The sequence below is a fragment of the Schistocerca americana genome, unplaced genomic scaffold (genome assembly GCF_021461395.2).
Source record: "Schistocerca americana isolate TAMUIC-IGC-003095 unplaced genomic scaffold, iqSchAmer2.1 HiC_scaffold_23, whole genome shotgun sequence".
NCBI classification, from domain to species: domain Eukaryota; kingdom Metazoa; phylum Arthropoda; class Insecta; order Orthoptera; family Acrididae; genus Schistocerca; species Schistocerca americana.
Window position 1 is genome coordinate 4282571 of NW_025725939.1, and position 72089 is coordinate 4354659.

The following is a 72089-nucleotide window of genomic DNA, read 5'->3' on the forward strand; positions in this document are numbered from 1 at the left end:
GTATACCTTGGACCTTCTTATTGACGATGAAACACAGAAATAGCATCGGAATTAAATTCAAAAGGCACAATGCCGACATAAGTACAAGAGGACTGACACTCTAACTTTCTATGTTTTGAACCTCTCATGTGCAGTCCAGTGTTAGATTCCGATGCTTCACTTCAGGTTTACTGTACCCTTCGACCTTCTTAATGACGATGAAACACAGAAATTGCATCCGAATTTAATACAAAAGGCACAATGCTGACTTAAGTACAAGAGGACTGACTCTCTAACTTTCTATGATTTGAACCTCTCCCGTGAGTTCAGTTTGAGATTTCGATGCTTCACTTCAGGTTTACACTATCCCTTGGACCTTCTTATTGACGATGAAACACAGAAATTGCATTCGAATTTAATACAAATGCACAATGCCGACTTAAGTACTAGAGGACAGGCACTCTAACTTTCTATGATTTGAACATCTCCTGTGAGTCCACTTTTAGATTCCGATGCTTCACTTCAGGTTAACTGTATACCATGGACATTCTTATTGACGATGAAACACAGAAATTGCATCTGAATTTAATGCAAAAGGCACAATGCTGACTTAGGTACAAGTGGACTGACACTCTAACTGTCTATGATTTGAACCCCTCCTATGAGTCCAGTTTTAGATTTCGATGCTTCACTTCAGGTTTACTGTATACCTTGAACTTTCTTATTGACGAAGAAACACAGAAATTGCATCGGAATTAAATACAAAAGGCACAGTGCTGACATAAGTACAAGAGGACTGACACTCTAACTTTCTATGATTTGAACCTTTCCTGTGACTCCAGTTTTAGATTCCGATGCTTCACTTCAGGTTAACTTTATACCTTGGACCTTCTTATTGACGATGAAGCACAGAAATCGCATAGGAATTAAATACAAAAGGCACATTGCCGACTTAAGTACAAGAGGACTGTCACTCTAACTTTCTATCATTTGAACCTCTCCTCTGAGTCCAGTTTTGATTCCGACGCTTCACTTCAGGTTTACTGTATACCTTGGACCTTCGTATTGACGATGAAACACAGAAATTGCATCGGAACTAAATTCAAAAGGCACAATGCCGACATAAGTTCAAAAGGACTGACACTCAAGCTTTCTATGATTAGAACGTCTCCTGTGAGTCCAGTTTTGGATTCCGATGCTTCACTTCAGGTTTACTGTATAGCTTGCACCTTCTTATTGACGATGAGGCACAGAAAGTGCATCAGAATTAAATTCAAAAGGCACAATGCCGACTTAAGTACAAGAGGACTGACACTCTAACTTTCTATGATTTGTACCTATCCTGTGAGTCCAGTTTTAGATTCCGATGCTTCACTTCCGGTTTACTGTATACCTTGGACCTTCTTATTGACTATGAAACACAGAAATTGCATCGGTAAAAAATTCAAAAGACACAATGCCGACTTAAGTACAAGCGGACAGATACTCTAATTTTGTATGATTTGAACCTCTCCTGTAGGTCCAGTTTTAGATTCAGGAGCTTCACATCATGTTTACTATATACCTTGGACCTTCTTATTGACGAAAAAGCACAGAGAATGCATCGGAATTAAATTCAAAAGGCACAATGCCGACTTAAGTACAAGTGGACTGACACTCTACATTTCTATGAATTGAACCTCTCTTGTGAGTCCAGTTTCAGATTTCGATGCTTCACTTCAGGTTTACTGTATACCTTGGACCTTCGTATTGACGATGAAACACAGAAATTGCAAAGGAATTAAATTCAAAAGGCACAATGCTGACTTAACTACAAGTGGACGGACACTCTAACTTTCTATGATTTGAACCTCTCCTGTGAGTCCAGTTTTAGATTCCGATGCTTCACCTAACGCTTACTCTATACCTTGGTTCTTCTTATTGACGATGAAGCACATAAAATGCATCGGAATTAAATTCAAGAGGCACAATGACGACTTAAGTACAAGAGGACTGACACTCTAACTTTCTATGATTTGAACCTCTCCTGTGAGTCCAGTTTTGGATTCCGATGCTCCACTTCAGGTTTACTGTATACCTTGGACCTTCTTATTGACGATGAAACACACAAATTGCATCGGAATTAAATTCAAAAGGCACAATGCCGACCTAAGTACAAAAGGACGGATACTCTAATTATGTATGATTTGAACCTCTCCTGTAAGTCCAGTTTTAGATTCAGGAGCTTCACATCTGGTTTTCTGTATACCTTGGACCTTCTTATTGACGAAGATGCACAGAAAATGCATCGGAATTAAATTCAAAAGGCACAATGCCGACTTAAGTACAAGAGGACTGACACTCTAAATTTCTATGAATTGAACCTCTCTTGTGAGTCCAGTTTTAGATTCCGATGTTTCACTTCAGGTTAGCTGAATACCTTGGACATTCTTATTGACGATGAAACACAGAAATTGCATCCGAATTTAATGCAACAGGCACAACGCCGACTTAGGTACAAGAGGACTGACCCTCTAACTTTCTATGATTTGAACCACTCCTGTGAGTCCGGTTTTAGATTCCGATGCTGTTCTTCAGGTTTACTGTATACCTTGGACCTTCTTATTGATGAAGAAACACAGAAATTGCATCGGACTTAAATACAAAAGGCACAGTGCTGACTTAAGTACAGGACGACTGACACTCTAACTTTCTATCATTTGAACCTCTCCTGTGAGTCCAGTTTTAGATTCCGATGTTTCACTTAAGGTTTAATGTATACCTTGGACCTTCTTATTGACGATGAATCACAGAAATTGCATCGGAATTAAATACAAAACGCACAATGCCGACTTAAGTACAAGAGGACTGACACTCTAAATTTCTATGAAGTGAACCTCTCTTGTGAGTTCAGTTTTAGATTCCGATGCTTCACTTCAGGTTAGCTGTATACCTTGGACATTCTTATTGACGATGAAACACAGAAATTGCATCCGAATTTAATGCAAAAGGCACAATGCCGACTTAGGTACAAGAGGACTGACACTCAAACTTTCTATAATTTGAACCACTCCTGTGAGTCCGGTTTTAGATTCCGATGCTGTTCTTTAGGTTTACTGTATAACTTGGACCGTCTTATTGACGAAGAAACACAGAAAATTGCATCGGAATTAAATTCCAAAGGCACAATGCCGACTTAAGTACAAGAGGACTGACACTCTGAATTTCAATGAATTGAACCTGTCTTGTGAGTCCAGTTTTAAATTCCGATGCTTCACTTCAGGTTAGCTGTATACCTTGGACATTCTTATTGACGGTGAAACACAGAAATTGCATCGGAATAAAAAAACCAGAGGCACAATGCCCACTTAAGTGCAGAGGACGGACACTTTAATTTTCTATGATTTGAACCTCTACTGTGAGTCCAGTTTTAGATTCCGGTGCTTCACTTCAGGTTAACTGTATACCTTGGACCTTCTTATTGACGATAAAGCACAGAAAATGCATCGGATTTAAATTCAAAAGGCACAATGCTGTCTTAAGTACAAGAATACTGACACTCTAACTTTCTATGATTTGAACCTCTCCTGTGAGTCCAGTTTTAGATTCCGATGCTTCATTTCAGGTTTACTGTACACCTTGGACCTTCTTATTGACGATGAAACACAGAAATTGCATCGGAATTAAATTCAAAAGGCGCAATGCCGACTTAAGTACAAGAGGACAGACACTCTAACTTTCTATGATTTGAACCTCTCCTGTGAATCCAGTCTTAGATTCCGATGCTCCACTTCAGGTTTACTGTATACCTTGGTCCTTCTAATTGACGATGAAACACAGAAATTGCATTCGAATTTAATACCAAAGGTACAATGCCGACTAAGGTACAAGAGGACTGACACTCTAATTTTCTATGATTTGAACCTCTCCTGTGAGTCCAGTTTTAGATTCCGATGCTTCACTTCAGGTTTACTGTATACCTTGGAATTTCATATTGACGATGAAGCACAGAAAATGCATCGGAATTAAATTCCAAAGGCACAATGCCGACTTAAGTACAAGAGGACTGACACTCTAAATTTCTATGAATTGAACCTCTCTTGTGAGTCCAGTTTTAGATTCCGATGTTTCACTTCAGGTTAGCTGAATACCTTGGACATTCTTATTGACGATGAAACACAGAAATTGCATCCGAATTTAATGCAACAGGCACAACGCCGACTTAGGTACAAGAGGACTGACCCTCTAACTTTCTATGATTTGAACCACTCCTGTGAGTTCGGTTTTAGATTCCGATGCTGTTCTTCAGGTTTACTGTATACCTTGGACCTTCTTATTGATGAAGAAACACAGAAAATTGCATCGGACTTAAATACAAAAGGCACAGTGCTGACTTAAGTACAGGACGACTGACACTCTAACTTTCTATCATTTGAACCTCTCCTGTGAGTCCAGTTTTAGATTCCGATGTTTCACTTAAGGTTTAATGTATACCTTGGACCTTCTTATTGACGATGAATCACAGAAATTGCATCGGAATTAAATACAAAATGCACAATGCCGACTTAAGTACAACAGGACTGACACTCTAAATTTCTATGAAGTGAACCTCTCTTGTGAGTTCAGTTTTAGATTCCGATGCTTCACTTCAGGTTAGCTGTATACCTTGGACATTCTTATTGACGATGAAACACAGAAATTGCATCCGAATTTAATGCAAAAGGCACAATGCCGACTTAGGTACAAGAGGACTGACACTCAAACTTTCTATGATTTGAACCACTCCTGTGAGTCCGGTTTTAGATTCCGATGCTGTTCTTTAGGTTTACTGTATAACTTGGACCGTCTTATTGACGAAGAAACACAGAAAATTGCATCGGAATTAAATTCCAAAGGCACAATGCCGACTTAAGTACAAGAGGACTGACACTCTGAATTTCAATGAATTGAACCTCTCTTGTGAGTCCAGTTTTAAATTCCGATGCTTCACTTCAGGTTAGCTGTATACCTTGGACATTCTTATTGACGGTGAAACACAGAAATTGCATCGGAATAAAAAAACCAGAGGCACAATGCCCACTTAAGTGCAGAGGACGGACACTTTAATTTTCTATGATTTGAACCTCTACTGTGAGTCCAGTTTTAGATTCCGGTGCTTCACTTCAGGTTAACTGTATACCTTGGACCTTCTTATTGACGATAAAGCACAGAAAATGCATCGGATTTAAATTCAAAAGGCACAATGGTGTCTTAAGTACAAGAGGACTGACACTCTAACTTTCTATGATTTGAACCTCTCCTGTGAGTCCAGTTTTAGATTCCGATGCTTCATTTCAGGTTTACTGTACACCTTGGACCTTCTTATTGACGATCAAACACAGAAATTGCATCGGAATTAAATTCAAAAGGCACAATGCCGACTTAAGTACAAGAGGACAGACACTCTAACTTTCTATGATTTGAACCTCTCCTGTGAATCCAGTCTTAGATTCCGATGCTCCACTTCAGGTTTACTGTATACCTTGGTCCTTCTAATTGACGATGAAACACAGAAATTGCATTCGAATTTAATACCAAAGGTACAATGCCGACTAAGGTACAAGAGGACTGACACTCTAATTTTCTATGATTTGAACCTCTCCTGTGAGTCCAGTTTTAGATTCCGATGCTTCACTTCAGGTTTACTGTATACCTTGGACCTTCATATTGACGATAAAGCACAGAAAATGCATCGGAATTAAATTCAAAAGGCACAATGCCGACTTAAGTACAAGAGGACTGACACTCTAACTTCCTATGTTTTGAACCTCTCCTGTGAGTCCAACTTTAGATTCCGAAGCTTCACTTCAGGTTTACTGTGTACCTTGGACCTTCTTATTGACGATGAAAGACAGAAATTGCATCGGAATTAAATTCAAAAGGCACAATGCCGAGTTAAGTGCATGAGGACTGACACTCTAACTTTCTATGATTTGAACCTCCACTGTGTGTCCAGCTTTAGATTCCGATGCTTCACTTCAGGTTTACTTTATACCTTGGACCTTCTTATTGACGATGAAACACAGAAATTGCATCGGAATTAAATTCAAAAGGCACAATGCCGAGTTAAGTACATGAGGACTGACACTCTAACTTTCTATGATTTGAACCTCCACTGTGTGTCCAGCTTTAAATTCCGATGCTTCACTTCAGGTTTACTGTATACCTTGGACCTTCTTATTGACGATGAAACACAGAAATTGCATCGGAATTAAATTCAAAGGCACAATGCCGAGTTAAGTACATGAGGACTGACACTCTAACTTTCTATGATTTGAACCTCTACTGTGAGTCCAGTTATAGATTCCAATGCTTCACTTCAGGTTTACTGTATACCTTGGACATTCTTATTGACGATGAAACACAGAAATTGCATTTGAATTTAATACCAAAGGCACAATGCCGACTAAAGTACAAGAGGACTGACACACTAATTTTCTATGATTTGAACCTCTCCTGTGAGTCCAGTTTTAGCTTCTGATGCTTCACATTAGGTTTAGTGTATACCTTGGACCATCTTATTGACGATGAAGCACAGAAATTGCATCGGAATTAAATACAAAAGGCACAATGCCGACATAAGTACAAGTGGACTGTCACTCTAACTTTCTATGATTTGAACCTCTCCTGTGAGTCCAGTTTTAGATTCCGATACTTCACTTCTGGTTTTCTGTATCCCTTGGACCTTGTTATGGACGACGAAACACAGAAATTGCATCCGAATTTAATACAAAAGGCACAGTGCCGACTTAAGAACAAGAGGACTGACACTCTAACTTTCTATGATTAGAACCTCTCCTGTGAGTCCAGTTTTAGATTCCGATGCTTCACTTCAGGTTTAGTGTATCCCTTGGACCTTCTTATTGTCGAGGAAACACAGAAATTGCATCGGAATTTAATTCAAAAGGCACAATGCCGACTTAAGTACAAGAGTACTGACACTCTAACATTCTATGATTTGGACCTCTCCTGTGAGTCCAGTTTTAGATTCTGATGCTTCAAATCAGGTTTACCGTTTCCCTGGGACATTCTTATTGACGATGAAGCACAGAAATTTCTTCGGAATTAAATTCAAAATGCACAATGCCGACTTAAGTACATGAGGACTGACACTCAAACTTTCTATGATTTGAAACTCTTCTCTGAGTCCAGTTTTAGATTCCGATGCTTCACTTCAGGTTTACTGTATACCTTGGACCTTCTTATTGACGATCAAACACAGAAATTGCATTCGAATTTAATACAAGAGGCACATTGCCGACTTAAGTACTAGAGGACAGACACGCTAACTTTCTATGATTTGAACCTCTCCTGTGACTCCAGTTTTAGATTCTGATGCTTCACTTCAGGTTTGCTGTATCCCTTGGACCTTCTTATTGACAATGAAACACAGAAATTGCATCCGAATTTAATACAAAACGCACAATTCCGACCTCAGTACAAGAGGACTGACACTCTAACTTTCTAAGATTTGAACCTCTCCTGTGAGTCCAGTTTTAGATTCCGATGCTTCACTTAAGATTTACTGTATACCTTGGACCTTCTTATTGACGATCAAACACAGAAATTGCATCCGAATTTAACACAAAAGGCACAGTGCCGACTTAAGTACAAGAGGACTGACACTCTCACTTTCTATGATTTGAACCTCTCCTGAGAGTCCTGTTTTAGATTCCGATGCTTCACTTCAGGTTTACTGTATACCTTGGACCTTCTTGTTGACGATGAAACACAGAAATTGCATCCGAATTTAATACAAAAGGCACAATGCCGACATAAGTACAAGAGGACTGACACACTCACTTTCAATGATTTGAACCTCTCCTGTGAGTCCAGTTTTAGATTCCGATGCTTCACTTCTGTTTTACTGTATACCTTGCACCTTCCTATTGACGATGAAACACAGAAATTGCATCCGAATTTAAAACAAAAGGCACAATGCCGACTTAAGTACAAGAGGACTGACACTCTAACTTTCTATGATTTGAACCTCTCCTGTGACTCCAGTTTTAGATTCCGATGCTTCACTTCAGGTTTACTGTATGCCTTGGACCTTCTTAGTGACGATGAAACACAGAAATTGCATCCGAATTTGATACAAAAGTCACAATGCCGAATTAAGTAAGAGAGGACTGACACTCTAACTTTCTATGATTTGAACCTCTCCTGTGAGTCCAGATTTAGATTCCGATGCTTCACTTCAGGTTTACTGTATGCCTTGTACCCTCTTATTGGCGATGAAACACAGAAAATGCATCCGAGTTTAATACAAAACACGCAATGCCAACTTAAGTACAAGAGGACTGACACTCTAACTTTCTATGACTTGAACCTCTCCTGTGACTCCAGTTTTAGACTCAGATGCTTCACTTCAGGTTTACTGTATGCCTTGTACCTTCTTATTGACGATGAAACACAGAAATTGCATCCGAATTTGATACAAAAGTCACAATGCCGAATTAAGTACATGTGGACTGACGCTCTAACTTTCTATGTTTTGAACCTCTCCTGTGAGTCCAGTTTTAGATTCCGATGCTTCACTTCAGGTTTACTGTATCCCTTGGACCCTCTTATTGGCGATGAAACACAGAAAATGCATCCGAGTTTAATACAAAACACGCAATGCCAACTTAAGTACAAGAGGACTGACACTCTAACTTTCTATGATTTGAACCTCTCCTGTGAGTCCAGTTACGGATTCCGATGCTTCACTTCATGTTTACTGTACACCTTGGAACTTCTTATTGACGATGAGACACAGAAATTGCATTGGAATTAAATTCAAAAGGCACGATGCCGACTTATGTACAAGAGGACGGACACTCTAACTTTCTATGATTTGAACCTCTCATGTGAGTCCAGTTTTAGATTCCTATGCTTCACCTCAGGTTTACTGTATACCTTGGACTTTCGTATTGACGATGAAGCACATAAAATGCATGGGAATTAAATTCAAAAGGCACAATGATGACTTAAGTACAAGAGGACTGACACTCTTACTTTCTATGACTTGAACCTCTCCTGTACTCCAGTTTTAGACTCCGATGCTTTACTTCGGGTTTACTGTATGCCTTGGACCTTCTTATTGACGATGAAATACAGAAATTGCATCCGAATTTAATACAAAAGGCACAATGCCGACTTAAGTACAAGAGGACTGACACACTCACTTTCTATGATTTGAACCTCTCCTGTGAGTCCAGTTTTAGATTCCGATGCTCCACTTCTGTTTTACTGTATACCTTGCACCTTCTTATTGACGATGAAACACAGAAATTGCATCCAAATTTAAAACAAAAGGCACAATGCCGACTTAAGTACAAGAGGACTGACACTCTAACTTTCTATGATTTGAACCTCTCCTGTGACTCCAGTTTTAGATTCCGATACCTCACTTCAGGTTTACTGTATGCCTTGGACCTTCTTAGTGACGATGAAACACAGAAATTGCATCCGAATTTAATACAAAACACGCAATGCCAACTTAAGTACAAGAGGACTGACACTCTAACTTTCTATGATTTGAACCTCTCCTGTGACTCCAGTTTTAGATTCCGATGCTTCACTTCAGGTTTACTGTATGCCTTGTACCTTCTTATTGACGATGAAACACAGAAATTGCATCCGAATTTGATACAAAAGTCACAATGCCGAATTAAGTACATGAGGACTGACGCTCTAACTTTCTATGATTTGAACCTCTCCTGTGAGTCCAGTTTTGGATTCCGATGCTTCACTTCAGGTTTACTGTATAGCTTGCACCTTCTCATTGACGATGAGGCACAGAAAATGCATCAGAATTAAATTCAAAAGTCACAATGCCGAATTAAGTACATGAGGACTGACGCTCAAACTTTCTCTGATTTGAACCTCTCCTGTGAGTCCAGATTTAGATTCCGATGCTTCACTTCACATTTACTGTATACCTTGGACCTTCTTATTGACAATGAAGCACAGAAAATGCATCGGAATTAAATTCAAAAGGCACAATGCCGACTTCAGTACAAGAGGACTGACACTCTAAATTTCTATGATTTGAACCTCTCCTGTGAGTCCAGTTTTGGCTTCCGATGCTTCACTTCCGGTTTACTGTATACCTTGGACCTTCTTATTGACGATAAAGCACAGAAAATGCATCGGATTTCAATACAAAAGGCACAATGCCGACTTAATTACAAGAGGACTGACACTCTAACTTTCAATGATTTGAACCTCTCCTGTGAGTCCAGTTTTAGATTCCGGTGCTTCACTTCAGGTTTACTGTACACCTTGGACCTTCTTATTGACGATAAAGCACAGAAAATGCATCGGAATTAAATTCAAAAGGCACAATGCCGACTTAATTACAAGAGGACTGACACTCTAACTTTCTATGATTTGAACCTCTCCTGTGAATCCAGTTTTAGATTCCGATGCTTCACTTCAGGTTTACTGTATCCCTGGGACCTTCTTATTGTCGATGAAACACAGCAATTGCAACGGAATTAAATTTAAAAGGCACAATGCCGCCTTAAGCACAAGAGGACAGACACTCTAGTTTTCTTTGATTTGAACCTCTCCTGTGAGTCCAGTTTTAGATTCCGATACTTCACTTCAGGTTTACTGTATCCCTTGGACCTTGTTATTGACGAAGAAACACTGAAATTGCATCGGAATTTAATACAAAAGGCACAGTACCGACTTAAGTACAAGAGGACTGACACTCTAACTTTCTATGATTTGAACCTCTCCTGTGAATCCAGTTTTAGATTCCGATGCTTCACTTCAGGTTTACTGTATCCCTGGGACCTTCTTATTGACGATGAAGCACTGAAGTTTCATCGGAATTAAATTCAAAATGCACAATGCCGTTTTAAGTACAAGAGGACTGACACTCTAGCTTTCTATGATCTGAGACTCTCCTGTGAGTCCAGTTATAGATTCCGATGCTTCACTTCAGGTTTACTGTATCCCTTGGACCATCTTATTGACGATAAAGCACAGAAAATGCATCGGAATTAAATTCAAAAGGCACAATGCCGACTAAAGTACAAGAGGACTGACACTCTAATTTTCTATGATTTGAACCTCTCCTGTAAGTCCAGGTTTAGATTCCGATGCTTCACATCAGGTTTAGTGTATACCTTGGACCTTCTTATTGACGATGAAGCACAGAAAATGCATCGGAATTAAATTCAAAAGGCACAATGCCGAGTTAAGTACAAGAGGACTGACACTCTAACTTTCTATGATTTGAACCACTCTTGTGAGTCGAGTTTCTGATTCCGATGCTTCACTTCAGGTTTACTGTATACCGTGGACCTTCTTATTGACGATGAAGCACAGAAATAGCGTCGGAATTAAATATAAAAGGCACAATGCCGACTTAAGAACAAGAGGACCGACACTCTTACATTCTATGATTTAAGCTTCTCCTGTGAGTTTAGTTTTAGATTCCGATGCTTCACTTCAGATTTACTGTATACCTTGGACTTTCTTATTGACGATGAAACACAGAAATTGCATCGGAATTAAATTCAAATGGCACAATGCCGACTTAAGTACAAGACGATTGACACTCTAACATTCTATGATTTGAACCTCTTCTGTGAGTCCAGTTTTAGATTCCGATACTTCACTTCAGGTTTACTGTATACCTTGGACATTCTTATTGACGATGAAACACAGAAATTGCATTCGAATTAATACCAAAGGCACAATGTCGACTAAAGTACAAGAGGACTGACACTCTAAGTTTCTATGATTTGAACCTCTCCTGTGAGTCCAGTTTTGGATTCCGATGCTTCACTTCAGGTTTACTGTATACCTTCGACCTTCGTATTGACGATGAAACACAGAAATTCTATACAAATTAAATTCAAAAGGCACAATGCTGACTTAAGTACAAGAGGACGGACACTCTAACATTCTATGATTTGAACCTCTCCTGTGAGTCCAGTTTTAGATTCCGATGCTTCACCTAACGTTTACTGTATACCTTGGACCTTCTTATTGACGATGAAGCACATAAAATGCATCCGAATTTAATACAAAAGGCACAATGCTGACTTAAGTACAAGAGGACCGACTATCTAACTTTCTATGATTTGAACCTCTCCCGTGAGTTCAGTTTGAGATTTCGATGCTTCACTTCAGGTTTACAGTATCCCTTGGACCTTCTTATTGACGATGAAACACAGAAATAGCATTCGAATATAATACAGAAGGCACAATGCCGACTTAAGTACTAGAGGACAGACACTCTAACTTTCCATGATTTGAACCTCTCCTGTGAGTCCACTTTTAGATTCCGATGCTTCACTTCAGGTTAACTGTATACCATGGACATTATTATTGACGCTGAAACACAGAAATTGCATCCGAATTTAATGCAAAAGGCACAATGCTGACTTAGGTACAAGAGGACTGACACTTTAACTTTCTATGATTTGAACCTCTCCTGTGAGTCCAGTTTTAGATTTCGATGCTTCACTTTAGGTTTACTGTATACCTTGGACCTTCATATTGACGAGGAAACACAGAAATTGCTTCGGAATTAAATACAAAAGGCACAGTGCTAACTTAAGTACAAGAGGACTGACACTCTAACTTTCTATGATTTGAACCACTCCTGTGAGTCCAGTTTTAGATTCCGATGCTTCACTTCAGGATTACTGTATACCTTGGACCTTCTTATTGACGATGAAGCACAGAAATTGCATCGGAATTAAATACAAAATGCACAATGCCGACTTAAGTACAAGAGGACTGTCACTCTAACTTTCTATGATTTGAACCTCTCCTGTGAGTCCAGTTTTGGATTCCGATGCTTTACTTCGGGTTTACTGTATACCTTGGACCTTCGTATTGACGATGACACACAGAAATTGTATCCAAATTAAATTCAAAAGGCACAATGCTGACTTAAGTACAAGAGGACGGACACTCTAACTTTCTATGATTTGAACCTGTCCTGTGAGTCCAGTTTTAGATTCCGATGCTACACCTAACGTTTACTGTATACCTTGGACCTTCTTATTGACGATGAAGCACATAAAATGCATCGGAATTAAATTCAAAAGGCACAATGCCGACTTAAGTACAAGAGGACTGACACTCTAACCTTCTATGATTTGAACCTCTCCTGTGAGTCCAGTTTTGGATTCCGATGCTTTACTTTAGGTTCACTGCATACCTTGGACCTTCTTATTGACGATGAAACACAGAAATGGCATCGGAATTAAATTCAAAAGGCACAATGCCGACTTAAGTACAAGAGGACTGATACTCTAACTTTCTATGATTTGAACCTCTCATGTGTAGTCCAGTGTTAGATTCCGATGCTTCACTTCAGGTTTACTGTATCTCTTCGACCTTCTTAATGACCATGAAACACAGAAATTGCATCTGAATTTAATACAAAAGGCACAATGCTGACTTAAGTACAAGAGGACTGACTATCTAACTTTCTATGATTTGAACCTCTCCCGTGCGTTCAGTTTCAAATTTCGATGCTTCACTTCTGGTTTACTGTATCCCTTGGACCATCTTATTGACGATGAAACACAGAAATTGCATTCGAATTTAATACAAAAGGCACAATGCCGACTTAAGTACTAGAGGACAGACACGCTAACTTTCTATGATTTGAACCTCTCCTGTGAGTCCACTTTTAGATTCCGATGCTTCACTTCAGGTTAACTGTATACCATGGACATTATTATTGACGCTGAAACACAGAAATTGCATCCGAATTTAATGCAAAAGGCACAATGCTGACTTAGGTGCAAGAGGACTGACACTCTAACTTTCTATGATTTGAACCTCTCCTGTGTGTCCAGTTTTAGATTTCGATGCTTCACTTCAGGTTTACTGTATACCTTGGACCTTCTTATTGACGAGGAAACACAGAAATTGCATCGGAATTAAATACAAAAGGCACAGTGCTAACTTAAGTACAAGAGGACTGACACTCTAACTTTCTATGATTTGAACCACTCCTGTGAGTCCAGTTTTAGATTCCGATGCTTCACTTCAGGTTTACTGTATACCTTGGACCTTCTTATTGACGATAAAGCACAGAAATTGCGTCGGAATTAAATACAAAAGGCACAATGCCGACTTAAGTACAAGAGGACTGTCACTCTAACTTTCTATGATTTGAACCTCTCCTGTGAGTCCAGTTTTGGATTCCGATGCTTCACTTCAGGTTTACAGTATACCTTGGACCTTCGTATTGACGATGACACACAGAAATTGTATCCAAATTAAATTCAAAAGGCACAATGCTGACTTAAGTACAAGAGGACGGACACTCTAACTTTCTATGATTTGAACCTCTCCTGTGAGTCCAGTTTTAGATTCCGATGCTTCACCTAACGTTTACTGTATACCTTGGACCTTCTTATTGACGATGAAGCACATAAAATGCATCGGAATTAAATTCAAAAGGCACAATGCCGACTTAAGTACAAGAGGACTGACACTCTAACCTTCTATGATTTGAACCTCTCCTGTGAGTCCAGTTTTGGATTCCGATGCTTTACTTTAGGTTCACTGCATACCTTGGACCTTCTTATTGACGATGAAACACAGAAATGGCATCGGAATTAAATTCAAAAGGCACAATGCCGACTTAAGTACAAGAGGACTGATACTCTAACTTTCTATGATTTGAACCTCTCATGTGTAGTCCAGTGTTAGATTCCGATGCTTCACTTCAGGTTTACTGTATCTCTTCGACCTTCTTAATGACCATGAAACACAGAAATTGCATCTGAATTTAATACAAAAGGCACAATGCTGACTTAAGTACAAGAGGACTGACTATCTAACTTTCTATGATTTGAACCTCTCCCGTGCGTTCAGTTTCAAATTTCGATGCTTCACTTCAGGTTTACTGTATCCCTTGGACCTTCTTATTGACGATGAAACACAGAAATTGCATTCGAATTTAATACAAAAGGCACAATGCCGACTTAAGTACTAGAGGACAGACACTCTAACTTTCTATGATTTGAACCTCTCCTGTGAGTCCACTTTTAGATTCCGATGCTTCACTTCAGGTTAACTGTATACCATGGACATTATTATTGACGCTGAAACACAGAAATTGCATCCGAATTTAATGCAAAAGGCACAATGCTGACTTAGGTGCAAGAGGACTGACACTCTAACTTTCTATGATTTGAACCTCTCCTGTGTGTCCAGTTTTAGATTTCGATGCTTCACTTCAGGTTTACTGTATACCTTGGACCTTCTTATTGACGAGGAAACACAGAAATTGCATCGGAATTAAATACAAAAGGCACAGTGCTAACTTAAGTACCAGAGGACTGACACTCTAACTTTCTATGATTTGAACCACTCCTGTGAGTCCAGTTTTAGATTCCGATGCTTCACTTCAGGTTTACTGTATACCTTGGACCTTCTTATTGACGATAAAGCACAGAAATTGCGTCGGAATTAAATACAAAAGGCACAATGCCGACTTAAGTACAAGAGGACTGTCACTCTAACTTTCTATGATTTGAACCTCTCCTTTGAGTCCAGTTTTGGATTCCGATGCTTCACTTCAGGTTTACAGTATACCTTGGACCTTCGTATTGACGATGAAACACAGAAATTGTATCCAAATTAAATTCAAAAGGCACAATGCTGACTTAAGTACAAGAGGACGGACACTCTAACTTTCTATGATTTGAACCTCTCCTGTGAGTCCAGTTTTAGATTCCGATGCTTCACCTAACGTATACTGTATACCTTGGACCTTCGTATTGACGATGAAGCACATAAAATGCATCGGAATTAAATTCAAAAGGCACAATGCCGACGTAAGTACAAGAGGACTGACACTCTAACCTTCTATGATTTGAACCTCTCCTGTGAGTCCAGTTTTGGATTCCGATGCTTCACTTCAGGTTTACTGTATACCTTGGACATTCTTATTGACGATGAAACACACAAATTGCATCGGAATTAAATTCAAAAGGCACAATGCCGACTTAAGTACAAGAGGACGGACACTCTAACTTTCTATGATTTGAACCTCTACTGTGAGCCCAGTTCTTGATTCCGATGCTTCTCTTCAGCTTTACTGTATACCATGGACCCTCTTATTGTCGATGAAACACAGAAATTGCATCGGAATCAAATTCAAAAGGCACAATGCCAACTTAAGTACAAGAGGACGGACACTCTAACTTTCTATTATTTGAACCCCTCCTGTAAGTCCACTTTTAGATTTAGATGCTTCACTTCAGGTTTACTGTATCCCTTGGACCTTCTAATTGACGATGAAACACAGAAATTTCTTTCGAATTTAATACAAAAGGCACAATGCCGACTTAAGTACTAGTGGACAGACACTCTAACTTTCTATGATTTGAACCTCTCCTGTGAGTCCACTTTTAGATTCCGATGCTTCACTTCAGGTTTACCGTTTAACGCGGACCTTCTTATACGATGAAGCACAGAAATTGCATCGGAATTAAATACAAAAGCACAATGCCGACTTAAGTACAAGAGGACGATACTCTGACTTTCTATGATTTGAACCTCTCCTGTGAGTCCAGTTTTGGATTCCGATGCTTTACTTCAGGTTTACTGTATCCCTTCGACCTTCTTAATGACGATGAAACACAGAATTTGCATCCGAATTTAATACAAAAGGCACAATGCTGACTTAAGTACAAGAGGACTGACTCTCTAACTTTCTATGATTTGAACCTCTCCCGTGAGTTCAGTTTGAGATTTAGATGCTTCACTTCAGGTTTACTGTATCCCTTGGACCTTCTTATTGTCGATGAAACACAGAAATTGCATTCGAATTTAATACAAAAGGCACAATGCCGACTTAAGTACTAGAGGACAGACACTCTAACTTTCTATGATTTGAACCTCTCCTGTGAGTCCACTTTTATATTCCGATGCTTCACTTCAGGTTAACTGCATACCATGGACATTCTTATTGACGATGAAACACAGAAATTGCATCCGAATTTAATGCAAAAGGCACAATGCTGACTTAGGTACAAGTGGACTGACACTCTAACTGTCTATGATTTGAACCCCTCCTATGAGTCCAGTTTTAGATTCCGATGCTTCACTTCAGGTTAACTTTATACCTTGGACCTTCTTATTGACGATGAAGCACAGAAATTGCATCGGAATTAAATACAAAAGGCACAATGCCGACTTAAGTACAAGAGGACTGTCACTCTAACTTTCTATCATTTGAACCTCTCCTCTGAGTCCAGTTTTGATTCCGACGATTCACTTCAGGTGTACTGTATACCTTGGACCTTCGTATTGACGATGAAACACAGAAATTGCATCGGAATTAAATTCAAAAGGCACAATGCCGACTTAAGTTCAAAAGGACTGACACTCTAACTTTCTATGATTAGAACGTCCCCTGTGAGTCCAGTTTTGGATTCCGATGCTTCACTTCAGGTTTACTGTATAGCTTGCACCTTCTTATTGACGATGAGGCACAGAAAGTGCATCAGAATTAAATTCAAAAGGCACAATGCCGACTTAAGTACAAGAGGACTGACACTCTAACTTTCTATGATTTGTACCTCTCCTGTGAGTCCAGTTTTAGATTCCGATGCTTCACTTCAGGTTTACTGTATACTTTGGACCTTCTTATTGACGATGAAACACAGAAATTGCATCGGTATTAAATTTAAAAGACACAATGCCGACTTAAGTACAAGCGGACGGATACTCTAATTTTGTATGATTTGAACCTCTCCTGTAAGTCCAGTTTCAGATTCAGCAGCTTCACATCAGGTTTACTATATACCTTGGACCTTCTTATTGACGAAAAAGCACAGAAAATGCATCGGAATTAAATTCAAAAGGCACAATGCCGACTTAAGTACAAGAGGACTGACACTGTAAATTTCTGTGAATTGAACCACTCTTGTGAGTCCAGTTTCAGATTTCGATGCTTCACTTCAGGTTTACTGTATACCTTGGACCTTCTTATTGACGAAAAAACACAGAAATTGCATCGGAACTAAATACAAAAGGCACAGTGCTGTCTTAAGTACAAGAGGACTGACACTCTAACTTTCTATGATTTGAACTTCTCCTGTGAGTCCAGTTTTAGATTCCGATCCTTCACTTCAGGTTTACTGAATACCTTGGACATTCTTATTGACGATGAAACACAGAAATTGCATCGGAATTGAATACAAAAGGCACAATGCCGACTTAAGTACAAGAGGACTGTCACTGTAACTTTCTTCGATTTGAACCTCTTCTGTGAGTCCAGTTTTGGATTCCGATTCTTCACTTCAGGTTTACTGTATACCCTGGACCTTCGTATTGACGATGAAACACAGAAATTGCAAAGGAATTAAATTCAAAAGGCACAATGCCGACTTCAGTACAAGAGGACTGACACTCTAATTTTCTATGATTTGAATCTCTCCTGTGAGTCCAGTTTTGGATTCCGATGCTTCACTTCAGGTTTACTGTATACCTTGGACCTTCTTATTGACGAGACAGCACAGAAAATTCATCGGATTTAAATTGAAAAGGCACAATGCCGAGTTAAGCACAAGAGGACAGACACTCTAATTTTCTGTGATTTGAACCTCTCCTGTGAGTCCAGTTTTAGATTCCGATACTTCACTTCAGGTTTACTGTATCCCTTGGACCTTGTTATTGACGAAGAAACACTGAAATTGGATTGGAATTTAATACAAAAGGCACAGTACCGACTCAAGTACAAGAGGACTGACACTCTATCTTTCTATGATTTGAACCACTCCTGTGAGTCAGTTTTAGATTCCGATGTTTCACTTCAGGTTTAGTGTATCCCTTGGACATTCTTATTGTCGTGGCAACACAGATATTGCATCGGAAATAAATTCAAAAGGCACAATGCCGACTTAAGTACAAGATTACTGACACTCTAACTTTCTATGATTTGAACTTCTCCTGTGAGACCAGTTTTAGATTCCGAAGCTTTATTTCAGATTTACTGTTTCCCTTTTACCTTCATATTGTCGTTGAAGCACTGAAATTTCATCGGAATTATATTCAAAAGGCACAATGCCGACTTAAGTACAAGAGGACTGACACTCTAACTTTCTATGATTTGAACCTCTCCTGTGAATTTAGTTTTAGATTCCGATGCTTCACTTCAGGTTTACTGTATCCCTGGGACCTTCTTATTGACGATGAAGCACTGAAGTTTCATCGGGATTAAATTCAAAATGCACAATGCCGTTTTAAGTACAAGAGGACTGACACTCTAGCTTTCTATAATCTGAGACTCTCCTGTGAGTCCAATTATAGATTCCGATGGTTCACTTCAGGTTTACTGTATCCCTTGGACCATCTTATTGACGATAAAGCACAGAAAATGCATCGGAATTAAATTCAAAAGGCACAATGTCGACTAAAGTACAAGAGGACTGACACTCTAATTTTCTATGATTTGAACCTCTCCTGTAAGTCCAGGTTTAGATTCCGATGCTTCACATCAGGTTTAGAGTATACCTTGGACCTTCTTATTGACGATGAAGCACAGAAAATGCATCGGAATTAAATTCAAAAGGCACAATGCCGAGCTAAGTACAAGAGGACTGACACTCTAACTTTCTATGATTTGAACCTCTCTTGTGAGTCCAGTTTCTGATTCCGATGCTTCACTTCAGGTTTACTGTATACCTTGGACCTTCTTATTGACGATGAAGCACAGAAATAGCGTCGGAATTAAATATAAAAGGCACAATGAGGACTTAAGAACAAGAGGACCGACACTCTTACATTCTATGATTTAAACCTCTCCTGTGAGTGTAGTTTTAGATTCCGATGCTTCACTTCAGATTTACTGTATACCTTGGACCTTCTTATTGACGATGAAACACAGAAATTGCATCGGAATTAAATTCAAAAGGCACAATGCCGACTTAAGTACAAGACGACTGACACGCTAACATTCTATGATTTGAACTTCTTCTGTGAGTTCAGTCTTAGATTCCGATACTTCACTTCAGGTTTACTGTATACCTTGGACATTCTTATTGACGATGAAACACATAAAATGCATCCGAATTTAATACAAAAGGCACAATGCTGACTTAAGTACAAGAGGACTGACTATCTAACTATCTATGATTTGAACCTCTCCCGTGAGTTCAGTTTGATATTTCGATGCTTCACTTCAGGTTTACAGTATCCCTTGGACCTTATTGACGATGAAACACAGAAATAGCATTCGAATATAATACAAAAGGCACAATGCCGACTTAAGTACTAGAGGACAGACACTCTAACTTTCTATGATTTGAACCTCGCCTGTGAGTCCACTTTTAGATTCCGATGCTTCACTTCAGGTTAACTGTATACCATGGACATTATTATTGACGCTGAAACACAGAAATTGCATCCGAATTTAATGCAAAAGGCACAATGCTGACTTAGGTACAAGAGGACTGACACTCTAACTTTCTATGATTTGAACCTCTCCTGTGAGTACAGTTTTAGATTTCGATGCTTCACTTCAGGTTTACTGTATACCTTGGACCTTCTTATTGACGAGGAGACACAGAAATTGCATCGGAATTAAATACAAAAGGCACAGTGCTAACTTAAGTACAAGAGGACTGACACTCTAACTTTCTATGATTTGAACCACTCCTGTGAGTCCAGTTTTAGATTCCGATGTTTCACTTCAGGTTTACTGTATACCTTGGACCTTCTTATTGACGATGAAGCACAGAAATTGCATCGGAATTTAATACAAAAGGCACAATGCCGACTTAAGTACAAGAGGACTGTCACTCTAACTTTCTATGATTTGAACCTCTCCTGTGAGTCCAGTTTTGGATTCCGATGTTTCACTTCAGGTTTACTGTATACCTTGGACCTTCGTATTGACGATGAAACACAGAAATTGTATCCAAATTAAATTCAAAAGGCACAATGCTGACTTAAGTACAAGAGGACGGACACTCTAACTTTCTATGATTTGAACCTCTCCTGTGAGTCCAGTTTTAGATTCCGATGCTTCACCTAACGTTTACTGTATACCTTGGACCTTCTTATTGACGATGAAGCACATGAAATGCAACGGAATTAAATTCAAAAGGCACAATGCCGACTTAAGTACAAGAGGACTGACACTCTAACCTTCAATGATTTGAACCTCTCCTGTGAGTCCAGTTTTTGATTCCGATGCTTTACTTCAGGTTTACTGCATACCTTGGACCTTCTTATTGACGATGAAACACAGAAATAGCGTCGGAATTAAATTCAAAAGGCTTAATGCCGACTGAAGTACAAGAGGACTGATACTCTAACTTTCTATGATTTGAACCTCTCATGTGTAGTCCAGTGTTAGATTCCGATGCTTCACTTCAGGTTTACTGTATCTCTTCGACCTTCGTAATGACCATGAATCACAGAAATTGCATCTGAATTTAATACAAAAGGCACAATGCTGACTTAAGTACAAGAAGACTGACTATCTAACTTTCTATGATTTGAACCTCTCCCGTGAGTTCAGTTTGAAATTTGGATGATTCACTTCAGGTTCACTGTATCCCTTGGACCTTCTTATTGACGATGAAACACAGAAATTGCATTCGAATTTAATACAAAAGGCACAATGCCGACTTAAGTACTAGAGGACAGACACTCTAACTTTCTATGATTTGAACCTCTCCTGTGAGTCCACTTTTAGATTCCGATGCTTCACTTCAGGTTAACTGTATACCATGGACATTATTATTGACGCTGAAACACAGAAATTGCATCCGAATTTAATGCAAAAGGCACAATGCTGGCTTAGGTGCAAGAGGACTGACACTCTAACTTTCTATGATTTGAACCTCTCCTGTGAGTCCAGTTTTAGATTTCGATGCTCCACTTCAGGTTTACTGTATACCTTGGACCTTCTTATTGACGAGGAAACACGGAAATTGCATCGGAATTAAATACAAAAGGCACAGTGCTAACTTAAGTAGAAGAGGACTGACACTCTAACTTTCTATGATTTGAACCACTCCTGTGAGTCCAGTTTTAGATTCCGATGCTTCACTTCAGGTTTACTGTATACCTTGGACCTTCTTATTGACGATGAAGCACAGACATTGCATCGGAATTAAATACAAAAGGCACAATGCCGACTTAAGTACAAGAGGACTGTCACTCTAACTTTCTATGATTTGAACCTCCCCTATGAGTCCAGTTTTGGATTCCGATGCTTCACTTCAGGTTTACTGTATACCTTGGACCTTCGTATTGACGATGAAACACAGAAATTGAATCCAAATTAAATTCAAAAGGCACAATGCTGTCTTAAGTACAAGAGGACGGACACTCTAACTTTCTATGATTTGAACCTCTCCTGTGAGTCCAGTTTTAGATTCCGATGCTTCACCTAACGTTTACTGTATACCTTGGACCTTCGTATTGACGATGAAGCACATAAAATGCATCGGAATTAAATTCAAAAAGCACAATGCCGACTTAAGTACAAGAGGACTGACACTCTAACCTTCTATGATTTGAACCTCTCCTGTGAGTCCACTTTTGGATTCCGATGCTTCACTTCAGGTTTACTGTATACCTTGGACATTCTTATTGACGATGAAACACACAAATTGCATCGGAATTAAATTCAAAAGGCACAATGCCGACTTAAGTACAAGAGGACGGACACTCTAACTTTCTATGATTTGAACCTCTACTGTGAGAAGAGTTCTAGATTCCGATGCTTCTCTTCAGCTTCACTGTATACCTTGGACCTTCTTATTGTCGATGAAACACAGAAATTGCATCGGAATCAAATTCAAAAGGCACAATGCCAACTTAAGTACAAGAGGACGGACACTCTAACTTTCTATTATTTGAACCCCTCCTGTAAGTCCACTTTTAGATTTAGATGCTTCACTTCAGGTTTACTGTATCCCTTGGACCTTCTAAGTGACGATGAAACACAGAAATTGCTTTCGAATTTAATCCAAAAGGCACAATGCCGACTTAAGTAGTAGTGGACAGACACTCTAACTTTCTATGATTTGAACCTCTTCTGTGAGTCCACTTTTAGAATACGATGCTTCACTTCAGGTTTACTGTATACCTTGGACATTCTTATTGACGATGAAACACAGAAATTACATCCGAATTCAATGCAAAAGGCACAATGCTGATTTAGGTACAAGAGGACTGACACTCTAACTTTCTATGATTTGAACCTCTCCTGTGAGTCCAGTTTTAGATTTCGATGCTTCACTTCAGGTTTACTGTATACCTTGGACCTTCTTATTGACGAAGAAACACAGAAATTGCATCGGAATTAAATACAAAATTCACAGTGCTGACTTAAGTACAAGAGGACTGACACTCTATTTTTCTATGATTTGAACCTCTCCTGTGAGTCCAGTTTTAGATTCAGATGCTTCACTTCAGGTTTACTGTATACGTTGGACCTTCTTATTGGCGATGAAGGACAGAAAATTCATCGGAATTAAATTCAAAAGGCACAATGCCGACTTAAGTACAAGAGGACTGACACTCTAACTATCTATGATTTGAACCTCTCCTGTGAGTCCAGTTTTAGATTCCCATGCTTCACTTCAGGTTTACTGTATACCTTGGACCTTCTTATTGACGATGAAACACAGACATTGCATCGGAATTAAATACAAAAGGCACAGCGCTGACGTAAGTACAACAGGACTGACCCTCTAACTTTCTATGATTTGAACCTCCCCTGTGAGTCCAGTATTAGATTCCGATGCTTCACTTCAGGTTTACCGTTTAACGCGGACCTTCTTACACGATGAAGCACAGAAATTGCATCGGAATTAAATACAAAAGCACAATGCCGACTTAAGTACAAGAGGACGACACTCTGACTTTCTATGATTTGAACATCTCCTGTGAGTCCAGTTTTGGATTCCGATGCTTTACTTCAGGTTTACTGTATACCTTGGACCTTCTTATTGACGATGAAACACAGAAATAGCATCGGAATTAAATTCAAAAGGCACAATGCCGAAATAAGTACAAGACTACTGATACTCTAACTTTCTATGATTTGAACCTCTCATGTGTAGTCCAGTGTTAGATTCCGATGCTTCACTTCAGGCTTACTGTATCCCTTCGACCTTCTTAATGACGATGAAACACAGAAATTGCATCCGAATGTAATACAAAAGGCACAATGCTGATTTAAGTACAAGGGGACTGACTCTCTAACTTTCTATGATTTGAACCTCTCCCGCGAGTTCAGTTTGAGATTTAGATGCTTTACTTCAGGTTTACTGTATCCCTTGGACCTTCTTATTGACGATGAAACACAGAAATTGCATTCGAATTTAATACAAAAGGCACAATGCCGACTTAAGTACTAGAGGACAGACACTCTAACTTTCTATGATTTGAACCTCTCCTGTGAGTCCACTTTTAGATTCCGATGCTTCACTTCAGGTTAACTGTATACCACAGACATTCTTATTGACGATGAAACACAGAAATTGCATCCGAATTTAATGGAAAAGGCACAATGCTGACTTAGGTGCAAGTGGACTGACACTCTAACTGTCTATGATTTGAACCCCTCCTATGAGTCCAGTTTTAGATTTCGATGCTTCACTTCAGGTTCACTGTATACCTTGGACCTTCTTATTGACGAAGAAACACAGAAATTGCATCGGAATTAAATACAAAAGGCACAGTGCTGACTTAAGTACAAGAGGACTGACACTCTAACTTTCCATGATTTGAACCTCTCCTGTGAGTCCAGTTTTAGATTCCGATGCTTCACTTCAGGTTAACTTTATACCTTGGACCTTCTTATTGACGATGAAGCACAGAAATTGCATCGGAATTAAATACAAAAGGCACAATGCCGACTTAAGTACAAGAGGACTGACACTCTAACTTTCTATGATTTGTACCTCTCCTGTGAGTCCAGTTTTAGATTCCGATGCTTCACGTCAGGTTTACTGTATACCTTGGACCTTCTTATCGACGATGAAACACAGAAATTGCATCCGTATTAAATTCAAAAGACACAATGCCGACTTAAGTACAAGCGGACGGATACTCTAATTTTGTATGTTTTGAACCTCTCCTGTAAGTCCAGTTCCAGATTCAGGAGCTTCACATCAGGTTTACTATATACCTTGGACCTTCTTATTGACGAAAAAGCACAGAAAATGCATCGGAATTAAATTCAAAAAGCACAATGCCGACTTAAGTACAAGAGGACTGACACTCTAAATTTCTATGAATTGAACCTCTCTTGTGAGTCCAGTTTCAGATTTCGATACTTCACTTCAGGTTTACTGTATACCTTGGACCTTCTTATTGACGAAGAAACACAGAAATTGCATCGGAACTAAATACAAAAGGCACAGTGCTGCCTTAAGTACAAGAGGACTGACACTCTAACTTTCTATGATTTGAACTTCTCCTGTGAGTCCAGTTTTAGATTCCGATCCTTCACTTCAGGTTTACTGTATACCTTGGACATTCTTATTGACGATGAAACACAGAAATTGCATCGGAATTAAATACAAAAGGCACAATGCCGACTTAAGTACAAGAGGACTGTCACTCTAACTTTCTATGATTTGAACCTCTTCTGTGAGTCCAGTTTTGGATTCCGATGCTTCACTTCAGGTTTACTGTATACCTTGGTTCTTCTTATTGACGATGAAGCACATAAAATGCATCGGAATTAAATTCAAGAGGCACAATGACGACTTAAGTACAAGAGGACTGACACTCTAACTTGCTATGATTTGAACCTCTCCTGTGAGTCCAGTTTTGGATTCCAACGCTTCACTTCAGGTTTACTGTATACCTTGGACCTTCTTATTGACGATGAAACACACAAATTGCATCGGAATTAAATTCAAAAGGCACAATGCCGACTTAAGTACAAAAGGACGGATACTCTAATTATGTATGATTTGAACCTCTCCTGTAAGTCCAGTTTTAGATTCAGGAGCTTCACATCAGGTTTACTGTATACCTTGGACCCTCTTATTGACGAAGAAGCACAGAAAATGCATCGGAATTAAATTCCAAAAGCACAATGCCGACTTAAGTACAAGAGGACTGACACTCTACATTTCTATGAATTGAACCTCTCTTGTGAGTCCAGTTTTAGATTCCGATGCTTCACTTCAGGTTAGCTGTATACCTTGGACATTCTTATTGACGATGAAACACAGAAATTGCATCCGAATTTAATGCAACAGGCAAAACGCCGACTTAGGTACAAGAGGACTGACACTCTAATTTTCTATGATTTGAACCACTCCTGTTAGTCCGGTTTTAGATTCCGATGCTGTTCTTCAGGTTTACTGTATACCTTGGACCTTCTTATTGATGAAGAAACACAGAAAATTTCATCGGACTTAAATACAAAAGGCACAGTGCTGACTTAAGTACAGGACGACTGACACTCTAACTTTCTATCATTTGAACCTCTCCTGTGAAGCCAGTTTTAGATTCCGATGTTTCACTTAAGTTTTACTGTATACCTTGGACCTTCTTATTGACGATGAATCACAGAAATTGCATCGGAATTAAATACAAAATGCACAATGCCGACTTAAGTACAAGAGGACTGACACTCTAAATTTCTATGAATTGAACCTCTCTTGTGAGTCCAGTTTTAGATTCCGATGCTTCACTTCAGGTTAGCTGTATACCTTGGACATTCTTATTGACGATGAAATACAGAAATTGCATCCGAATTTAGTGCAAAAGGCACAATGCCGACTTAGGTACAAGAGGACTAACACTCTAACTTTCTATGATTTGAACCACTCCTGTGAGTCCGGTTTTAGATTCCGGTGCTGTTCTTCAGGTTTACTGTATACCTTGGACCTTCTTATTGACGAAGAAACACAGAAAATTGCATCGGAATTAAATTCCTAAGGCACAATGCCGACTTAAGTACAAGAGGACTGACACTCTGAATTTCAATGAATTGATCCTCTCTTGTGAGTCCAGTTTTAGATTCCGATGCTTCACTTCAGGTTAGCTGTATACCTTGGACATTCTTATTGACGGTGAAACACAGAAATTGCATCGGGATAAAAAAACCAGAGGCACAATGCCCACTTAAGTGCAGAGGACGGACACTTTAATTTTCTATGATTTGAGCCTCTACTGTGAGTCCAGTTCTAGATTCCGGTGCTTCACTTCAGGTTTACTGTATACCTTGGACCTTCTTATTGACGATAAAGAACAGAAAATGCATCGGATTTAAATTCAAAAGGCACAATGCTGACTTAAGTACAAGAGGACTGACACTCTACCTTTCTACGATTTGAACCTTTCCTGTGAGTCCAGTTTTAGATTCCGATGCTTCATTTCAGGTTTACTGTACTCCTTGGACCTTCTTATTGACGATGAAACACAGAAATTGCATCGGAATTAAATTCAAAAGGCACAATGCCGACTTAAGTACAAGAGGACTGACACTCTAAATTTCTATGAATTGAACCTCTCTTGTGAGTCCAGTTTCAGATTTCGATGCTTCACTTCAGGTTTACTGTATACCTTGGACCTTCTTATTGACGAAGAAACACAGAAATTGCATCGGAACTAAATACAAAAGGCACAGTGCTGCCTTAAGTACAAGAGGACTGACACTCTAACTTTCTATGATTTGAACTTCTCCTGTGAGTCCAGTTTTAGATTCCGATCCTTCACTTCAGGTTTACTGTATACCTTGGACATTCTTATTGACGATGAAACACAGAAATTGCATCGGAATTAAATACAAAAGGCACAATGCCGACTTAAGTACAAGAGGACTGTCACTCTAACTTTCTATGATTTGAACCTCTTCTGTGAGTCCAGTTTTGGATTCCGATGCTTCACTTCAGGTTTACTGTATACCTTGGTTCTTCTTATTGACGATGAAGCACATAAAATGCATCGGAATTAAATTCAAGAGGCACAATGACGACTTAAGTACAAGAGGACTGACACTCTAACTTGCTATGATTTGAACCTCTCCTGTGAGTCCAGTTTTGGATTCCAACGCTTCACTTCAGGTTTACTGTATACCTTGGACCTTCTTATTGACGATGAAACACACAAATTGCATCGGAATTAAATTCAAAAGGCACAATGCCGACTTAAGTACAAAAGGACGGATACTCTAATTATGTATGATTTGAACCTCTCCTGTAAGTCCAGTTTTAGATTCAGGAGCTTCACATCAGGTTTACTGTATACCTTGGACCTTCTTATTGACGAAGAAGCACAGAAAATGCATCGGAATTAAATTCAAAAGGCACAATGCCGACTTAAGTACAAGAGGACTGACACTCTAAATTTCTATGAATTGAACCTCTCTTGTGAGTCCAGTTTTAGATTCCGATGCTTCACTTCAGGTTAGCTGTATACCTTGGACATTCTTATTGACGATGAAACACAGAAATTGCATCCGAATTTAATGCAACAGGCAAAACGCCGACTTAGGTACAAGAGGACTGACACACTAACTTTCTATGATTTGAACCACTCCTGTTAGTCCGGTTTTAGATTCCGATGCTGTTCTTCAGGTTTACTGTATACCTTGGACCTTCTTATTGATGAAGAAACACAGAAAATTGCATCGGACTTAAATACAAAAGGCACAGTGCTGACTTAAGTACAGGACGACTGACACTCTAACTTTCTATCATTTGAACCTCTCCTGTGAAGCCAGTTTTAGATTCCGATGTTTCACTTAAGTTTTACTGTATACCTTGGACCTTCTTATTGACGATGAATCACAGAAATTGCATCGGAATTAAATACAAAATGCACAATGCCGACTTAAGTACAAGAGGACTGACACTCTAAATTTCTATGAATTGAACCTCTCTTGTGAGTCCAGTTTTAGATTCCGATGCTTCACTTCAGGTTAGCTGTATACCTTGGACATTCTTATTGACGATGAAATACAGAAATTGCATCCGAATTTAGTGCAAAAGGCACAATGCCGACTTAGGTACAAGAGGACTAACACTCTAACTTTCTATGATTTGAACCACTCCTGTGAGTCCGGTTTTAGATTCCGATGCTGTTCTTCAGGTTTACTGTATACCTTGGACCTTCTTATTGACGAAGAAACACAGAAAATTGCATCGGAATTAAATTCCTAAGGCACAATGCCGACTTAAGTACAAGAGGACTGACACTCTGAATTTCAATGAATTGATCCTCTCTTGTGAGTCCAGTTTTAGATTCCGATGCTTCACTTCAGGTTAGCTGTATACCTTGGACATTCTTATTGACGGTGAAACACAGAAATTGCATCGGGATAAAAAAACCAGAGGCACAATGCCCACTTAAGTGCAGAGGACGGACACTTTAAGTTTCTATGATTTGAGCCTCTACTGTGAGTCCAGTTCTAGATTCCGGGGCTTCACTTCAGGTTTACTGTATACCTTGGACCTTCTTATTGACGATAAAGAACAGAAAATGCATCGGATTTAAATTCAAAAGGCACAATGCTGACTTAAGTACAAGAGGACTGACACTCTACCTTTCTACGATTTGAACCTCTCCTGTGAGTCCAGTTTTAGATTCCGATGCTTCATTTCAGTTTTACTGTACTCCTTGGACCTTCTTATTGACGATGAAACACAGAAATTGCATCGGAATTAAATTCAAAAGGCACAATGCCGACTTAAGTACAAGAGGACAGACACTCTAACTTTCTATGATTTGAACCTCTCCTGTGAATCCAGTCTTAGATTCCGATGCTCCACTTCAGGTTTACTGTATACCTTGGTCCTTCTAATTGACGATGAAACACAGAAATTGCATTCGAATTTAATACCAAAGGCACAAAGCCGACTAAAGTACAAGAGTACTGACACTCTAATTTTCTATGATTTGAACCTCTCCTGTGAGTCCAGTTTTAGATTCCGATGCTTCACTTCAGGTTTACTGTATACCTTGGACCTTCTTATTGACGATGAAGCACAGAAAATGCATCGGAATTAAATTCAAAAGGCACAATGCCGACTTAAGTACAAGAGAACTGACACTCTAACTTCCTATGTTTGAACCTGTCCTGTAAGTCCAACTTTAGATTCCGATGCTTCACTTCAGGTTTACTGTGTACCTTGGACCTTCTTATTGACGATGAAAGACAGAAATTGCATCGGAATTAAATTCAAAAGGCACAATGCCGAGTTAAGTACATGAGGACTGACACTCTAACTTTCTATGATTTGAACCTCCACTGTGTGTCCAGCTTTAGATTCCGATGCTTCACTTCAGGTTTACTGTATACCTTGGAACTTCTTATTGACGATGAAACACAGAAATTGCATCGGAATTAAATTCAAAAGGCACAATGCCGAGTTAAGTACATGAGGACTGACACTCGAACTTTCTATGCTTTGAACCTCCACTGTGTGTCCAGCTTTAGATTCCGATGCTTCACTTCAGGTTTACTGTATACCTTGGACCTTCTTATTGACGATGAAACACAGAAATTGCATCGGAATTAAATTAAAAAGGCACAATGCCGAGTTAAGTACATTAGGACTGACACTCTAACTTTCTATGATTTGAACCTCTACTGTGAGTCCAGTTTTAGATTCCGATGCTTCACTTCAGGTTTACTGTATACCTTGGACATTCTTATTGACGATGAAACACAGAAATTGCATTTGAATTTAATACCAAAGGCACAATGCCGACTAAAGTACAAGAGGACTGACACTCTAATTTTCTATGATTTGAACCTCTCCTGTAAGTCCAGTTTTAGCTTCTGATGCTTCACATCAGGTTTAGTGTATACCTTGGACCATCTTATTGACGATGAAGCACAGAAATTGCATCGGAATTAAATACAAAAGGCACAATGCCGACATAAGTACAAGAGGACTGTCACTCTAACTTTCTATGATTTGAACCTCTCCTGTGAGTCCAGTTTTAGATTCCGATACTTCACTTCTGGTTTTCTGTATCCCTTGGACCTTGTTATGGACGACGAAACACAGAAATTGCATCCGAATTTAATACAAAAGGCACAGTGCCGACTTAAGTACAAGAGGACTGACACTCTAACTTTCTATGATTAGAACCTCTCCTGTGAGTCCAGTTTTAGATTCCAATGCTTCACTTCAGGTTTAGTGTATCCCTTGGACCTTCTTATTGTCGAGGAAACACAGAAATTGCATCGGAATTTAATTCAAAAGGCACAATGCCGACTTAAGTACAAGAGGACTAACACTCTAACTTTCTATGATTTGAACCACTCCTGTGAGTCCGGTTTTAGATTCCGATGCTGTTCTTCAGGTTTACTGTATACCTTGGACCTTCTTATTGACGAAGAAACACAGAAAATTGCATCGGAATTAAATTCCTAAGGCACAATGCCGACTTAAGTACAAGAGGACTGACACTCTGAATTTCAATGAATTGATCCTCTCTTGTGAGTCCAGTTTTAGATTCCGATGCTTCACTTCAGGTTAGCTGTATACCTTGGACATTCTTATTGACGGTGAAACACAGAAATTGCATCGGGATAAAAAAACCAGAGGCACAATGCCCACTTAAGTGCAGAGGACGGACACTTTAATTTTCTATGATTTGAGCCTCTACTGTGAGTCCAGTTCTAGATTCCGGGGCTTCACTTCAGGTTTACTGTATACCTTGGACCTTCTTATTGACGATAAAGAACAGAAAATGCATCGGATTTAAATTCAAAAGGCACAATGCTGACTTAAGTACAAGAGGACTGACACTCTACCTTTCTACGATTTGAACCTCTCCTGTGAGTCCAGTTTTAGATTCCGATGCTTCATTTCAGGTTTACTGTACTCCTTGGACCTTCTTATTGACGATGAAACACAGAAATTGCATCGGAATTAAATTCAAAAGGCACAATGCCGACTTAAGTACAAGAGGACAGACACTCTAACTTTCTATGATTTGAACCTCTCCTGTGAATTTAGTCTTAGATTCCGATGCTCCACTTCAGGTTTACTGTATACCTTGGTCCTTCTAATTGACGATGAAACACAGAAATTGCATTCGAATTTAATACCAAAGGCACAAAGCCGACTAAAGTACAAGAGTACTGACACTCTAATTTTCTATGATTTGAACCTCTCCTGTGAGTCCAGTTTTAGATTCCGATGCTTCACTTCAGGTTTACTGTATACCTTGGACCTTCTTATTGACGATGAAGCACAGAAAATGCATCGGAATTAAATTCAAAAGGCACAATGCCGACTTAAGTACAAGAGAACTGACACTCTAACTTCCTATGTTTGAACCTGTCCTGTAAGTCCAACTTTAGATTCCGATGCTTCACTTCAGGTTTACTGTGTACCTTGGACCTTCTTATTGACGATGAAAGACAGAAATTGCATCGGAATTAAATTCAAAAGGCACAATGCCGAGTTAAGTACATGAGGACTGACACTCTAACTTTCTATGATTTGAACCTCCACTGTGTGTCCAGCTTTAGATTCCGATGCTTCACTTCAGGTTTACTGTATACCTTGGAACTTCTTATTGACGATGAAACACAGAAATTGCATCGGAATTAAATTCAAAAGGCACAATGCCGAGTTAAGTACATGAGGACTGACACTCGAACTTTCTATGCTTTGAACCTCCACTGTGTGTCCAGCTTTAGATTCCGATGCTTCACTTCAGGTTTACTGTATACCTTGGACCTTCTTATTGACGATGAAACACAGAAATTGCATCGGAATTAAATTAAAAAGGCACAATGCCGAGTTAAGTACATTAGGACTGACACTCTAACTTTCTATGATTTGAACCTCTACTGTGAGTCCAGTTTTAGATTCCGATGCTTCACTTCAGGTTTACTGTATACCTTGGACATTCTTATTGACGATGAAACACAGAAATTGCATTTGAATTTAATACCAAAGGCACAATGCCGACTAAAGTACAAGAGGACTGACACTCTAATTTTCTATGATTTGAACCTCTCCTGTAAGTCCAGTTTTAGCTTCTGATGCTTCACATCAGGTTTAGTGTATACCTTGGACCATCTTATTGACGATGAAGCACAGAAATTGCATCGGAATTAAATACAAAAGGCACAATGCCGACATAAGTACAAGAGGACTGTCACTCTAACTTTCTATGATTTGAACCTCTCCTGTGAGTCCAGTTTTAGATTCCGATACTTCACTTCTGGTTTTCTGTATCCCTTGGACCTTGTTATGGACGACGAAACACAGAAATTGCATCCGAATTTAATACAAAAGGCACAGTGCCGACTTAAGTACAAGAGGACTGACACTCTAACTTTCTATGATTAGAACCTCTCCTGTGAGTCCAGTTTTAGATTCCAATGCTTCACTTCAGGTTTAGTGTATCCCTTGGACCTTCTTATTGTCGAGGAAACACAGAAATTGCATCGGAATTTAATTCAAAAGGCACAATGCCGACTTAAGTACAAGAGGACTGACACTCTAACTTTCTATGATTTGAACCTCTCCTGTGAGCCCAGTTTTAGATTCCCATGCTTCACTTCAGGTTTACTGTATACCTTGGACCTTCTTATTGACGATGAAACACAGACATTGCATCGGAATTAAATACAAAAGGCACAGCGCTGACGTAAGTACAACAGGACTGACCCTCTAACTTTCTATGATTTGAACCTCCCCTGTGAGTCCAGTATTAGATTCCGATGCTTCACTTTAGGTTTACCGTTTAACGCGGACCTTCTTACACGATGAAGCACAGAAATTGCATCGGAATTAAATACAAAAGCACAATGCAGACTTAAGTACAAGAGGACGACACTCTGACTTTCTATGATTTGAACATCTCCTGTGAGTCCAGTTTTGGATTCCGATGCTTTACTTCAGGTTTACTGTATACCTTGGACCTTCTTATTGACGATGAAACACAGAAATTGCATCGGAATTAAATACAAAAGGCACAATGCCGACTTAAGTACAAGAGGACTGTCACTCTAACTTTCTATCATTTGAACCTCTCCTCTGAGTCCAGTTTTGATTCCGACGCTTCACTTCTGGTTTACTGTATACCTTGGACCTTCGTATTGACGATGAAACACAGAAATTGCATCGGAATTAAATTCAAAAGGCACAATGCCGACTTAAGTTCAAATGGATTGACACTCTAACTTTCTATGATTAGAACGTCTCCTGTGAGTCCAGTTTTGGATTCCGATGCTTCACTTCAGGTTTACTGTATAGCTTGCACCTTCTTATTGACGATGAGGCACAGAAAATGCATCAGAATTAAATTCAAAAGGCACAATGCCGACTTAAGTACAAGAGGACTGACACTCTAACTTTCTATGATTTGTACCTCTCCTGTGAGTCCAGTTTTAGATTCCGATGCTTCACTTCAGGTTTACTGTATACCTTGGACCTTCTTATCGACGATGAAACACAGAAATTGCATCATTATTAAATTCAAAAGACACAATGCCGACTTAAGTACAAGCGGACGGATACTCTAATTGTGTATGATTTGAACCCCTCCTGTAAGTCCAGTTCCAGATTCAGGAGCTTCACATCAGGTTTACTATATACCTTGGACCTTCTTATTGACGAAAAAGCACAGAAAACGCATCGGAATTAAATTCAAAAGGCACAATGCCGACTTAAGTACAAGAGGACTGACACTCTAAATTTCTATGAATTGAACCTCTCTTGTGAGTCCAGTTTCAGATTTCGATGCTTCACTTCAGGTTTACTGTATACCTTGGACCTTCTTGTTGACGAAGAAACACAGAAATTACATCGGAACTAAATACAAAAGGCACAGTGCTGCCTTAAGTACAAGAGGACTGACACTCTAACTTTCTATGATTTGAACTTCTCCTGTGAGTCCAGTTTTAGATTCCGATCCTTCACTTCAGGTTTACTGTATACCTTGGACATTCTTATTGACGATGAAACACAGAAATTGCATCGGAATTAAATACAAAAGGCACAATGCCGACTTAAGTACAAGAGGACTGTCACTCTAACTTTCTATGATTTGAACCTCTTCTGTGAGTCCAGTTTTGGATTCCGATGCTTCACTTCAGGTTTACTGTATACCTTGGTTCTTCTTATTGACGATGAAGCACATAAAATGCATCGGAATTAAATTCAAGAGGCACAATGACGACTTAAGTACAAGAGGACTGACACTCTAACTTGCTATGATTTGAACCTCTCCTGTGATTCCAGTTTTGGATTCCGACGCTTCACTTCAGGTTTACTGTATACCTTGGACCTTCTTATTGACGATGAAACACACAAATTGCATCGGAATTAAATTCAAAAGGCACAATGCCGACTTAAGTACAAAAGGACGGATACTCTAATTATGTATGATTTGAACCTCTCCAGTAAGTCCAGTTTTAGATTCAGGAGCTTCACATCAGGTTTACTGTATACCTTGGACCTTCTTATTGACGAAGAAGCACAGAAAATGCATCGGAATTAAATTCCAAAGGCACAATGCCGACTTAAGTACAAGAGGACTGACACTCTAAATTTCTATGAATTGAACCTCTCTTGTGAGTCCAGTTTTAGATTCCGATGCTTCACTTAAGGTTAGCTGTATACCTTGGACATTCTTATTGACGATGAAACACAGAAATTGCATCCGAATTTAATGCAACAGGCAAAACGCCGACTTAGGTACAAGAGGACTGACACTCTAACTTTCTATGATTTGAACCACTCCTGTTAGTCCGGTTTTAGATTCCGATGCTGTTCTTCAGGTTTACTGCATACCTTGGACCTTCTTATTGATGAAGAAACACAGAAAATTGCATCGGACTTAAATACAAAAGGCACAGTGCTGACTTAAGTACAGGACGACTGACACTCTATCTTTCTATCATTTGAACCTCTCCTGTGAAGCCAGTTTTAGATTCCGATGTTTCACTTAAGTTTTACTGTATACCTTGGACCTTCTTATTGACGATGAATCACAGAAATTGCATCGGAATTAAATAAAAAATGCACAATGCCGACTTAAGTACAAGAGGACTGACACTCAAAATTTCTATGAATTGAACCTCTCTTGTGAGTCCAGTTTTAGATTCCGATGCTTCACTTCAGGTTAGCTGTATACCTTGGACATTCTTATTGACGATGAAATACAGAAATTGCATCCGAATTTAGTGCAAAAGGCACAATGCCGACTTAGGTACAAGAGGACTAACACTCTAACTTTCTATGATTTGAACCACTCCTGTGAGTCCGGTTTTAGATTCCGATGCTGTTCTTCAGGTTAACTGTATACCTTGGACCTTCTTATTGACGAAGAAACACAGAAAATTGCATCGGAATTAAATTCCTAAGGCACAATGCCGACTTAAGTACAAGAGGACTGACACTCTGAATTTCAATGAATTGATCCTCTCTTGTGAGTTCAGTTTTAGATTCGGATGCTTCACTTCAGGTTAGCTGTATACCTTGGACATTCTTATGACGGTGAAATACAGAAATTGCATCGGGATAAAAAAACCAGAGGCACAATGCCCACTTAAGTGCAGAGGACGGACACTTTAATTTTCTATGATTTGAGCCTCTACTGTAAGTCCAGTTTTAGATTCCGGTGCTTCACTTCAGGTTTACTGTATACCTTGGACCTTCTTATTGACGATAAAACACAGAAAATGCATCGGATTTAAATTCAAAAGGCACAATTCTGACTTAAGTACAAGAGGACTGACACTCTACCTTTCTACGATTTGAACCTCTCCTGTGAGTCCAGTTTTAGATTCCGATGCTTCATTTCAGGTTTACTGTACACCTTGGACCTTCTTATTGACGATGAAACACAGAAATTGCATCGGAATTAAATTCAAAAGGGACAATGCCGACTTAAGTTCAAGAGGACAGACACTCTAACTTTCTGTGATTTGAACCTCTCCTGTGAATCCAGTCTTAGATTCCGACGCTCCACTTCAGGTTTACTGTATTCCTTGGTCCTTCTAATTGACGATGAAACACAGAAATTGCATTCGAATTTAATACCAAAGGCACAAAGCCGACTAAAGTACAAGAGGACTGACACTCTAATTTTCTATGATTTGAACCTCTCCTGTGAGTCCAGTATTAGATTCCGATGCTTCACTTCAGGTTTACTGTATACCTTGGACCTTCTTATTGATGAAGAAACACAGAAAATTGCATCGGACTTAAATACAAAAGGCACAGTGCTGACTTAAGTACAGGACGACTGACACTCTAACTTTCTATCATTTGAACCTCTCCTGTGAAGCCAGTTTTAGATTCCGATGTTTCACTTAAGTTTTACTGTATACCTTGGACCTTCTTATTGACGATGAATCACAGAAATTGCATCGGAATTAAATACAAAATGCACAATGCCGACTTAAGTACAAGAGGACTGACACTCTAAATTTCTATGAATTGAACCTCTCTTGTGAGTCCAGTTTTAGATTCCGATGCTTCACTTCAGGTTAGCTGTATACCTTTGACATTCTTATTGACGATGAAATACAGAAATTGCATCCGAATTTAGTGCAAAAGGCACAATGCCGACTTAGGTACAAGAGGACTAACACTCTAACTTTCTATGATTTGAACCACTCCTGTGAGTCCGGTTTTAGATTCCGATGCTGTTCTTCAGGTTTACTGTATACCTTGGACCTTCTTATTGACGAAGAAACACAGAAAATTGCATCGGAATTAAATTCCTAAGGCACAATGCCGACTTAAGTACAAGAGGACTGACACTCTGAATTTCAATGAATTGATCGTCTCTTGTGAGTCCAGTTTTAGATTCCGATGCTTCACTTCAGGTTAGCTGTATACCTTGGACATTCTTATTGACTGTGAAACACAGAAATTGCATCGGGATAAAAAAACCAGAGGCACAATGCCCACTTAAGTGCAGAGGACGGACACTTTAATTTTCTATGATTTGAGCCTCTACTGTGAGTCCAGTTCTAGATTCCGGGGCTTCACTTCAGGTTTACTGTATACCTTGGACCTTCTTATTGACGATAAAGAACAGAAAATGCATCGGATTTAAATTCAAAAGGCACAATGCTGACTTAAGTACAAGAGGACTGACACTCTACCTTTCTACGATTTGAACCTCTCCTGTGAGTCCAGTTTTAGATTCCGATGCTTCATTTCAGGTTTACTGTACTCCTTGGACCTTCTTATTGACGATGAAACACAGAAATTGCATCGGAATTAAATTCAAAAGGCACAATGCCGACTTAAGTACAAGAGGACAGACACTCTAACTTTCTATGATTTGAACCTCTCCTGTGAATCCAGTCTTAGATTCCGATGCTCCACTTCAGGTTTACTGTATACCTTGGTCCTTCTAATTGACGATGAAACACAGAAATTGCATTCGAATTTAATACCAAAGGCACAAAGCCGACTAAAGTACAAGAGTACTGACACTCTAATTTTCTATGATTTGAACCTCTCCTGTGAGTCCAGTTTTAGATTCCGATGCTTCACTTCAGGTTTACTGTATACCTTGGACCTTCTTATTGACGATGAAGCACAGAAAATGCATCGGAATTAAATTCAAAAGGCACAATGCCGACTTAAGTACAAGAGAACTGACACTCTAACTTCCTATGTTTGAACCTGTCCTGTAAGTCCAACTTTAGATTCCGATGCTTCACTTCAGGTTTACTGTGTACCTTGGACCTTCTTATTGACGATGAAAGACAGAAATTGCATCGGAATTAAATTCAAAAGGCACAATGCCGAGTTAAGTACATGAGGACTGACACTCTAACTTTCTATGATTTGAACCTCCACTGTGTGTCCAGCTTTAGATTCCGATGCTTCACTTCAGGTTTACTGTATACCTTGGAACTTCTTATTGACGATGAAACACAGAAATTGCATCGGAATTAAATTCAAAAGGCACAATGCCGAGTTAAGTACATGAGGACTGACACTCGAACTTTCTATGCTTTGAACCTCCACTGTGTGTCCAGCTTTAGATTCCGATGCTTCACTTTAGGTTTACCGTTTAACGCGGACCTTCTTACACGATGAAGCACAGAAATTGCATCGGAATTAAATACAAAAGCACAATGCAGACTTAAGTACAAGAGGACGACACTCTGACTTTCTATGATTTGAACATCTCCTGTGAGTCCAGTTTTGGATTCCGATGCTTTACTTCAGGTTTACTGTATACCTTGGACCTTCTTATTGACGATGAAACACAGAAATTGCATCGGAATTAAATACAAAAGGCACAATGCCGACTTAAGTACAAGAGGACTGTCACTCTAACTTTCTATCATTTGAACCTCTCCTCTGAGTCCAGTTTTGATTCCGACGCTTCACTTCTGGTTTACTGTATACCTTGGACCTTCGTATTGACGATGAAACACAGAAATTGCATCGGAATTAAATTCAAAAGGCACAATGCCGACTTAAGTTCAAATGGATTGACACTCTAACTTTCTATGATTAGAACGTCTCCTGTGAGTCCAGTTTTGGATTCCGATGCTTCACTTCAGGTTTACTGTATAGCTTGCACCTTCTTATTGACGATGAGGCACAGAAAATGCATCAGAATTAAATTCAAAAGGCACAATGCCGACTTAAGTACAAGAGGACTGACACTCTAACTTTCTATGATTTGTACCTCTCCTGTGAGTCCAGTTTTAGATTCCGATGCTTCACTTCAGGTTTACTGTATACCTTGGACCTTCTTATCGACGATGAAACACAGAAATTGCATCATTATTAAATTCAAAAGACACAATGCCGACTTAAGTACAAGCGGACGGATACTCTAATTTTGTATGATTTGAACCCCTCCTGTAAGTCCAGTTCCAGATTCAGGAGCTTCACATCAGGTTTACTATATACCTTGGACCTTCTTATTGACGAAAAAGCACAGAAAACGCATCGGAATTAAATTCAAAAGGCACAATGCCGACTTAAGTACAAGAGGACTGACACTCTAAATTTCTATGAATTGAACCTCTCTTGTGAGTCCAGTTTCAGATTTCGATGCTTCACTTCAGGTTTACTGTATACCTTGGACCTTCTTATTGACGAAGAAACACAGAAATTACATCGGAACTAAATACAAAAGGCACAGTGCTGCCTTAAGTACAAGAGGACTGACACTCTAACTTTCTATGATTTGAACTTCTCCTGTGAGTCCAGTTTTAGATTCCGATCCTTCACTTCAGGTTTACTGTATACCTTGGACATTCTTATTGACGATGAAACACAGAAATTGCATCGGAATTAAATACAAAAGGCACAATGCCGACTTAAGTACAAGAGGACTGTCACTCTAACTTTCTATGATTTGAACCTCTTCTGTGAGTCCAGTTTTGGATTCCGATGCTTCACTTCAGGTTTACTGTATACCTTGGTTCTTCTTATTGACGATGAAGCACATAAAATGCATCGGAATTAAATTCAAGAGGCACAATGACGACTTAAGTACAAGAGGACTGACACTCTAACTTGCTATGATTTGAACCTCTCCTGTGAGTCCAGTTTTGGATTCCGACGCTTCACTTCAGGTTTACTGTATACCTTGGACCTTCTTATTGACGATGAAACACACAAATTGCATCGGAATTAAATTCAAAAGGCACAATGCCGACTTAAGTACAAAAGGACGGATACTCTAATTATGTATGATTTGAACCTCTCCAGTAAGTCCAGTTTTAGATTCAGGAGCTTCACATCAGGTTTACTGTATACCTTGGACCTTCTTATTGACGAAGAAGCACAGAAAATGCATCGGAATTAAATTCCAAAGGCACAATGCCGACTTAAGTACAAGAGGACTGACACTCTAAATTTCTATGAATTGAACCTCTCTTGTGAGTCCAGTTTTAGATTCCGATGCTTCACTTAAGGTTAGCTGTATACCTTGGACATTCTTATTGACGATGAAACACAGAAATTGCATCCGAATTTAATGCAACAGGCAAAACGCCGACTTAGGTACAAGAGGACTGACACTCTAACTTTCTATGATTTGAACCACTCCTGTTAGTCCGGTTTTAGATTCCGATGCTGTTCTTCAGGTTTACTGCATACCTTGGACCTTCTTATTGATGAAGAAACACAGAAAATTGCATCGGACTTAAATACAAAAGGCACAGTGCTGACTTAAGTACAGGACGACTGACACTCTATCTTTCTATCATTTGAACCTCTCCTGTGAAGCCAGTTTTAGATTCCGATGTTTCACTTAAGTTTTACTGTATACCTTGGACCTTCTTATTGACGATGAATCACAGAAATTGCATCGGAATTAAATAAAAAATGCACAATGCCGACTTAAGTACAAGAGGACTGACACTCAAAATTTCTATGAATTGAACCTCTCTTGTGAGTCCAGTTTTAGATTCCGATGCTTCACTTCAGGTTAGCTGTATACCTTGGACATTCTTATTGACGATGAAATACAGAAATTGCATCCGAATTTAGTGCAAAAGGCACAATGCCGACTTAGGTACAAGAGGACTAACACTCTAACTTTCTATGATTTGAACCACTCCTGTGAGTCCGGTTTTAGATTCCGATGCTGTTCTTCAGGTTAACTGTATACCTTGGACCTTCTTATTGACGAAGAAACACAGAAAATTGCATCGGAATTAAATTCCTAAGGCACAATGCCGACTTAAGTACAAGAGGACTGACACTCTGAATTTCAATGAATTGATCCTCTCTTGTGAGTTCAGTTTTAGATTCGGATGCTTCACTTCAGGTTAGCTGTATACCTTGGACATTCTTATGACGGTGAAATACAGAAATTGCATCGGGATAAAAAAACCAGAGGCACAATGCCCACTTAAGTGCAGAGGACGGACACTTTAATTTTCTATGATTTGAGCCTCTACTGTAAGTCCAGTTTTAGATTCCGGTGCTTCACTTCAGGTTTACTGTATACCTTGGACCTTCTTATTGACGATAAAGCACAGAAAATGCATCGGATTTAAATTCAAAAGGCACAATTCTGACTTAAGTACAAGAGGACTGACACTCTACCTTTCTACGATTTGAACCTCTCCTGTGAGTCCAGTTTTAGATTCCGATGCTTCATTTCAGGTTTACTGTACACCTTGGACCTTCTTATTGACGATGAAACACAGAAATTGCATCGGAATTAAATTCAAAAGGGACAATGCCGACTTAAGTTCAAGAGGACAGACACTCTAACTTTCTGTGATTTGAACCTCTCCTGTGAATCCAGTCTTAGATTCCGACGCTCCACTTCAGGTTTACTGTATTCCTTGGTCCTTCTAATTGACGATGAAACACAGAAATTGCATTCGAATTTAATACCAAAGGCACAAAGCCGACTAAAGTACAAGAGGACTGACACTCTAATTTTCTATGATTTGAACCTCTCCTGTGAGTCCAGTTTTAGATTCCGATGCTTCACTTCAGGTTTACTGTATACCTTGGACCTTCTTATTGACGATGAAGCACAGAAAATGCATCGGAATTAAATTCAAAAGGCACAATGCCGACTTAAGTACAAGAGGACTGACACTCTAACTTCCTATGTTTTGAACCTCTCCTGTGAGTCCAACTTTAGATTCCGATGCTTCACTTCAGGTTTACTGTGTACCTTGGACCTTCTTATTGACGATGAAAGACAGAAATTGCATCGGAATTAAATTCAAAAGGCACAATGCCGAGTTAAGTACATGAGGACTGACACTCTAACTTTCTATGATTTGAACCTCCACTGTGTGTCCAGCTTTAGATTCCGATGCTTCACTTCAGGTTTACTGTATACCTTGGACACTCTTATTGACGATGAAACACAGAAATTGCATCGGAATTAAATTCAAAAGGCACAATGCCGAGTTAAGTACATGAGGACTGACACTCGAACTTTCTATGCTTTGAACCTCCACTGTGTGTCCAGCTTTAGATTCCGATGCTTCACTTCAGGTTTACTGTATACCTTGGACCTTCTTATTGACGACGAAACACAGAAATTGCATCGGAATTAAATTAAAAAGGCACAATGCCGAGTTAAGTACATTAGGACTGACACTCTAACTTTCTATGATTTGAACCTCTACTGTGAGTCCAGTTTTAGGTTCCGATGCTTCACTTCAGGTTTACTGTATACCTTGGACATTCTTATTGACAATGAAACACAGAAATTGCATTTGAATTTAATACCAAAGGCACAATGCCGACTAAAGTACAAGAGGACTGACACTCTAACTTTCTATGATTAGAACCTCTCCTGTGAGTCCAGTTTTAGATTCCAATGCTTCACTTCAGGTTTAGTGTATCCCTTGGACCTTCTTATTGTCGAGGAAACACAGAAATTGCATCGGAATTTAATTCAAAAGGCACAATGCCGACTTAAGTACAAGAGGACTGACACACTAACTTTATATGATTTGAACCTCTCCTGTGAGTCCAGTTTTAGATTCTGATGCTTCACATCAGGTTTACTGTATCCCTAGAACATTCTTATTGACGATGAAGCACAGAAATTTCTTCTGAATTAAATTCAAAATGCACAATGCCGTCTTAAGTACACGAGGACTGACACTCAAACTTTCTCTGATTTGAAACTCATCTGTGAGTCCAGTTTTAGATTCCGATGCTTCACTTCAGGTTTACAGTATCCCTTGGACCTTCTTATTGACGATCAAACACAGAAATTGCATTCGAATTTAATACAAAACGCACAATGCCGACCTCAGTACAAGAGGACTGACACTCTAACTTTCTAAGATTTGAACCTCTCCTGTGAGTCCAGTTTTAGATTCCGATGCTTCACTTAAGGTTTACTGTATACTTTGGACCTTCCTATTGACGATCAAACACAGAAATTGCATCCGAATTTGATACAAAAGTCACAATGCCGAATTAAGTAAGAGAGGACTGACACTCTAACTTTCTATGATTTGAACCTCTCCTGTGAGTCCAGATTTAGATTCCGATGCTTCACTTCAGGTTTACTGTATCCCTTGGACCCTCTTATTAACGATGAAACACAGATATTGCATCCGAATTTAATACAAAACACGCAATGCCAACTTAAGTACAAGAGGACTGACACTCTAACTTTCTATGACTTGAACCTCTCCTGTGACTCCAGTTTTAGACTCCGATGCTTCACTTCAGGTTTACTGTATGCCTTGTACCTTCTTATTGTCGATGAAACACAGAAATTGCATCCGAATTTGATACAAAAGTCACAATGCCGAATTAAGTACATGAGGACTGACGCTCTAACTTTCTATGATTTGAACCTCTCCTGTGAGTCCAGTTTTAGATTCCGATGCTTCACTTCAGGTTTACTGTATCCCTTGGACCCTCTTATTGGCGATGAAACACAGAAAATGCATCCGAATTTAATACAAAACACGCAATGCCAACTTAAGTACAAGAGGACTGACACTCTAACTTTCCATGATTTGAACCTCCCCTGTGAGTCCAGTTTTAGATTCCGATGCTTCACTTCACGTTTACTGTATACCTTGCACCTTCTTATTGACGAAAAAGCACAGAAAGTGCATCGGAATTAAATTCACAACGCACAATGCCGACTTAAGTACAAGAGGACTGACACTCTAACTTTCTATGATTTGAACCTCTCCTGTGAGTCCAGTTTTAGATTCCGATGCTTCACTTCAGGTTTACAGTATACCTTGGACCTTCTTATTGACGATGAGACACAGAAATTGCATGGGAATTAAATTCAAAAGGCACAATGCCGACTTATGTACAAGCGGACTGACACTCTAACTTTCTATGACTTGAACCTCTCCTGTGAGTCCAGTTATGGATTCCGATGCTTCACTTCATGTTTACTGTACACCTTGGAACTTCTTATTGACGATGAGACACAGAAATCGCATCGGAATTAAATTGAAAAGGCACAATGCCGACTTATGTACAAGAGGACGGACACTCTAACTTTCTATGATTTGAACCTCTCCTGTGAGTCCAGTTTTAGATTCCTATGCTTCACCTCAGGTTTACTGTATACCTTGGACTTTCGTATTGACGATGAAGCACATAAAATGCATGGGAATTAAATTCAAAAGGCACAATGATGACTTAAGTACAAGAGGACTGACACTCTTACTTTCTATGACTTGAACCTCTCCTGTGACTCCAGTTTTAGACTCTGATGCTTCACTTCAGGTTTACTGTATGCCTTTTACCTTCTTATTGACGATGAAACACAGAAATTGCATCCGAATTTGATACAAAAGTCACAATGCCGAATTAAGTACATGAGGACTGACGCTCTAACTTTCTATGATTTGAACCTCTAATGTGAGTCCAGTTTTAGATTCCTATGCTTCACCTCAGGTTTACTGTATACCTTGGACTTTCGTATTGACGATGAAGCACATAAAATGCATGGGAATTAAATTCAAAAGGCACAATGCCGACTTATGTACAAGAGGACTGACACTCTAACTTTCTATGACTTGAACCTCTCCTGTGAGTCCAGTTTTAGATTCCGATGCTTCACTTTAGGTTTACTCTATACCTTGGACCTTCTTATTGTCGATGAAACACAGAAATTGCAACGGAATTAAATTCAAAAGGCACAATGCCGACTTAAGTACAAGATTACTGACACTCTAACTTTCTATGATTTGAACTTCTCCTGTGAGACCAGTTTTAGATTCCGAAGCTTTATTTCAGATTTACTGCTTCCCTTTTACCTTCTTATTGACGTTGAAGCACTGAAATTTCATCGGAATTATATTCAAAAGGCACAATGCCGACTTAAGTGCAAGAGGACTGACACTCTAACTTTCTATGATTTGAACCTCTCCTGTGAATCCAGTTTTAGATTCCGATGCTTCACTTCAGGTTTACTGTATCCCTGGGACCTTCGTATTGTCGATGAAGCACTGAAGTTTCATCGGAATTAAATTCAAAATGCACAATGCCGTTTTAAGTACAAGAGGACTGACACTCTAGCTTTCTATGATCTGAGACTCTCCTGTGAGTCCAGTTATAGATTGCGATGCTTCACTTCAGGTTTACTGTATCCCTTGGACCATCTTAATGACGATAAAGCACAGAAAATGCATCGGAATTAAATTCAAAAGGCACAATGCCGACTAAAGTACAAGAGGACTGACACTCTAATTTTCTATGATTTGAACCTCTCCTGTAAGTCCAGGTTCAGATTCCGATGCTTCACATCAGGTTTAGTGTATACCTTGGACCTTCTTATTGACGATGAAGCACAGAAAATGCATCGGAATTAAATTCAAAAGGCACAATGCCGACTTAAGTACATGAGGACTGACACTCTAACTTTCTATGATTTGAACTTCCCCTGTTACACCAGTTTCAGATTCCGATGCTTCATTTAAGATTTACTGTATCCCTTTTACCTTCTTATTAACGATGAAGCACTGAAATTGCATCGGAATTAAATTCAAAAGGCACAATGCCGACTTACGTACAAGAGGACTGACACTCTAACTTTCTATGATTTGAACCTCTACTGTGAGTCCAGTTTTAGGTTCTGATACTTCACTTCAGGTTTACTGTATCCCTGGGACCTTCTTATTGACGATGAAGCACAGAAATTTCTTCAGAATTAAATTCAAAATGCACAAAGCCAACTTAAGTACAAGAGGACTGACACTCAAACTTTCTGTGATTTGAAACTCTTCTGTGAGTCCAGTTTTCGATTCCGATGCTTCACTTCAGGTTTACTGTATCCCTTGGACCTTCTTATTGACGATCAAACACAGAAATTGCATTCGAATTTAATACAAGAGACACATTGAAGACTTAATTACTAGAGGACAGACACTCTAACATTCTATGAATTGAACCTCTCCTGTGAGTCCAGTTTTAGATTCTGATGCTTCACTTCAGGTTTGCTGTATCCCTTGGACTTTCTTATTGACGATGGAACACAGAAATTGCATCCGAATTTAATACAAAAGGCACAATGCCGACTTATGTGCTAGAGGACTGACACTCTAACTTTCAATGATTTGAACCTCTCCTGTGAGTCCAGTTTTAGATTCCGATGCTTCACTTCAGGGTTACTGTATACCTTCGACCTTCATATTGACGATGAAACACAGAAATTGCATCCAAATTTAACACAAAAGGCACAATGCCGACTTAAGTACAAGAGGACTGACACTCTTACTTTCTATGATTTGAACCTCTCCAGTGAGTCCTGTTTTAGATTCCGATGCTTCACTTCAGGTTTACTGTATAACTTGGACCTTCTTATTGACGATGAAACACAGAAATTGCATCCGAATTTAGTACAAAAGGAACAATGCCGACTTAATTACAAGAGGACTGTCACACTCACTTTCTATGATTTGAACCTCTCCTGTGAGTCCAGTTTTAGATTCCGATGCTTCACTTCTGTTTTACTGTATACCTTGCACCTTCTTATTGACGATGACACACAGAAATGGCATCCGAATTTAATACAAAAGGCACAATGCCGACTTAAGTACAAGAGGACTGACACTCTAACTTTCTATGATTTGAACCTCTCCTGTGATTCCAGTTTTAGATTCCGATGCTTCACTTCAGGTTTACTGTATGTCTTGGACCTTCTTAGTGACAATGAAACACAGAAATTCCATCCAAATTTGATACAAAAGTCACAATGCCGAATTAAGTAAGAGAGGACTGACACTCTAACTTACTATGACTTGAACCTCTCCTGTGAGTCCAGTTATGGATTCCGATACTTCACTTCAGGTTTACTGTATACCTTGTACCTTCTTATTGACGATGAGACACAGAAATTGCATCGGAATTAAATTCAAAAGGCACAATGCCGACTTATGTACAAGAGGACTGACACTCTAACTTTCTATGACTTGAACCTCTCCTGTGAGTACAGTTATGGATTCCGATGCTTCACTTCAGGTTTACTGTATACCTTGGACCTTCTTATTGACGATGAGACACAGAAATTTCATCGTAATTAAATTCAAATGGCACAATGCCGACTTATGTACAAGAGGACGGACACTCTAACTTTCTATGATTTGAACCTCTCCTGTGAGTCCAGTTTTAGATTCCTATGCTTCACCTCAGGTTTCCTTTATACCTTGGACTTTCTTATTGACGATGAAGCACAGAAAATGCATCGGAATTAAGTTAAAAAAGGCACAATGCCGACTTAATTACAAGAGGACTGACACTCTAACTTTCTATGATTTGAACCTCTCCTGTGAGTCCAGTTTTAAATTCCGATGCTTCATTTCAGGTTTACTGTACACCTTGGACCTTCTTATTGACGATGAAGCACAGAAATTGCATCGGAATGAAATTCAAAAGGCACAATGCCGACTCAAGTACAAGATGACAGACACTCTAACATTCTATGATTTGAACCTCTCCTGAGAGTCCAGTTTCAGATTTTGATGCTTCACTTCAGGTTTACTGTATACCTTGGACCTTCTTATTGTCGATGAAACACAGAAATTGCAACGGAATGAAATTCAAAAGGCACAATGCCGCCTTAAGCACAAGAGGACAGACACTCTAATTTTCTATGATTTGAACCTCTCCTGTAAGTCCAGTTTTAGATTCCGATACTTCACTTCAGGTTTACTGTATCCCTTGGACCTTGTTATTGACGAAGAAACACTGAAATTGCATCGGGATTTAATACAAAAGGCACAGTACCGACTTAAGTACAAGAGGACTGACACTCTATCTTTCTATGATTTGAACCTCTCCTGTGAGTCCAGTTTTAGATTCCGATCCTTCATTTCAGGTTTACTGTACACCTTGGACCTTCTTATTGACGATGAAACACAGAAATAGCATCGGAATTAAATTCAAAAGGCACAATGCCGACTTAAGTACAAGAGGACAGACACTCTAACATTCTATGATTTGAACCTCTCCTGAGAGTCCAGGTTCAGATTTTGATGCTTCACTTCAGGTTTACTGTATCCCTTTTACCTTCTTATTGACGTTGAAGCACTGAAATTTCATCGGAATTAAATTCAAAAGGCATAATGCCGACTTAAGTACAAGAGGACTGACACTCTAACTTCCTATGATTTGAACCTCTCCTGTGTATCCAGTTTTAGATTCCGATGCTTCACTTCAGGTTTACTGTATCCCTGGGACCTTCTTATTGACGATGAAGCACTGAAATTTCATCGGAATTAATTTCAAAATGCACAATGCCGTTTTAAGTACAAGAGGACATACACTCTAGCTTTCTATGATTTGAGACTCTCCTGAGAGTCCAGTTATAGATTCCGATGCTTCACTTCAGGTTTACTGTATACCTTGGACCATCTTATTGACGATGAAACACAGAAATTGCATCCGAAGTTAATACAAAAGCCACAATGCCGACGTAAGTACAAGATGACTGACACTCTAACTTTCTGTGTTTTGAACCTCTCCTGTGAATCCAGTCTTAGATTCCGATGCTCCACTTCAGGTTTACTGTATACCTTGGACCTTCTTATTGACGATGAAACACAGAAATTGCATTCGAATTTAAGACCAAAGGCACATTGCCGACTAAAGTACAAGAGGACTGACACTCTAATTTTCTATGATTTGAACCTCTCCTGTAAGTCCAGTTTTAGATCCCGATGCTTCACATCAGGTTTAGCGTATACCTTGGACCTTCTTATTGACGATGAAGCACAGAAAATGCATCGGAATTAATTTCAAAAGGCACAATGCCGACTTAAGTACAAGACGACTGACACTCTAACATTCTATGATTTGAACCTCTTCTGTGAGTCCAGTTTTAGATTCCGATACTTCACTTCAGGTTTACTGTATACCTTGGACCTTCTTATTGACGATGAAACACAGAAATTGCATCCGAATTTAACACAAAAGCCACAATGCCGACTTAAGTACAAGAGGACTGACACTCTAACTTTCTATGATTTGAACCTCTCCTGTGAGCCCAGTTTTAGATTCCGATGCTTCACTTCAGGTTTACTGTATACCTTGGACATTCTTATTGACGATGAAACACAGAAATTGCATTCGAATTAATACCAAAGGCACAATGCCGACTAAAGTACAAGAGGACTGACACTCTAACTTTCTATGATTAGAACCTCTCCTGTGAGTCCAGTTTTAGATTCCGGTGCTTCACTTCGGCTTTAATGTATCCCTTGGACCGTCTTATTGTTGAGGAAACACAGAAATTGCATCGGAATTAAATTCAAAAGGCACAATGCCGACTTAAGGACAAGAGGACTGACACTCTAACTTTCTATGATTTGAACCTCTCCTGTGAATCCAGTTTTAGATTCCGATGCTTTACTTCAGGTTTACTGTATCCCTGGGACCTTCTTATTGACGATGAAGCACTGAAGTTTCATCGGAATTAAATTCAAAATGCACAATGCCGATTTAAGTACAAGAGGACTGACACTCTAGCTTTCTATGATCTGAGACTCTCCTGTGAGTCCAGTTATAGATTCCGATGCTTCACTTCAGGTTTACCGTATACCTTGGACCTTCTTATTGACGATGAAACACATAAAATGCATCCGAATTTAATACAAAACACGCAATGCCAACTTAAGTACAAGAGGACTGACACTCTAACTTTCTATGACTTGAACCTCTCCTGTGACTCCAGTTTTAGACTCCGATGCTTCACTTCAGGTTTACTGTATGCCTTGTACCTTCTTATTGTCGATGAAACACAGAAATTGCATCCGAATTTGATACAAAAGTCACAATGCCGAATTAAGTACATGAGGACTGACGCTCTAACTTTCTATGATTTGAACCTCTCCTGTGAGTCCAGTTTTAGATTCCGATGCTTCACTTCAGGTTTACTGTATCCCTTGGACCCTCTTATTGGCGATGAAACACAGAAAATGCATCCGAATTTAATACAAAACACGCAATGCCAACTTAAGTACAAGAGGACTGACACTCTAACTTTCCATGATTTGAACCTCCCCTGTGAGTCCAGTTTTAGATTCCGATGCTTCACTTCACGTTTACTGTATACCTTGCACCTTCTTATTGACGATGAAACACAGAAATTGCATCCGAATTTGATACAAAAGTCACAATGCCGAATTAAGTACATGAGGACTGACGCTCTAACTTTCTATGATTTGAACCTCTAATGTGAGTCCAGTTTTAGATTCCGATGCTTTACTTCAGGTTTACTGTATCCCTTGGACCCTCTTATTGGCGATGAAACACAGAAAATGCATCCGAGTTTAATACAAAACACGCAATGCCAACTTAAGTACAAGAGGACTGACACTCTAATTTTCTATGATTTGAATCTCTCCTGTGAGTCCAGTTTTAGATTCCGATGCTTCACTTTAGGTTTACTCTATACCTTGGACCTTCTTATTGTCGATGAAACACAGAAATTGCAACGGAATTAAATTCAAAAGGCACAATGCCGACTTAAGTACAAGATTACTGACACTCTAACTTTCTATGATTTGAACTTCTCCTGTGAGACCAGTTTTAGATTCCGAAGCTTTATTTCAGATTTACTGCTTCCCTTTTACCTTCTTATTGACGTTGAAGCACTGAAATTTCATCGGAATTATATTCAAAAGGCACAATGCCGACTTAAGTGCAAGAGGACTGACACTCTAACTTTCTATGATTTGAACCTCTCCTGTGAATCCAGTTTTAGATTCCGATGCTTCACTTCAGGTTTACTGTATCCCTGGGACCTTCGTATTGTCGATGAAGCACTGAAGTTTCATCGGAATTAAATTCAAAATGCACAATGCCGTTTTAAGTACAAGAGGACTGACACTCTAGCTTTCTATGATCTGAGACTCTCCTGTGAGTCCAGTTATAGATTGCGATGCTTCACTTCAGGTTTACTGTATCCCTTGGACCATCTTAATGACGATAAAGCACAGAAAATGCATCGGAATTAAATTCAAAAGGCACAATGCCGACTAAAGTACAAGAGGACTGACACTCTAATTTTCTATGATTTGAACCTCTCCTGTAAGTCCAGGTTCAGATTCCGATGCTTCACATCAGGTTTAGTGTATACCTTGGACCTTCTTATTGACGATGAAGCACAGAAAATGCATCGGAATTAAATTCAAAAGGCACAATGCCGACTTAAGTACATGAGGACTGACACTCTAACTTTCTATGATTTGAACTTCCCCTGTTACACCAGTTTCAGATTCCGATGCTTCATTTAAGATTTACTGTATCCCTTTTACCTTCTTATTAACGATGAAGCACTGAAATTGCATCGGAATTAAATTCAAAAGGCACAATGCCGACTTACGTACAAGAGGACTGACACTCTAACTTTCTATGATTTGAACCTCTACTGTGAGTCCAGTTTTAGGTTCTGATACTTCACTTCAGGTTTACTGTATCCCTGGGACCTTCTTATTGACGATGAAGCACAGAAATTTCTTCAGAATTAAATTCAAAATGCACAAAGCCAACTTAAGTACAAGAGGACTGACACTCAAACTTTCTGTGATTTGAAACTCTTCTGTGAGTCCAGTTTTCGATTCCGATGCTTCACTTCAGGTTTACTGTATCCCTTGGACCTTCTTATTGACGATCAAACACAGAAATTGCATTCGAATTTAATACAAGAGACACATTGAAGACTTAATTACTAGAGGACAGACACTCTAACATTCTATGAATTGAACCTCTCCTGTGAGTCCAGTTTTAGATTCTGATGCTTCACTTCAGGTTTGCTGTATCCCTTGGACTTTCTTATTGACGATGGAACACAGAAATTGCATCCGAATTTAATACAAAAGGCACAATGCCGACTTATGTGCTAGAGGACTGACACTCTAACTTTCAATGATTTGAACCTCTCCTGTGAGTCCAGTTTTAGATTCCGATGCTTCACTTCAGGGTTACTGTATACCTTCGACCTTCATATTGACGATGAAACACAGAAATTGCATCCAAATTTAACACAAAAGGCACAATGCCGACTTAAGTACAAGAGGACTGACACTCTTACTTTCTATGATTTGAACCTCTCCAGTGAGTCCTGTTTTAGATTCCGATGCTTCACTTCAGGTTTACTGTATAACTTGGACCTTCTTATTGACGATGAAACACAGAAATTGCATCCGAATTTAGTACAAAAGGAACAATGCCGACTTAATTACAAGAGGACTGTCACACTCACTTTCTATGATTTGAACCTCTCCTGTGAGTCCAGTTTTAGATTCCGATGCTTCACTTCTGTTTTACTGTATACCTTGCACCTTCTTATTGACGATGACACACAGAAATGGCATCCGAATTTAATACAAAAGGCACAATGCCGACTTAAGTACAAGAGGACTGACACTCTAACTTACTATGACTTGAACCTCTCCTGTGAGTCCAGTTATGGATTCCGATACTTCACTTCAGGTTTACTGTATACCTTGTACCTTCTTATTGACGATGAGACACAGAAATTGCATCGGAATTAAATTCAAAAGGCACAATGCCGACTTATGTACAAGAGGACTGACACTCTAACTTTCTATGACTTGAACCTCTCCTGTGAGTACAGTTATGGATTCCGATGCTTCACTTCAGGTTTACTGTATACCTTGGACCTTCTTATTGACGATGAGACACAGAAATTTCATCGTAATTAAATTCAAATGGCACAATGCCGACTTATGTACAAGAGGACGGACACTCTAACTTTCTATGATTTGAACCTCTCCTGTGAGTCCAGTTTTAGATTCCTATGCTTCACCTCAGGTTTCCTTTATACCTTGGACTTTCTTATTGACGATGAAGCACAGAAAATGCATCGGAATTAAATTAAAAAAGGCACAATGCCGACTTAATTACAAGAGGACTGACACTCTAACTTTCTATGATTTGAACCTCTCCTGTGAGTCCAGTTTTAAATTCCGATGCTTCATTTCAGGTTTACTGTACACCTTGGACCTTCTTATTGACGATGAAGCACAGAAATTGCATCGGAATGAAATTCAAAAGGCACAATGCCGACTCAAGTACAAGATGACAGACACTCTAACATTCTATGATTTGAACCTCTCCTGAGAGTCCAGTTTCAGATTTTGATGCTTCACTTCAGGTTTACTGTATACCTTGGACCTTCTTATTGTCGATGAAACACAGAAATTGCAACGGAATGAAATTCAAAAGGCACAATGCCGCCTTAAGCACAAGAGGACAGACACTCTAATTTTCTATGATTTGAACCTCTCCTGTAAGTCCAGTTTTAGATTCCGATACTTCACTTCAGGTTTACTGTATCCCTTGGACCTTGTTATTGACGAAGAAACACTGAAATTGCATCGGGATTTAATACAAAAGGCACAGTACCGACTTAAGTACAAGAGGACTGACACTCTATCTTTCTATGATTTGAACCTCTCCTGTGAGTCCAGTTTTAGATTCCGATCCTTCATTTCAGGTTTACTGTACACCTTGGACCTTCTTATTGACGATGAAACACAGAAATAGCATCGGAATTAAATTCAAAAGGCACAATGCGGACTTAAGTACAAGAGGACAGACACTCTAACATTCTATGATTTGAACCTCTCCTGAGAGTCCAGGTTCAGATTTTGATGCTTCACTTCAGGTTTACTGTATCCCTTTTACCTTCTTATTGACGTTGAAGCACTGAAATTTCATCGGAATTAAATTCAAAAGGCATAATGCCGACTTAAGTACAAGAGGACTGACACTCTAACTTCCTATGATTTGAACCTCTCCTGTGTATCCAGTTTTAGATTCCGATGCTTCACTTCAGGTTTACTGTATCCCTGGGACCTTCTTATTGACGATGAAGCACTGAAATTTCATCGGAATTAATTTCAAAATGCACAATGCCGTTTTAAGTACAAGAGGACATACACTCTAGCTTTCTATGATTTGAGACTCTCCTGAGAGTCCAGTTATAGATTCCGATGCTTCACTTCAGGTTTACTGTATACCTTGGACCATCTTATTCACGATGAAACACAGAAATTGCATCCGAAGTTAATACAAAAGCCACAATGCCGACGTAAGTACAAGATGACTGACACTCTAACTTTCTGTGTTTTGAACCTCTCCTGTGAATCCAGTCTTAGATTCCGATGCTCCACTTCAGGTTTACTGTATACCTTGGACCTTCTTATTGACGATGAAACACAGAAATTGCATCCGAATTTAACACAAAAGCCACAATGCCGACTTAAGTACAAGAGGACTGACACTCTAACTTTCTATGATTTGAACCTCTCCTGTAAGTCCAGTTTTAGATTCCGATGCTTCACATCAGGTTTAGCGTATACCTTGGACCTTCTTATTGACGATGAAGCACAGAAAATGCATCGGAATTAATTTCAAAAGGCACAATGCCGACTTAAGTACAAGACGACTGACACTCTAACATTCTATGATTTGAACCTCTTCTGTGAGTCCAGTTTTAGATTCCGATACTTCACTTCAGGTTTACTGTATACCTTGGACCTTCTTATTGACGATGAAACACAGAAATTGCATCCGAATTTAACACAAAAGCCACAATGCCGACTTAAGTACAAGAGGACTGACACTCTAACTTTCTATGATTTGAACCTCTCCTGTGAGCCCAGTTTTAGATTCCGATGCTTCACTTCAGGTTTACTGTATACCTTGGACATTCTTATTGACGATGAAACACAGAAATTGCATTCGAATTAATACCAAAGGCACAATGCCGACTAAAGTACAAGAGGACTGACACTCTAACTTTCTATGATTAGAACCTCTCCTGTGAGTCCAGTTTTAGATTCCGGTGCTTCACTTCGGCTTTAATGTATCCCTTGGACCGTCTTATTGTTGAGGAAACACAGAAATTGCATCGGAATTAAATTCAAAAGGCACAATGCCGACTTAAGGACAAGAGGACTGACACTCTAACTTTCTATGATTTGAACCTCTCCTGTGAATCCAGTTTTAGATTCCGATGCTTTACTTCAGGTTTACTGTATCCCTGGGACCTTCTTATTGACGATGAAGCACTGAAGTTTCATCGGAATTAAATTCAAAATGCACAATGCCGATTTAAGTACAAGAGGACTGACACTCTAGCTTTCTATGATCTGAGACTCTCCTGTGAGTCCAGTTATAGATTCCGATGCTTCACTTCAGGTTTACCGTATACCTTGGACCTTCTTATTGACGATGAAACACAGAAATTGCATCGGAATTAAATTCAAAAGGCACAATGCCGACTTAAGTACAAGACGACTGACACTCTAACATTCTATGATTTGAACCTCTTCTGTGAGTCCAGTTTTAGATTCCGATACTTCACTTCAGGTTTACTGTATACCTTGGACATTCTTATTGATGATGAAACACAGAAGTTGCATTCGAATTAATACCAAAGGCACAATGTCGACTAAAGTACAAGAGGACTGACACTCTAATTTTCTATGATTTGAACCTCTCCTGTGAGTCCAGTTTTAGATTCCGGTGCTTCACATCAGGTTTAGTGTACACCTTGGACCTTCTTATTGACGATGAAGCACAGAAATTGCATCGGAATAATATACAAAAGGCGCAATGCGGACTTACGTACAAGAGGACTGTCATTTTAACTTTTTACGAATTGAACCTCTCCCGTGAGTCCAGTTTTAGATTCCGATACTTCACTTCTGGTTTACTGTATCCCTTGGACCTTGTTATGGACGAAGAAACACAGAAATTGCATCCGAATTTAATACAGAAGGCACAGTGCCGACTTAAGTACAAGAGGACTGACACTCTAACTTTCTATGATTAGAACCTCTCCTGTGATTCCAGTTTTAGATTCCGATGCTTCACTTCAGGTTTAGTGTATCCCTTGGACCTTCTTATTGTTGAGGAAACACAGAAATTGCATCGGAATTAAATTCAAAGGGCACAATGCCGACTTAAGTACAAGAGGACTGACACTCTAACTTTCTATGATTTGAACTTCTCCTGTGACACCAGTTTCAGATTCCGATGCTTCATTTAAGATTTACTGTATTCCTTTTACCTTCTTATTAACGATGAAGCACTGAAATTGCATCGGAATTAAATTCAAAAGGCACAATGCCGACTTACGTACAAGAGGACTGACACTCTAACTTTCTAAGATTTGAACCTCTCCTGTGAGTCCAGTTTTAGGTTCCGATGCTTCACTTCAGGTTTACTGTATACCTTGGACCTTCTTATTGACGATGAAACACAGAAATTGCATCCGAATTTAACACAAAAGGCACTATGCCGACTTAAGTACGAGAGGACTGACACTCTAACTTTCTATGACTTGAACCTCTCCTGTGAGTCCAGTTATGGATTCCGATGCTTCACTTCAGGTTTACTGTATACCTTGTACCTTCTTATTGACGATGAGACACAGAAATTGCATCGGAATTAAATTCAAAAGGCACAATGCCGACTTATGTACAAGAGGACTCACACTTTAACTTTCTATGACTTGAACCTCTTCTGTGAGTACACTTATGGATTCCGATGCTTCACTTCAGGTTTACTGTATACCTTGGACATTCTTATTGACGATGAGACACAGAAATTGCATCGGAATTAAATTCAAATGGCACAATGCCGACTTATGTACAAGAGGACGGACACTCTAACTTTCTATGATTAGAACCTCTCCTGTGAGTCCAGTTTTAGATTCCTATGCTTCACCTCAGGTTTACTTTATACCTTGGACTTTCTTATTGACGATGAAGCACAGAAAATGCATCGGAATTAAATTCAAAATTCACAATACCGACTTAATTACAAGAGGACTGCCACTCTAACTTCCTATGACTTGAACCTCTCCTGTGAGTCCAGTTTTAAATTCCGATGCTTCATTTCAGGTTTACTGTACACCTTGGACCTTCTTATTGACGATGAAACACAGAAATTGCATCGGAATTAAATTCAAAAGGCACAATGCCGACTCAAGTACAAGAGGACAGACACTCTAACATTCTATGATTTGAACCTCTCCTGAGAGTCCAGTTTCAGATGTTGATGCTTCACTTCAGGTTTACTGTATACCTTGGACCTTCTTATTGTCGATGAAACACAGAAATTGCAACGGAATTAAATTCAAAAGGCACAATGCCGCCTTAAGCACAAGAGGACAGACACTCGAATTTTCTATGATTTGAACCTCTCCTGTGAGTCCAGTTTTAGATTCCGATACTTCACTTCAGGTTTACTGTATCCCTTGGACCTCGTTATTGACGAAGGAACACTGAAATTGCATCGGAATTTAATACAAAAGGCACAGTACCGACTTAAGTACAAGAGGACTGACACTCTATCTTTCTATGATTTGAACCTCTCCTGTGAGTCCAGTTTTAGATTCCGATGCTTCACTTCAGGTTTAGTGTATCCCTTGGACATTCTTATTGTCGAGGCAACACAGAAATTGCATCGGAAATAAATTCAAAAGGCACAATGCCGACGTAAGTACAAGATTACGGACATTCTAACTTTCTATGATTTGAACTTCTCCTTGAGACCAGTTTTAGATTCCGAGCTTCATTTCAGATTTACTGTATCCCTGTTACCTTCTTATTGACGTTGAAGCACTGAAATTTCATCGGAATGAAATTCAAAAGGTACAATGCCGACTTAGGTACAAAAGGACTGACACTCTAACTTTCTATGATTTGAACCTCTCCTGTGAATCCAGTTTTATATTCCGATGCTTCACTTCAGGTTTACTGTATCCCTGGGACCTTCTTATTGACGATGAAGCACTGAAATTTCGTCGGAATTAAATTCAAAATGCACAATGCCGTTTTAAGTACAAGAGGACAGACACTCTAGCTTTCTATGATTTGAGACTCTCCTGTGAGTGCAGTTATGGATTCCGATGCTTCACTTCAGGTTTACTGTATACCTTGGGCCATCTTATTGACGATCTAACACAGAAATTGCATTCGAATTTAATACAAGAGGCACATTGCCGACTTAAGTACTAGAGGACAGACACTCTAACTTTCTATGATTTGAACCTCTCCTGTGAGTCCAGTTTTAGATTCTGATGCTTCACTTCAGGTTTGCTGATTCCCTTGGACCTTCTTATTGACGATGAAACACAGAAATTGCATCGGAATTTAATACAAAAGGCACAATGCCGACCTCAGTACAAGAGGACTGACACTCTAACTTTCTAAGATTTGAACCTCTCCTGTGAGTCCAGTTTTAGGTTCCGATGCTTCACTTCAGGTTTACTGTATACCTTGGACCATCTTATTGACGATGAAACACAGAAATTGCATCCGAATTTAAAACAAAAGGCACAATGCCGACTTAAGTACAAGAGGACTGACACTCTCACTTTCTATTATTTGAACCTCTCCTGTGAGTCCTGTTTTAGATTCCGATGCTTCACTTCAGGTTTACTGTATACCTTGGACCTCCTTGTTGAAGATGAAACACAGAAATTGCATCCGAATTTAATACAAAAGGAACAATGCCGACTTAAGTACAAGAGGACTGACACACTCACTTTCTATGATTTGAACCTCTCCTGTGGGTCCAGTTTTAGATTCTGATGCTTCACTTCAGGTTTGCTGTTTCCCTTTGGACCTTCTTATTGACGATGAAACACAGAAATTGCACCCGAATTTAATACAAAAGGCACAATGCCGACCTCAGTACAAGAGGACTGACACTCTAACTTTCTATGATTTGAACCTCTCCTGTGATTCCAGTTTTAGATTGCGATGCTTCACTTCAGGTTTACTGTATGTCTTGGACCTTCTTAGTGACGATGAAACACAGAAATTCCATCTGAATTTGATACAAAAGTCACAATGCCGAATTAAGTAAGAGAGGACTGACACTCTAACTTTCTATGATTTGACCTCACCTGTGAGTCCAGTTTTAGATTCCGATGCTTCACTTCAGGTTAACTGTATCCCTTGGACCCTCTTATTAGCGATGAAATACAGATATTGCCTCCGAATTTAATACAAAACACGCAATGCCAACTTAAGAACAAGAGGACTGACACTCTAACTTTCTATGATTTTAATCACTCCTGTGAGTCCAGTTTTAGATTCCAAAGCTTCTCTTCAGGATTTCTGTATACCTTAGACCTTCTTATTGACGATGAAACACAGAAATTGCATCCGAATTTAATACAAAAGGCACAATGCCGACTTAAGTACGAGAGGACTGACACTCTAACTTTCTATGACTTGAACCTCTTGTGTGAGTCCAGTTATGGATTCCGATGCTTCACTTCAGGTTTACTGTATACCTTGTACCTTCTAATTGACGATGAGACACAGAAATTGCATCGGAATTAAATTCAAAAGGCACAATGCCGACTTATGTACAAGAGGACTGACACTCTAACTTTCTATGATTTGAACCTCCCTTGTGAGTCCAGTTTCTGATTCCGATGCTTCACTTCAGGTTTACTGTATACCTTGGACATTCTTATTGACGATGAAACACAGAAATTGCAACCAAATTTAATGTAAAAGGCACAATGCCGACTTAGGTACAAGAGGACTGACACTCTAACTTTCTATGATTTGAACCACCCCTGTGAGTCCAGTTTTAGATTTCGATGCTTTACTTCAGGTTTCCTGTATACCTTGGACCTTTTTATTGACGATGAAGCACAGAAATAGCGTCGGAATTAAATACAAAAGGCGCAATGCCGACTTAAGTACAAGACGATTGACACTCTAATATTCTATGATTTGAACCTCTTCTGTGAGTCCAGTTTTAGATTCCGATACTTCACTTCAGGTTTACAGTATACCTTGGACCTTCTTATTGACGATGAAACACAGAAATTGCATCGGAATTAAATTCAAAAGGCACAATGCCGACTTAAGTACAAGACGATTGACACTCTAATATTCTATGATTTAAACCTCTTCTGTGAGTCCAGTTTTAGATTCCGATACTTCACTTCAGGTTTACTGTATACCTTGGACCTTCTTATTGACGATGAAACACAGAAATTGCATCCGAATTTAACACAAAAGCCACAATGCCGACTTAAGTACAAGAGGACTGACACTCTAACTTTCTATGATTTGAACCTCTCCTGTGAGCCCAGTTTTTGATTCCGATGCTTCACTTCAATTTTACTGTATCCCTTGGACATTCTTATTGACGATGAAACACAGAAATTGCATTCGAATTAATACCAAAGGCACAATGCCGACTAAAGTACAAGAGGACTGACACTCTAATTTTCAATGATTTGAACCTCTCCTGTGAGTCCAGTTTTAGATTCCGATGCTTCACATCAGGTTTAGTGTACACCTTGGACCTTCTTATTGACGATGAAGCACAGAAATTGCATCGGAATTATATACAAAAGGCACAATGCCGACTTAAGCACAAGAGGACTGTCACTCTAACTTTCTATGATTACAACCTCTCCTGTGAGTCCAATTTTAGGTTCCGGTGCTTCACTTCAGGTTTAGGGTATCCCTTGGACCTTCTTATTGTTGAGGAAATACATAAATTGCATCGGAATTAAATTCAAAAGGCACAATGCCGACTTACGTACAAGAGGACTGACACTCTAACTTTCTATGATTTGAACCATTCCTGTGAGTCCAGTTTTAGATTCTGATGCTTCACTTCAGGTTTACTGTATCCCTGGGACCTTCTTATTGACGATGAAGCACAGAAATTTCTTCCGAATTAAATTCAAAATGCACAAAGCCGACTTAAGTACAAGAGGACTGACACTCAAATTTTCTGTGATTTGAAACTCTTCTGTAAGTCCAGTTTTAGATTCCGATGCTTCACTATAGGTTTACTGTATCCCTTGGACCTTCTTATTGACGATCAAACACAGAAATTGCATTCGAATTTAATACAAGAGGCACATTGCCGACTTAAGTACTAGAGGACAGACACTCTAACTTTCTGTGATTTGAACCTCTCCTGTGAGTCAAGTCTTAGATTCTGATGCTTCACTTCAGGTTTGCTGTATCCCTTGGACCTTCTTATTGACGATGAACCACAGAAATTGCATCCGAATTTAATACAAAAGGCACAATGCCGACCTCAGTACAAGAGGACTGACACTCTAACTCTCTAAGATTTAAACATCTCCTGTGAGTCCAGTTATAGATTCCGATGCTTCACTTCAGGTTTACTGTATACCTTGGACCTTCTTATTGACGATGAAACACAGAAATTGCATCCGAATTTAACACAAAAGGCACAATGCCGACTTAAGTACAAGAGGACTGACACACTCACTTTTTACGATTTGAACCTCTCCTGTGAGTCCAGTTTTAGATTCCGATTCTTCACTTCTGTTTTACAGTATACCTTGCACCTTCTTATTGACGATGAAACACAGAAATGGCATCCGAATTCAAAACAAAAGGCACAATGCCGACTTAAGTACAAGAGGACCGACACTCTAATTTTCTATGATTTGAACCTCTCCTTTGACTCCAGTTTTAGATTCCGATGCTTCACTTCAGGTTTACTGTAGGCCTTGGACCTTCTTAGTGTCGATGAAACACAGAAATTGCATCCGAATTTGATACAAAAGTCACAATGCCGAATTAAGTAAGAGAGGACTGACACTCTAACTTTCTATGATTTGAACCTCACCTGTGAGTCCAGTTTTAGATTCCGATGCTTCACTTCAGGTTAACTGTATCCCTTGGACTCTCTTATTGGCGATGAAACACAGATATTGCATCCGAATTTAATACAAAACACGCAATGCCAACATAAGTACAAGAGGACTGACACTCTAAATTTCTATGATTTGAACCCGTCCTGTGAGTCCAGTCATAGATTCCGATGCTCCACTTCAGGTTTACTGTATACCTTGGACCTTCTTATTGACAACGAAACACAGAAATTGCATTCGAATTTAATACAAAAGGCACAATGCCGACTAAAGTACAAGAAGACTGACACTCTAACATTCTATGGTTTGAACCTCTCCTGTGAGTCAAATTTTAGATTCCGATGTTTCAGTTTAGGATTACTGTAGCCCTTGGACCGTCTTATTGACGATGAAACACAGATATTGCATCCCAATTTAATACAAAAGGCACAATGCTGAGTTAAGTACAAGAGGACTGACTCTCTCACTTTCTATGATTGGAAGCTCTCGTGTGAGTTCAGTTTGAGATTCCGATACTTCACATCAGGATTGCTCTATCCCTTGGACCTTCTTATTGACGATGAGACACAGAAATTGCATCGGAATTAAATTCAAATGGCACAATGCCGACTTATGTACAAGAGGGCGGACACTCTAACTTTCTATGATTTGAACCTCTCCTGTGAGTCCAGTTGTAGATTCCTATGCTTCACCTCAGGTTTACTTTATACCTTGGACTTTCTTATTGACGATGAAGCACAGAAAATGCATCGGAATTAAATTCAAAAGGCAGAATGCCGACTGAAGTACAAGAGGACTGACACTCTAACTTTCTATGACTTGAACCTCTCCTGTGAGTCCAGTTTTAGATTCCGATGCTTCACTTCAGGTTTACTGTATCCCTTGGACTCTCCTATTGGCGATGAAACACAGAAAATGCATCCGAATTTAATACAAAACACGCAATGCCAATTTAAGTACAAGAGGACTGACACTCTAACTTTGTATGATTTGAACCTCTATTGTGACTCCAGTTTTAGATTCCGATGCTTCACTTCAGGATTGCTCTATCCCTTGGACCTTCTTATTGACGATGAGACACAGAAATTGCATCGGAATTAAATTCAAATGGCACAATGCCGACTTATGTACAAGAGGACTGACACCCTAACTTTCTATGATTTGAACTCCTCCTGTGAGTCCAGTTTTCGATTCCGATGCTTCACTTCAGGTTTACTGTATCGTTGGGACCTTCTTATTGACGACGAAGCACAGAAATTTCATCGGAATTAAATTCAAAATGCACAATGCCGACATAAGTACAAGAGGACTGACACTCAAACTTTCTATGATTTGAAACTCTTCTGTGTGTCCAGTTTTAGATTCCGATGCTTCACTTCCAGTTTACTGTGTACCTTGGACCTTCTACTTGACGATGAAACACAGAAATTGCATCCGAATTTAATACAAAAGCCACAATGCCGACTTAAGTACAAGAGGACTGACACTCTAACTTTCTATGATTTGAACCCGTCCTGTGAGTCCAGTCATAGATTCCGATGCTCCACTTCAGGTTTACTGTATACCTTGGACCTTCTTATTGACAACGAAACACAGAAATTGCATTCGAATTTAATACAAAAGGCACAATGCCGACTTAAGTACAAGAAGACTGACACTCTAACATTCTATGGTTTGAACCTCTCCTGTGAGTCAAATTTTAGATTCCGATGTTTCAGTTTAGGATTACTGTAGCCCTTGGACCGTCTTATTGACGATGAAACACAGATATTGCATCCCAATTTAATACAAAAGGCACATGCTGAGTTAAGTACAAGAGGACTGACACTCTCACTTTCTATGATTGGAAGCTCTCGTGTGAGTTCAGTTCGAGATTCCGATGCTTCACATCAGGATTGCTCTATCCCTTGGACCTTCTTATTGACGATGAAACATAGAAATTGCATACGAATTTAATACAAAAGACACAATGCCGACTTAAGTACAAGACGACAGACACTCCAACTTTCTATGATTTGAAACTCTCCTGTGGGTCCATTTTTAGATTCCGATGCTTTACTTCAGGTTTACTGTATACCTTGGACCATCTTATTGACGATGAAGCACAGAAACTGCATCGGAATTAAATTCAAAAGGCAAAATGCCGACTTAAGGACACGAGGACTGACACTCTAAGTTTCCATGATTTGAACTTCTCCTGTGAGACCTGTTTTAGATTCCGATGCTTCATGTTAGATTTACTGTATCTCTAGGACTTTCTTATTGACGATGAAGCACAGAAATTTCATCGGAATTAAATTCAAAATGCACAATGCCGACTTAAGTACAAGAGGACTGACACTCTAACTTTCTATGATTTGAACCTCTCCTGTGAATCCAGTCTTAGATTCCGATGCTCCACTTCAGGTTTACTGTATACCTTGGACCTTCTTATTGACGATTAAACACAGAAATTGCATCCGAATTTAATACAAAAGGCACAATGCCGAGTTAAGTACAAGAGGACTGACACTCAAACTTTCTAAGATTTGAACCTCTCCTGTGAGTCCAGTTTTAGATTCCGATGCTTCACTTCAGGTTTACTGTATACCTTGGACCTTCTTATTGTCGATGAAACACAGAAATTGCATCCGAATTTAACACAAAAGCCACAATAACGACCTAAGTACAAGAGGACTGACACTCTCACTTCCTACGAATTGAACCTCTCCTGTGAGTCCAGTTTTAGATTTCGATGCTTCACATCAGGTTTACTGAATCCCTTGGACCTTCTTATTGACGATGAAGCACAGAAAATGCATCGGAATTAAATTCAAAAAGCACAATGCTGACTTAGGTACAAGAGGACTGACACTCTAACTTTCTATGGTTTGAACCTCTCCTGTGAGTCCAGTTTTAGATTCCGATGCTTCACTTGAGGTTCACTGTATACCTTGGACCTTCTTATTGACGATGTAGAACTGAAATTGCATGGGAATTAAATTCAAAAGGCACAATGCCGACTTAAGTACAAGAGGACTGACATTCTTACTTTCTATGATTTGAACCTCTCCTGTGAGTCCAGTTTTAGATTCCGATGCTTCACTTCAGGTTTACTGTATCCCTTGGTCCTTCTTAATGACGATGAAACACCGAAATTGCTTCCCAATTTAATCCAAAAGGCACAATGGTGACTTAAGCACAAGAGGACTGACACTCTTACTTTCTATGATTTGAACCTCTCCTGTTAGCCAGTCTTAGATTCCGATGCTTCATTTCAGATTTACTGTATCCTTTGTACCTTCTTATTGACGATGAATAACTGAATGGGAATTAAATTCAAAAGGCACAATGCAGACTTAAGTACAAGAGGACTAACATTCTTACTTTCTATGATTTGAACCTCTCCTGTGAGTCCAGTTTTAGATTCCGATGCTTCACTTCAGGTTTACTGTATACCTTGGACCTTCTTATTGACGATGAAGCACAGAAATTGCGACGGAATTAAATACAAAATGCACAATGCCGACTTAAGTACAAGACGACTGACACTCTAACATTCTATGATATGAACCTCTCCTGTGAGTCCAGTTTTGGATTCAGATGCTATACTTCAGGTTTACTATATACCTTGGACCTTCTTATTGACGATGAAACACAGAAATTGCATCGGAATTAAATTCAAAAGGTACAATGCCGACTTAAGTACAAGAGGGGTGACACACTAACTTTATAAGATTTGACCCTCTAGTGTGAGACCTGTTTTAGATTCCGATGCTTCATTTCAGATTTACTGTCTCCCTTGTACCTTCTTATTGACGATGTAGAACTGAAATTGCATGGGAATTAAATTCAAAAGGCACAATGCCAACTTAAGTACAAGAGGACTGACATTCTTACTTTCTACGATTTGAACCTCTCCTGTGAGTCCAGTTTTGGATTCCGATGCTATACTTCAGGTTTACTGTATACCTTGGACCTTCTTATTGACGATGAAACACAGAAATTGCATCGGAATTAAATTCAAAAGGTACAATGCCGACTTAAGTACAAGAGGACTGACACACTAACTTTATATGATTTGAACCTCTAGTGTGAGACCTGTTTTAGATTCCGATGCTTCATTTCAGATTTACTGTCTCCCTTGTACCTTCTTATTGACGATGTAGAACTGAAATTGCATGGGAATTAAATTCAAAAGGCACAATGCCAACTTAAGTACAAGAGGACTGACATTCTTACTTTCTACGATTTGAACCTATACTGTGAGTCCAGTTTTAGATTCCGATGCTTCACTTCAGGTTAACTGTATACCTTGGACCTTCTTATTGACGATGAAACACAGAAATTGGATCCGAATTTACGACAAAAGCCACAATGCCGACTTAAGTACAAGAGGATTGACAGTCTAACTTTCTGTGATTTGAACCTCTCCTGTGAGTCCAGTCATAGATTCCGATGCTCCACTTCAGGTTTACTGTATACCTTGGACCTTCTTATTGACGAGGAAACACAGAAATTGCATTCGAATTTCATACAAAATGCACAAAGCCGACTAAAGTACAAGAGGAGTGACATTCTAATTTTCTATGATTTGAGCCTCTCCTATGAGTCCAGTTTTAGATTCCGATGCTTCACTTCAGGATTACTGTATCCCTTGGACCTTCTTAATGACAATGAAACACAGAATTTGCATCCCAAATTAATACAAAAGGCACAATGGTGACTTAAGCACAAGATGACTGACACTCTTACTTTCTATGATTTGAACTTCTCCTGTGAGGACAGTTTGAGATTTCGATGCTTCACTTCAGAATTACTGTATCCCTTGGACCTTCTTATTGACGATGAAACACAGAAATTGCATTCGAATGTAATACAAAAGCCACAATGCCGACTTAAGTACTAGAGGTCTGACACTCTAACTTTCTATGATTTGAACCTCTCCTGTGAGTCCAGTTTTAGATTCCGATGCTTCACTTCAGGGTTACTGTATACCTTGGTCCTTCTTATTGACGATGAAACACAGAAATTGCATCCGAATTTAACACAAAAGGCACAATGCCGACATAAGTACAACAGGACTGCCACTCTCACTTTCTATGATTTGAACCTCTCCTGTGAGTCCTGTTTTTGATTCCGATGCTTCACTTCAGGTTGGCTGTATAACTTGGACGTTCTTATTGACGATGAAACACAGAATTTGCATCCTAATTTAATACAATAGGCACAATGCCGACTTAAGTACAAGAGGACTGACACTCTCACTTTCTATGATTTGAACCTCTGCTGTGAGTCCAGTTTTAGATTCCAATGCTTCACTTCAGGTTTTCTGTATACCTTGGACCTTCTTATTGACGATGAAACACAGAAAATGCATCGGAATTACATTCAAAATGCACAATGCCGACTTAAGTACAAGACGACTGACACTCTAACTTTCTATGATTTGAACCTCTCCTGTGAGTCCAGTCTTCGATTCCGATGCTTCATTTCAGATTTACTGTATCATTTGTACCTTCTTATTGACGATGAAGAACTGAAATTGCATGGGAATTAAATACAAAAGGCACAATGCCGACTTAAGTACAAGACGACTGACACTCTAACTTTCTATGATTTGAACCTCTCCTGTGAGTCCAGTTTTGGATTCCGATGTTATACTTCAGGTTTACTGTATACCTTGGACCTTCTTATTGACGATGAAACACAGAAATTACATCGGAATTAAATTCAAAAGGTACAATGCCGACTTAAGTACAAGAGGACTGACACACTAACTTTATATGATTTGAACCTCTAGTGTGAGACCTGTTTTAGATTCCGATGCTTCGTTTCAGATTTACTGTATCCCTTGTACCTTCTTATTGACGATGTAGAACTGAAATTACACGGGAATTAAATTCAAAAGGCACAATGCCGACTTAAGTACAAGAGGACTGACATTCTTACTTTCTATGATTTGAACCTCTCCTGTGAGTGCAGTTTTAGATACCGATGCTTCACTTCAGGTTTACTGTTTACCTTGGACCTTCTTATTGACGATGAAACACAGAAATTGCATCCGAATTTAATACAAAAGCCACAATGCCGACTTAAGTACAAGAGAATTGACACTCTAACTTTCTGTGATTTGAACCTCTCCTGTGAGTCCAATCATAGATTCCGATGCTCCACTTCAGGTTTACTGTATACCTTGGACCTTCTTATTGACGATGAAACACACAAATTGCATTCGAATTTCATACAAAAGGCACAATGCCGACTAAAGTACAAGAGGACTGACACTCTAACTTTCTATGATTTGAGCCTCTCCTATGAGTCCAGTTATAGATTCCGATGCTTCACTTCAGGATTACTGTATCCCTTGGACCTTCTTAATGACGATGAAACGCAGAAATTGCATCCCAATTTAATACAAAAGGCACAATGGTGACTTAAGCACAAGAGGACTGACACTCTTACTTTCTATGATTTGAACCTCTCCTGTGAGTTCAGTTTGAGATTTCGATGCTTCACTTCAGAATTACTGTATCCCTTGGACCTTCTTATTGACGATGAAACACAGAAATTGCATTCGAATTTAATACAAAAGCCACAATGCCGACTTAAGTACTAGAGGAATGACACTCTAACATTCTATGATTTGAACCTCTCCTGTGAGTCCAGTTTTAGATTCCGATGTTTCACTTCAGGGTTACTGTATACCTTGGACCTTCTTATTGACGATGAAACACAGAAATTGCATCCGAATTTAACACAAAAGGCACAATGCCGACTTAAGTACAAGAGGACTGACACTCTCACTTTCTATGATTTGAACCTCTCCTGGGGGTCCAGTTTTAGATTCCAATGCTTCACTTCAGGTTTCCTGTATACCTTGGATCTTCTTATTGACGATGAAACACAGAAAATGCATCGGAATTAAATTCAAAATGCACAATGCCGACTTAAGTACAAGACGACTGACACTCTAATTTTCTACGATTTGAACCTCTTCTGTGAGTCCAGCCTTAGATTCCGATGCTTCATTTCAGATTTTCTGTATCCCTTGTACCTTCTTATTGGCGATGAAGAACTGAAATTGCATGGGAATTAAATTCAAAAGACACAATGCAGACTTAAGTACAAGAGGACTGACATTCCTACTTTCTATGATTTGAACCTCTCCTGTGAGTCCAGTTTTAGATTCCGATGCTTCACTTCAGGTTTACTGTATACCTTGGACATTCTTATTGACGATGAAACACAGAAATTGCATCCGAATTTAATACAAAAGCCACAATGCCGACTTAAGTACAAGAGGATTGACACTCTAACTTTCTATGAATTGAACCTCTCCTGTGAGTCGAGTCATAGATTCCGATGCTCCACTTCAGGTTTACTGTATACCTTGGACCTTCTTATTGACGATGAAACACAGAAATTGCATTCGAATTTCATACAAAAGGCACAATGCCGACTAAAGTACAAGAGGACTGAATCTCTAACTTTCTATGAATTGAGCCTCTCCTGAGAGTCCAGTTTTAGATTCCGATGCCTCACTTCAGGATTACTGAATCCCTTGGACCTTCTTATTGACGATGAAACACAGAAATTGCATCCCAATATAGTACAAAAGGCACAATGGTGTCTTAAGCACAAGAGGACAGACACTCTTACTTTCTATGATTTGAACCTCTCCTGTGAGTTCACTTTGAGATTCCGATGCTTCACTCCAGAGTTACTGTATCCCTTGGACCTTCTTATTGACGATGAAACACAGAAATTGCGTTCGAAATTTAATACAAAAGCCACAATGCCGACTTAAGTACTAGAGGACTGACACTCTAACTTTCTATGATTTGAACCTCTCCTGTGAGTCCAGTTTAGATTCTGATGCTTCACTTCCGGTTTGCTGTACCCCTTGGACCGTCTTATTGATGATGAAACACAGAAATTGCATCCATATTTAATACACAAGGCACAATGCCGACTTAAGTACAAGAGGACTGACACTCTAACTTTCTATGATTTGAACCTCTCCTGTGAGTCCAGTGTTTGATTCCGATGCTTCACTTCAGGGTTACTGTATACCTTGGACCTTCTTATTGACGATGAAACACAGAAATTGCATCCGAATTTAACACAAAAGGCTCAATGCCGACTTAAGTACAAGAGGACTGACACTCTCACTTTCTATGATTTGAACCTCTCCTGTGACTCAAGTTTTAGATTCCGATGCTTCACTTCAGGTTTACTGTATCTCTTGGACCTTCTTATTGACGATGAAACACAGAAATTGCATCCGAATTTAACACAAAAGGCACAATGCCGACTTAAGTAGAAGAGGACTGACACTCTCACTTTCTATGATTTGAACCTCTCCTGTGACTCTAGTTTTAGATTCCGATGCTTCACTTCAGGTTTACTGTATCTCTTGGACCTTCTTATTGACGATGAAACACAGAAAATGCATCGGAATTAAATTCAAAATGCACAATGCCGACTTACGTACAAGACGACTGACACTCTAACTTTCTATGAATTGAACCTCTCCTGTGGGTCCAGTTTTAGATTCCGATGCTTCACTTCAGGTTTACTGTATACCTTGGACCTTCTTATTGACAATGAAACACAGAAATTGCATCGGAATTAAATTCAAAAGGCACAGTGCCGACTTAAGTACAAGAGGACTGACACTCTAACTTTCTATGATTTGAACCTCTCCTGTGAGTCCAGTTTTAGATTCCGATACTTCACTTCAGGTTTACTTTGTCAGTTGGACCATGTTATTGACGAAGAAAAACAGAGATTGCATCCGAATTTAATACAAATGGCACAGTGCCGACTTAAGTACAAGAGGACTGACACTCTAACTTTCTTTGATTTGAACTTCTCCTGTGAGTCCAGTTGTAGATTCCGATGCTTCACTTCAGGTTTAGTGAATCCCTTGGACCTTCTTATTGTCGAGAAAACACAGAAATTGCATCGGAATTAAATTCAAAAGGGACATGGGCGACTTAAGTACAAGAGGACTGACACTCTAACTTTCTATGATTTGAACCTCTCCTGTGAGACCAGTTTCAGGTTCCGATGCTTCATTTCAGATTTACTGTATCCCTTCTACCTTCTTATTGACGATGAAGCACTGAAATTGCATGGGAATTAAATTCAAAAGGCACAATGCCGACTTAAGTATAAGAGGACTGACACTCTAACTTTCTATGATTTGAACCTCTCCTGCGAGTCCTGTTTTAGATTCCGATGCTTCACTTCAGGTTTACTGTATACCTTGGACCTACTTATTGACGATGAAACAGAGAAATAGCATTCGAATTTAATACAAAAGGCACAATTATGACTAAAGTACAAGAGGACTGACACTCTAACTACTATGATTTAAAACCCTCCTGTGAGTCCAGTTTTAGATTCCGATGCTTCACTTCAGGATTACTGTATCCCTTGGATCTTCTTAATGACGATGAAACACAGAAATTGCATACCAATTTAATACAAAAAGCACAATGCTGACATTAGTACAAGAGGACTGACACTCTCACTTTCTATGATTTGAACCTCCC